Source organism: Physcomitrium patens, chromosome 4 (genome assembly GCF_059467195.1).
Source record: "Physcomitrium patens ecotype Gransden chromosome 4, ASM5946719v1, whole genome shotgun sequence".
In the NCBI taxonomy this organism is placed as follows: Eukaryota; Viridiplantae; Streptophyta; class Bryopsida; order Funariales; family Funariaceae; genus Physcomitrium; species Physcomitrium patens.
The window spans coordinates 11,880,209-11,944,789 of NC_143413.1; the positions used below are offsets into that span (position 1 = coordinate 11,880,209).

General features: G+C 34.6%; 5 protein-coding genes and 2 long non-coding RNA genes across 9 annotated transcripts; 5 read left to right on the forward strand and 2 right to left on the reverse strand.

The window, feature by feature from the left end:
- Window positions 1–1,187: 1,187 nt before the first annotated feature.
- LOC112281089 (uncharacterized) lies at window positions 1,188–2,749 on the forward strand. Its single transcript, XM_024517266.3, has 2 exons — window positions 1,188–2,027; window positions 2,211–2,749. Exons 1-2 carry the CDS (start codon window positions 1,372–1,374, stop codon window positions 2,536–2,538), a joined length of 984 nt encoding a protein of 327 aa, XP_024373034.1. The 5' UTR covers window positions 1,188–1,371; the 3' UTR covers window positions 2,539–2,749.
- Window positions 2,750–14,138: 11,389 nt separating this feature from the next.
- Window positions 14,139–18,731, forward strand: LOC141045292 (uncharacterized). Its single transcript, XR_012217335.2, has 2 exons — window positions 14,139–17,275; window positions 17,787–18,731. It is a non-coding gene; the product is annotated as an uncharacterized LOC141045292 (long non-coding RNA).
- Window positions 18,732–24,102: 5,371 nt separating this feature from the next.
- On the reverse strand, window positions 24,103–27,667 carry LOC112281852 (ASC1-like protein). Its single transcript, XM_024518801.3, has 6 exons — window positions 27,092–27,667; window positions 26,247–26,482; window positions 25,585–25,740; window positions 25,152–25,337; window positions 24,759–24,937; window positions 24,103–24,530 (listed from the first exon to the last, which is right to left on the reverse strand). The coding sequence occupies exons 1-6, from the start codon at window positions 27,239–27,241 to the stop codon at window positions 24,466–24,468; spliced, it is 972 nt and encodes a 323-aa protein (XP_024374569.1). The 5' UTR covers window positions 27,242–27,667; the 3' UTR covers window positions 24,103–24,465.
- Window positions 27,668–31,099: 3,432 nt separating this feature from the next.
- On the reverse strand, window positions 31,100–32,796 carry LOC112281390 (uncharacterized). The gene is made up of 3 exons (XM_024517852.3): window positions 32,474–32,796; window positions 31,348–32,284; window positions 31,100–31,151 (listed from the first exon to the last, which is right to left on the reverse strand). The coding sequence occupies exons 1-2, from the start codon at window positions 32,717–32,719 to the stop codon at window positions 32,057–32,059; spliced, it is 474 nt and encodes a 157-aa protein (XP_024373620.1). The 5' UTR covers window positions 32,720–32,796; the 3' UTR covers window positions 31,100–31,151; window positions 31,348–32,056.
- LOC141045274 (uncharacterized) lies at window positions 32,747–34,304 on the forward strand. The gene is made up of 2 exons (XM_073533149.2): window positions 32,747–32,884; window positions 33,692–34,304. The coding sequence occupies exon 2, from the start codon at window positions 33,738–33,740 to the stop codon at window positions 34,017–34,019; it is 282 nt and encodes a 93-aa protein (XP_073389250.1). The 5' UTR covers window positions 32,747–32,884; window positions 33,692–33,737; the 3' UTR covers window positions 34,020–34,304.
- Window positions 34,044–34,925, forward strand: LOC149989399 (uncharacterized). The gene is made up of 2 exons (XR_016502629.1): window positions 34,044–34,170; window positions 34,527–34,925. It is a non-coding gene; the product is annotated as an uncharacterized LOC149989399 (long non-coding RNA).
- Window positions 34,926–36,184: 1,259 nt separating this feature from the next.
- Window positions 36,185–40,852, forward strand: LOC112281388 (putative methyltransferase PMT23). Of its 3 annotated transcripts, none has more exons than XM_024517850.3 (9): window positions 36,185–36,497; window positions 37,267–38,002; window positions 38,121–38,270; window positions 38,404–38,674; window positions 38,862–38,972; window positions 39,158–39,332; window positions 39,632–39,895; window positions 40,087–40,281; window positions 40,466–40,852. In XM_024517850.3, exons 2-9 carry the CDS (start codon window positions 37,292–37,294, stop codon window positions 40,671–40,673), a joined length of 2,085 nt encoding a protein of 694 aa, XP_024373618.1. In that variant the 5' UTR covers window positions 36,185–36,497; window positions 37,267–37,291; the 3' UTR covers window positions 40,674–40,852. The 3 variants fall into 3 exon arrangements, with proteins under 3 accessions (XP_024373618.1, XP_024373619.1, XP_024373617.1); XM_024517851.3 differs by having other exon boundaries at window positions 36,185–36,416; XM_024517849.3 differs by having other exon boundaries at window positions 36,185–36,281.
- The last annotated feature ends 23,729 nt before the right edge of the window (window positions 40,853–64,581 follow it).

Sequence of the window (64,581 nt, forward strand, 5' to 3'; positions counted from 1 at the left end):
AAATAGACTAACTATGAGATCGATTGCATTGGATTGGGATTGTTTGAGAGCTGGTATTGTGGTGAAGAACTGCATCTTTGCTAAATTCATCAAGTTGGAGCATATTTTGAACACGTTATGACAAATGAGAAAGATTGAGCCAAGTTGGTGTTACTTAGATTATGGAAAAGTTCTAATTGGCCTGTCATTGTTATGAAATCTGTTGGTCCGACTTTGCTACTCCAGCATAGTTTCAGACAAAGATTTAGGTGAAAAAATTTTGGCCTGCGAGTGGAGGTTAGTTGAAGGATAGCACGAAGAGGATACGACCAATTTTTATTTTTATTTTTAAATCTCCTGAATTTTAGAGCATTCTAAGATGAGTATCCTTAAAAGTACGGCTGTGGGGTTCAAACTACGTATCTATTTTACACAAACCTGCACATGTTTTTTTGCCATGAAGCCACAGTACATTCCCGCTGAAGGTGGTAGTCAAGAGATTGATCGTGTGAGCTAGTAGTCTTGCATCTTTTCACATCTGACCATATGAAATAATGGTGGCTGCACAAGCTTCTCACACTTAATTTGTATCTCAAGTGTTTAGTTGGTTGTCACATATCACATAGTTCAGATTTTGTTTCAGCTTAGGTTAATTGAGTTTAGTTTATGTGTGTTTCCTTCTGGATTCAAACTTGGCTGAACAGTAGATCCAGTCACCTCTCCGGAGCAAGTGATGCATATGATGGCCAACAGAATCTGTCATATTCGATGGAGTAGAGCATATTGTCAACCATGCACCATTTGTGCTCGTTATCAGGCAGGCATAAAATATGTCTAGACATGTTCCGTCGCACAATCTTATGAATCATCTTTCTCCTTTTTCCCCACTCGCACAGTGAAAGAGTGGTGCGTTTCGAATCTACAGCATGCAGCTGGTAAAGCATTTGGCGAAGTCATGTAGCAGGAAATTTTTCTCTTGGCAGGAGGAAGTGCCACCGAGAGAGTGCCTGTCATCTTCAGCAGATCTAAATATGTGTAATCACGAAGTGTCAAAGCCAACAACCTTGTCAATCTAACATTGAAACTCTAATTAGAACTTCACCGGCATTGTCAATGCCATCTACTCCAATTAATGCCCCGCCGCATTTCCGTTCACCACCCCCGAACTTATAACTTAGTGCTCAGCCCACGACTCATTAAACCCATGGGCTGCATTGCATCTGCACTTAATCGCCGCATCCTCCATACCAGTTTCATCAGTGCTGTGTGTAAGCGGACTGCTATTGTCGCAGTGCATTCGCGTTGTGGAGCTCGGTTGGTTGCGTGTATAACCACGGTTATTGTGTATTAGAAATCGAACTAAGCTGGGGTTGCACTGCAGGATCGTTAGCAATGGGGCTAACTAGACTAGGAGTGAAACTTGTGCTCGCACTCTTCATGGCGCACATTTCCTCGAGCGTTGGTAGCTCCGAAGCGGTTGCTTACACCACCTTCCAGGCCAGTGCCTACTCTGAGCCGCCTCCTTACAGTTCGCCTTCGGATTCTTCTCCCATAGTTTCTCCCCCACCGAAGTACAATTATCCCACTGGAAAATCGATGCCTCCTTCTTCAGATTATAGCCCTGCCCCAACGGTGCCAGATGCTCCTGGTTATGGCAATACTCCAGGTGGGTACTCGACACCATCGCCGACTGAAAGCGTGCCGGTGATGCCCAATGTGGGAAGCCCAGTTAATGTTCCAGAGAATGGACAGTATGCTCCCGTGTATAGTGATCCTCCTTCTCCTCCGACTCCGACTGATCCTTCGAAGTGCCCACCTCTTCTGGATGGAATTGGCGAACATGATGGCGACTGGTGGGAGAAGAGCCCGGATGCTTCAACGACGAGTTACGGTGGAGGTCCAGACGCTGGAAGCACTCCTGCTGTGCCTCAGGATCCGTACGGTGTTCCTTACACGCCCCCTGTTGGAGGAGATCCTTATGCTTCTCCTTATACTCCTGACCCATCTGTTCCGGATTCCCCCGTTCCTAACACTCCGGGCACTTGCTCGTAAGCGCTTTCACCGACTGTTGGATATTTTCGGGGTTTAGAATGGTTTGGCAGTGCGTGTGTTCAGTCTTTGAGCAGTTCATTGTTTATTTACTTTCATGTGGTCTATTGCTCTAGCTTTTGGGGATTTGTTGCAAGGATTCATTGTCACATTTTCTTACAGACATGAGCTTTGGTGTACAGGTTTTGGACGTCGAATACCCATAAGTTTCCTGATTTTCTCACCATTTTGACGCCGATTTTGGATATTTTCGGTGGCAACTCGGGGAGCATCTTCGGGTCCCAGATGACCTTGTTCCAAGGATTGACAAACTCAAGGCCGGACGCATTTGGATCTCTTCTTCGTCAGGGGTCTGCTGCGGTGTTGAACTCATACACAAGCCGTGACTTCGCCTTTACTCCCTTCCAAGTGAAGAATTCATTCCGGGGAGCGCTAGTGTCGCAGCAGGCGGCTGCTATGCAAGCGGTCATTTTCGAGAATGCGAATCGGGGATTTCTAAGGCGCCAATAGACGTACATTTTAGACCACGACCAGTATCCACTCAGCAGATTCAGGTCACAATCTCTAATGGACCACTCGTAGTCGATTGCACTAATTCACTACAAGCATCTTACAACTTCTATACGCAAACCCTCCGATCAGTTAGCCAACGGATAAATGCTTTGAACATTGGCTTATTACCTGGACAAATTCCAATTGCTAAACAAGCACTTCCTCGTTATGTTGACTATTTCCCACATCATATAGATTCTGATAAAAGGTATCCCACCACCTCCCCACGTCCGTTCCGATTCATCTTCAACAATATATAACACGGATGAAGGAGCACCGCTCACCAACCTCTGCACACACATCGGATTCAATTTACGGCAATTTCGCAAAATCCGTTGAAAATCATTGACGCTCCTGCAGCGCCACGTACATATTAAACATCCAACCTATGTCAGAACATGTGTGAGTACAACATTGCCAAATGCGCGCATTGATTGTAGAAATTTCGTGCCGCATTGCGAGTTCTGTCGCCGCGGAGAACAGCTCGGCATTAGCACCGGCTAAGAAGTAGTGCCATTTTGCCGTAAGCCTTTATCGTATATCCTTGACTGTTTGTAAGAACTAGAGCAATTTGTATGGCACTGTTACCATGGGACTTACTATTACTAGTTGTGTAAGGTATTACAAATATTGTGAATACTGATGGTTTTTGGTAATCTATGCCTTTTATCGAGGCAAATAAACTGTAACTCACAAATATATCATTAAAATTTTTGACTCTTGCCTGAAGCAATTTAAGAAAAAGCATTCATCTTTGTATCTCTTTCTGCAGAAGGTATGTATAAAATGGAATTATAGATTATGCTGAGTATGTCAAAGTTTAATTATTTTAAAACTGAAAAAATCTTTGTATTTAACTAATTGAGTGACAAACCATAAAAAGATTTGAAATCACCTTAGCACATTTTGATATTTTAAATCAAAAACAGTACACCTTAAGTTGTGTGTAAATGATAAATACATTATCGTGATGTAATATGACTAGTAGGTGAGAGGATGAAGAAATATATCATGTTTTGAGGATCTCAGTTCAAAAATATTGTAGCAAATTATCTTGGAAAAATAGATATTAGTAAAAGGGTAGAAAAATTAAAGGTGCCAGTGCTACCTTTTTACAAATTATGCTTCTATTTACTTTGTAAGGCCATAAATAAGGCAAAATAAGGTAGATTAGAAAAATAAAGGATATAGACATATGTAGGGAGGAGTTAGGAGTGCAAATTAGTAAAAATTACCTCAAGAAGACGAAAGTTGATACCTGGAGAGTGCGGGTTATGAACCAGGGTCAAAATCAGACCCTGAGGCACAAATCCGAGTCTCGACGACGACTCTGGGACTCTTTGGTAGATCGGAGAATGGGGTTTGATAGAAGATTGGATAGGATTTCTATCGGCTTTGATTTTGGGTGATTTGGAGTTGATTTGACTTTGTAAGAGCTTTACAAAGTGGAGGTTTGTTTCGGATGACTTGGGTTTTATGAAATAAAATAGGGTTTATGTTTTGAGTGATTTCGAGAGTTTTGTTGCAGATCTATGGGTGACATTTTTTGGGTTCATGATTATAGTTGTGTTAAATACATGTTGTGAATTTGAGCTCGATCTAACGGTTGAAGTGAGAGATATTGAGGTTTAAGCAGGTTAAGGTCTCAGAAAGTAGAATTTTAGGTCCAATGAGGGTTTTTAAGATTTCATGCAATCTACTAGTTGGATTGGAGTAAAACTTGTGTAAGAGGGTATTAGACTTGTTTTTCTATGTCTATGAGAAATTTGAAACCAATCGAATGGCGCAAAGAAGAGAAATTGGCTCTGGAAGGTTGGCATCAAGATTGGAGAAGGAAGCCTGCTAACACCCGAACACATTTTTGAGGTTTTCGTCAATTTGGTAACTCCGATCCTTTTCAAATTTTTTTGTGCTTGTTTTAAACTTAATTTTTAAAAAGTCTGCAAATTTTGAATTGAGATCAACGGTTTATTCATTAGATATTGAGGTTTAAATATGTCATAGGAATTACTAGGATTTGGATTAGGGTTTGGCTAGGGTTCGATTTAGGATTTGATTTAGAGTTTAGGATTTGGATTAGGGTTTGGATTAGGGTTTGAGTTTAGGATTTGGATTAGGGTTTGGTTAGGGTTTTATTTAGGATTTGGATTAGGGTTTAGAATTTGATTAGGATTTGATTTAGGATTTGATTTAGGGTTTGGATTAGAATTTGATTTAGGATTTGGATTAGGGTTTGGATTAGGGTTTAGGGTTTGGTTAGGATTTAGGATTGGATTAGGGTTTGGATTAGGGTTTCGGATTTGGTTAGGATTTGATTTAGGATTTGGATTAGGGTTTGAATTAGGGTTTAGGATTTGGTTAGGATTTGACTTAAGGTTTAGGATTTATTAGGGTTTAAGATTTAATTAGATTTGGTCTAAAGTTTGAGTGAAATTCAATAGGATTTTAACTAGAATTAAATTAAGGTTGAATTGACATATATTTGAGTAATATTTGTGATCACTCTAATATTTCTTTAAGAATTTTATTGTTTGTTTGAAATTTCTTTGAGTTGTTTTGAATTGATTCCGTTTGTTTACCATTATTAAAGTCTAATTAGAGCATTGTTAGTATTCTATTAGAATTAGGATTTTGTTATCACAATTTCTATTCTTTCTTCTACAACCAGGTATCCGGAGCATTCTCAAGCAAGACTTCACACATTACGACAACATATCATACTAGAATATCTCGAATCAATTGCAGCGAATTGTGCTATGTGAAAAATTCATATTGTCAAGTTCTGGCAAAAAATTATTGATGAGGCTTCTCACTTTTACCGCTTTTGTAGATAACCCGTATCAAAGTAGAATCCAATTAATAGTATCTTTGATACACTCTTAGAATATATACTAAGTTCAATAATTTTGTCGAGGCGCAGAGCCCTAAATAATAACCATACTACCACACTACACATTTGAATTTATTCCAATATGATTTTGAGGGAACACCTTATTCAGCTATAAAAATGTAAGCTTCTTTAAAGTTCAACCAGAAGAGGCAGTAATTGTAATAAACATACCCTACATTTGGTTACATTTTCAAACTGTTTCAATTTTTCTTAATGCCAATTCTTCGCAAGTACGGTCCAACGTCTTAATAATATAAAATAGTCACATTTCACTTTATCTTTTTCATTAGATAAATTAATCAAACTGATGGCCACATACCTAGGAATACCATGATTTTTGCAGCTTGTGCAATTAGTGTTAAAGTAAAAATAAAAATATTACCTTGTATAAGATATTACCTTAAGTAAGTTACTAGTGGTCAAAGGTTTGACTCTTGGTATATAATAAGGACATCCAATGGATATAGGACGAAGTCATGGACCAAGAGTCAAAGTTAAAAGGATAAAGTATTAACAAGGGAATATCCAAAGACTAAGTATGAGTCATTAGTATGTGTCATAGAATACCCTCGAAGTTCGTGAGATGCCAAAGGATCCTAAGAGCATGTGTGTAAGACATAAGAGTAATTAGTATTAGATATAGGATACTCTTGAGACTCAAGAGATGCCAAAAAGATCCTAGGACCATGTGTATAAAAGTCAAAGAGTGGACATTGTCTTTTAGGGCAGAAACTACCACCTATAAGTAATGGGTGTTGGAAGTGAGAGACATCTTACTCCATACTCTCTTTGTGTGCAACCTTGCTGATGCTAAGTGTTGTGTCTTCTAAGTACTTGTTTTCTTAATAGGTTATGGGCCCACTCACCTTTACTTGTGAGTTTTGAAGTACTTTGAAGTCTTTCTTGTTGTAAGGAGTAGATCTTATGGTTATTGCTAAAGTTTGAGTTTGTTATCTTCTAATCTTTTTTATGCATCTAGTTGTTGATGTAATTTTGCTCTTATTTATTGTTAAGTACACTTATAGTCTTTGTTATTATTAGACTCCATATAATAATGTTTTAGGACTCTAATGTTATATTTCTTTGCTGAGATTTATCATTGGTGTTCTAACTTTGTGCTTTCATGTATTTAACTTCTTAAGAGATTGTCTTATTTTCACAAGAAGTTTTTTTTGTGAGGTTAGAAGTATTTTGTGACAAAAGAGGGATGATTGAAGAGTAGCAAAGCTTATACAAGAGATTCAGATAGAGTGTAAGACTTATGAGAAGTCTTATATGTGAAGTTGAGAGTAATATAAGAGTAAAATTACTTGTTTACTTACAAAGAGGGCATTCTGGGTTTCTAAAGTAGCAACACCTTCTTGTTGATTTTGCGAGTTTTATATCTTCTTTTCTTGATTTTCTTTCACACATGTCTTCCTTAGACATGTCTTCAAGTGAAGGTGAGAGCTTGAGAGTGATTGAGAAGTTTAGGGGTCACAACTTTTACCATTGGAAGAAAAAAATGGAACTTTTGTTGGCTTCATTTGACCTTTGGGATATTATTGATGAAAGTGAAGACCCTCCAAGTGACAATGTTGATATCAAAGTGAAGAAAGAGTACAAACGTCGTGAAAGGAAGGCTTTTGGGATGATTGCAACAAACCTTGATGATGCCAATTTTTCACATGTTATAGCTTGCAATGGACCAGCGGAAGCATGGAAGACTCTTTACAACACCTATGAGAGTAGAAACCTTGCCAACATCATTTGGACAAGGAGGAAATTCTTGACAGTAAAGATGGAAGAAGGAGATGGCCTCATGGCTCATGTTAATAAGGTAAAAGCATTTGTTAATCAACTAGCAATTGTTGACAAACCAATTGATGATAAGGACATTGTGTTGACATTGCTCATGAGCCTTCCCGAATCCTACAACTACCTCATTGTGGCATTGGAGTCCATCAACATGAAGGAGCTTACTATGAACATGAAGGAACTTACTATGAACTATGTTACGTCAAGACTTACCCATGAAGTGACCAAGAGGAAAGAAAATGAGCTTGGAAGTGATGATTCGGCTCTATTTTCAAGACAAGACAAAGGTAGTTATTTTCACCAATGTGATAATTCAAAAAGAAATATGAGGAATTGCTATATTTATGGAAAACTAGGTTATTTTGTTAGAAATTACCACAAGGCCAAGAAAGGAGATAGGGAGAATATAAACAATGCTAGTGATAGTTTTGGTAGAGATGAGTATGCTTTCATGGCAAAAGAAGGAGCCTCCGTGGCTGCCATGTCAAAGTGGATTATAGATTCAGGTGCTACTAAGCACATGACACCATACAAGTGTTCATTTGACACTTATGAAGAAATTCCAGCAACAAAAGTGTAGTTGGGAGACAATGGCATGGTACAAGCCATTGGAATTGGCTCCATTATAGTAGAGATTGTTGTGAAGGACCAAATGAAGAGGATCAGATTGAAAGAAGTCCTACATGTGCCAAAAATAAAGAAGAATCTTTCTTCGGTGAGCAAATTTGTATCATATGGTTGTAAGGTTCAATTTGACATGAATGGATGTTTTGTCAAGACATTGGATGGCCAACATGTTGCCAAAAGCCTTAGAGATGGAAATCTCTACTTCATCAATTGCAAAAAGATGAATGGAGTTGAAGTGGCGGTATTTGCAGATTTTCCATAAGATCAAGACAAGTTTGGAATTTGGCATCAACGACTTCGTCATTTGAATGTCAAATGCATGAAGGAGCTCCAATCCATGGTAAGTGGCTTGGATGTTGGTCAATTCAACCACAATGCCATGACACTTGCTTGTGAAGGATGTATACAAGGCAAACAACAAAAGGCTTCATTTCCAAGTGGAGTTGTAATACGTGCAACAAAATTGTTAGAGATTGTGTACTTAGATGTTTGTGGACCAATGAAGACACCATCAATTAGAGGAGCAAGGTACTTTGTTATATTCATTGATGATTTCTTAAGAAAGGTGTGGATTTACATCATTAAAGCTAAGAGTGAATGTTTATCAAAGTTCAAGGAATTTAAGGCTCTTGTAGAGAAACAATGTGAATACAAGATCAAAGTGTTGAAAACGAACAATGGAGGCGAATACATGTCAAAGCATTTTGATGACTTCATGAAGATTCAAGGTATTGTAAGACAAACCTCTACTCCTTACACTCCTCAACAAAATGGAGTTGCTGAAAGAGTAAATCGTACCATTGTGGAGATGGCAAAGAGTATGCTTCATATACAAAACCTTGAGCATGAGTATTGGGCGGAAGCTGTGGTAAATGTGGTGTACACAAGGAATAGGTGCCCTACAAGTGCACTTACATCAATGACTCCACAAAAAGCTTAAAATGGAAAGAAACCTTGTGTTTCACACATGAGGATTTTTGGATGCATTGCTTATGCAAAGGTATCAGATTGTATGAGGTCCAAACTTGATGCAAAAGGTACAAAATGTGTATTTGTTGGATATTGTGAAGGTACCAAAGCATATAGGCTAATATGTTTAGAAACCAAGAAGATCATCAAAAGTCGTGATATAGAGTTTTTGGAGCATAAGAATACTTTTGAGCACTTAGAAGAGTGTCCAAGTAGAAGTAAAGGTGTGTTTGTGGACACATCTTCAAGTTCAGCAAAGAAAGAAGAAGAAGAACAAGATGATGATGATGACAATGAGGATGGAGGAAATAGAAGTCAAGATCAAGTGTAAAAGAAGGTAAATCATAGTATGCCTTTAATTGTTAGAACCAACAATGAAGACAATGAAGATATTGAAGGTTATGGTGATGATGAAGAATATCAACCTTTGAGTGAGAAAAGTCAAACATTGAGGAAGAAGAAGGATGGAATGCAAGAAGAAGGGTCTTCTTCAAATGAAAAGAGATGTCTTTTGAGAGAAAAAAAATCACGTGGTGAATGGTGGAAGAACCACATCTTTCTTCAAGTAAGTGAAGAACATGCGAATATTATACTTCTTGTTGATCCATTGAGTTTATGTGATGCAATGAAGTCCACGGATGCGTTGAAGTGGGAGAATGCTATGGAAGAAGAATACAAATCACTCATGGACAATGGAATATGGGAATTGACTCAACTTCCACCAAATCGATCTTCAATTGGTTATAAGTGGGTGTTTAGAACCAAAAGGAATGCAATGGACTATATTGTGAGATACAAGTGTAGATTGGTTGTCAAAGGCTACTCACAAGTTGCTGGTGTAGATTTCAATGAGACATTTGCTCCCGTGGCCAAATTCACCACTATTAGAATCATTGTGGCAATTAGGACAGCAATGGATTTGGAGATGCATCAAATAGATGTGAAGATGGCTTTCTTGAATGGAAGTTTGAAAGAAGACATCTACATGAATCAACCTCAAGGATTTGTTGAAGAAGGCAAACAACACCTTGTTTGTAAGTTGAAGAAATCCTTGTATGGGCTAAAGCAATCACCAAGGAGATGGTACCAATGCATTGATACATTCTTTGTGAGGGAAGGATTTATAAGGAGTGAGGTTGATCATTCCTTATATGTCATGTAATCAAATAAGTTCATATTGATTGTCATCCTCTATGTTGATGATTTGATCATCTTAACCAATACATTGAAGATGATAGATTGTCATGGACATACTCATGTAAGCTAATAATTACATATATAAATAGGTAGAAGTAAATAAAAGTAGGAAAAAGTAAGTTAATTCTATAGTATTTAATATGAAAGCTTCTTAAAAGCTTTATAGACGGTGCTTTGACTTCATAGGTGTCTTTAATTGACTTTTTGGATTAGAAACGTGGTCAACAAGTTGGCCATGTGCCACACATGTTGTTAGCTTGAAGATCAAGCTTACTATGTTACCCACACGTAGAAAAACTTGCCTTGTAAGTCATGGCATGTGTCCTACAAAGTCAACACATATTGGAGGTCCTATAGAACATCGCCAAGTAGCCCCTAATTAGATAGTATATATAGAGACAAGAGTGAAGCCCTCTTCACTGTTGTTAATTCTTTTCTTGCTTCTAATCTAGTTTCAAGGGTCTCTAGTCTTCTTATCTTTTGGCAATAGCCATTCCAGTTTCTCTTTCAATATACATACTCATTTATTTATATTTTGTTACCTTTCTTTGAGTGAAGGCTCACTTGTCTGAATTTCTTTTTTATCGAGTTCTTGTCCTTGATAGATTGACAAGAGTACACCTACAATATGAGAGCTTTGTCTAATCTTGATTAAGAGTGGGTTATCCCTTTTTTTATATAAGATATAAGTATATTAGAAGTTGCGGATTACCCTCTTTTAAGCTCATATTGTCCTTAGTATTTTTTTTGTTCTCAAGTCCTCTCTTCTATTTGTCTTAAGCGATATTAGACATCTTCTCTTTTCTAAGTGTTATCATAGCAGAACTTGTTGAAATGAAGAGTGCAATGGCATAAATGCAAGAGCAATTGAGAGAGTTAATGCTTACGATGCATCAACTCAATTTACCACCACAAGGAGCAATAAGATTGGCAGGAAGTGAAGATATAGAAATGGTTGGAGTTGCATCAATATCTGCACCAAATCATGTCCTTTCTCCTATGGTGGAATGCCCTTCCAGTATTAGAGAACCAAGAATTATCCTACCCAAGAAGTTTGATGGTACTAGATCCAAGTTTCGAGGATTTATCAATCAAGTATAACTTGTGATTGAACTTCAATCCCAAAGTTATCCAACTCCATGATCACAAGTTAGATTCATTGGTACGCTTCTTTCAGGTTCAGCACTATCGTGGTTTTCATCTTTTCTTGAATGATGAGATCTAATATTAGATAATCTAGAGGCTTTTCTAATGAAGTTTTGATCCATGTATGGAGAACATGATGTAATTCATGTTACAACCAATAAGATCCGTATTTTATGACAAGGTAATCGATCAGTAATGTTATACGCTTCATAATTTTGACAACTTATAATTGATATCAAGTGGAATGATGCTGCACTTATTAGCAAATTTTTCTACGGATTACAATATGAGGTAAAAAAATTAATGCTCAACTTACCTAATCCTCAAACATTGAATCAAGCAATTGATTTTCTTGTGAAGTGCGACAATTGCCTTTTTGAATTCCAATCTGAGAATTATACAAGTAAACCTCAACGTTACTATAATTCAATGGCAACACCAACATCTCTTCAACACATATATTCAGAAGTAGAGGATATGCAAATTGATGCAGTACGTTTCAAACCTCTTACTGAGCAAAAAAAGACTCGTCGTCGTCAAGAAGGATTATGTTTATATTATGGAGAACTAAAGCATACTGCTCAACATTGTCCAAAGAAACGACGTAATCACAAAATGTGGAGTATGGCTGTGAAAGAAGACAATATGTCAGAAAATGAGTTTGTCCAAGTACAATAGGGATTGTGCGGCTGGAATCTTGTACAACATCTAGTAAAGGTCTTATTTTCTCCTCAGAGCCCTCTCCTTGTTTTACATTAAATATTATTTTAGGACCTAAATATTATAAAGCCTCTGCCTTGTTAGATTCGAGAGCCTCGGCGGGTTTCTTAGATGAAGAATTTACTAAAAGACATAACATATCTTTAGTAAAGAAAACTAAACCTATTCATGTAGAAGTCATTGATGGTTGTCTACTGTCTTCTGGGGATATTACTCATAAAATCCTTCCTATAGAAGTAATAATCAATGGCCATAATAGCTTTGTAGTATTTAATATCATTAGATCTCCTTCTAATCCAGTCATTTTAGATTTATCGTGGTTAAAAAAATACAATCCTCAAATAGATTAGATTTCTCGAACTCTTACTTTCTCTAAAAGTATAACTAACAGTGTAGTTAATCAAGTAGAGAATCACAAGTCCAATTCAATTAAATCCGTATTTATAGGTGTAAAAGCTTTCTTGCATGCTGCTATGAAAGAATCACCATATATTATTTATGCCACACCTGTTGTCACGGACATACATATAATTACCTATATGAATAGATAAAAGTATGTAAAAGTAGATAAAAGTAGGTTAATTGTGTAATATCTTCTAGAGAAGCTTCTTAGAAGCTTCATAGACGCTGCTTTGACTTTATAGGAGTCTATAGTTGACTTTTAGGTTAGAAACTTGGTCAACAAGTTAGCCATGTGCCACACATGTTGGAAGCTTAAAGAACAAGCTAACTACGTGGTCCATCCATAGAAAACTTGCCTTGCAAGCAAAGGCATGTGGCCTAGAAAGTCAACATATATTGGAGGTCTTATAGAACATCGCCACGTGGCTTCTAGTTAGATAGTATATATAGAGGCAAGAGTGAAGCCCTCTTCACTCTTGTCAACTCCTTTCTTGCTTCTAGTCTAAGTTTCAAGGGTCTCTAGTTTTCTTGTATTTTGGCAATAGCCATTCCAGTTTCTTTCTTAATATACATATTTCTATTTTGTCCTATTTCTTTTTGAGAAAAGTCTCACTTACTCTTTAGCTTTCATCGAGTTCTTGTCCTTGACAGATTGACAAGAGTACACTTACAATATCAGAGCTTTGTCTTTTCTTGATTAAGAGTGGATTACCCCTTTTTCTTGATAAGACATAAGCGCATTAGAAGTTGCGGATTACCCTCTTTTAAACTGATATTGTTCTTAGTATTTTCTTTGTTATCAATTCCTCTCTTCTATTTGTTTTGAGCGTTATTAGACATCTTCTCTTTTCTAAGTGCTACTATGGCAGAGCTTGTTGAAATGAAGAGTGCAATGGCACAGATGCAAGAGCAATTGAGGGAGTTAATGCTTGCGATGCATCAACTCAATTTACCACCACAAGGAGCAACAAGAATGGTAGGAAGTGAAGATATAGAGATGATTGGGGCTGCTTCAACATCTACACCAAACCATGTCCCTTCTCCCAGAATGGAACACCCTTCGAGTGTTAGAGAACCGAGAGTTGCCTTGCCCGAGAAGTTTGATGGTACCAGATCCAAGTTTCGAGGATTCATCAATCAGGTCCAACTAGTAATTGAACTTCAACCCCAGAGCTATCCAACTCCAGGGTCACAAGTTAGATTCATTGGTACACTCCTTTCAGGTTCAGCATTGTCATGGTTTTCATCTTTTCTTGAACGACGAGATCCAATATTGGATAATCTGGAGGCTTTTTTGGCGGAGTTTCGATCCATGTTTGGAGAACATGATGCAATTCGTGTTGCAACCAACAAGATCCGTATTTTGCGACAAGGCAATCGATCAGTAACATTATATGCTTCGCAATTTCGACAACTTGCAACTGATATCAAGTGGGATGATGCCGCACTTGTGAGTCAATTTCTCTACGGATTACAATATGAGGTAAAGAAATTGATGCTTAATTTACCTGATCCTCAAACATTGAGTCAAGCAATTGACTTTGCTGTGAAGTGCGACAATCGACTTTTTGAATTTCGATCCGAGAGTCGTACAAGTGGGCCTCAACGTTACTACAATTCAATGGCAACACCGACGTCTCCTCAACACATACCTTCGGAAGTAGAGGATATGCAAATTGATGCGGTACGTTTCAAACCTCTTACTGAGCAAGAAAAGTCTCGTCGTCGACAAGGAGGATTGTGCTTATATTGTGGAGAACCTAAGCACACTGCTCAACATTGTCCAAAGAAGCGACGTAACTACAAAATGAGGAGTACGACTGTGAAAGAAGACAGTATGTCGGAAAACGAGTACGTCCAGCTACAATAGGGACCGTGCGGCTGGAATCTTGTACAACTTCTAATGAAGGTCCTATCCTCTCCTCAGAACCATCTCCTTGTTTTATAATAGATGTGCGTTTAGGACCTAATAATTACAAAGCCTCTGCCTTGATAGATTCAGGAGCCTCAGCTTGTTTTTTAGATGAAGAATTTGCTAGATGTCATAGAATATCATTAATACAAAAAACTAAACCTGTACACGTAGAAGTTATAGATGGTCGTCCGTTGTCTTCTGGAGATGTAACTCACGAAACACTTCCTGTAGATGTAGTAATAAATGGTCATAGTAGTTGCGTAATTTTTAATATAATTAGATCTCCCTCTAATCCAGTAATTTTAGGCTTATCATGGTTAGAAAAGTATAATCCTCGAATAGATTGGATTTCTCGTAAACTTGATTTTCCTCGGAGCATTAGTAACAGTTCTATTAATCAAGTAAAAAACCATGAGTCTAGTATAGAAAAACCCGCACTTATAGGTGCAAAAGCATTTATACACGCAGCAAAAGAAGGATCAACTTTTGCTATTTATGCTGCACCTATTTCTGAAAGCGTAAAGACTTCAAGTGGCATTCCAAGTCAATATCAGGATTATCAAGACGTTTTTGAGAAAAAGAATGCAGATATTCTTCCTGAGCATCGCCCATACGATTGTTCAATCGATCTCAAGGAAGGAACTCAGCCACCATTTGGACCAATTTACAGTTTATCGCAAGATGAGTTGGCTGAACTCAAGACATATATTGACGAGAATTTAGCGAAGAATTTCATACGTCATTCAAAATCTCCAGCAGGAGCTCCAATTTTATTCGTAAAGAAAAAAGATGGATCTTTACGAATGTGTGTTGACTATCGAGGACTCAACAAGATCACAATCAAGAACAGGTATCCATTACCTTTGATATCAGGACTCCTTGACCAGTTAAATCAAGCTAAGATCTATACAAAAATAGATCTAAGAGGAGCATATAATCTAGTACGGATCAAAGAAGGAGATGAATGGAAGACTGCGTTTCGAACCAGGTACGGACACTTTGAATACAATGTCATGCCTTTTGGACTCACGAATGCACCAGCTGCTTTTCAACATCTCATGAATGATGTATTTCGTGAATTCTTAGACAATTTTGTCGTCTGCTATCTAGACGATATCCTGATCTATTCCAAGAACGTTGAAGAACATGAAATACATGTTCGTCAAGTATTACAAAAACTTAGAGATGCAGGATTGTACGCCAAGATGGAAAAGTGTGTATTTCACACTACTCAAGTTGACTTTTTAGGATACATCATTTCAAATGATGGTCTCATGATGGATTCTAAGAAAGTCCAAACAATCATGGATTGGAAGATTCCAAAGACTGTAAGAGATGTCCAATGTTTCTTGGGATTTGCCAATTACTATCGGATCTTCATCAAAGACTTCTCACGAGTTGCAGCTCCACTTACACGCTTGACTAGTAAAGATAAATTTCAATGGAATCAAGAAGCGGAAGCAGCATTTGAAGCCTTGAAGACATCGTTTGTCTCTGCACCAGTCTTATATCGTGTTGACTTTTCCAAGGTATTTTTTATGGAAACAGACGCATCGGATTTTGCCTTGGGTGCAGTTTTATCACAAATGGGAACAGATGACAAACTTCATCCGATAGCTTTTCATTCAAGAAAATTCTCAGCAGCCGAGATCAATTATGAGATCCACGATAAAGAACTTCTTGCGATCGTGGATTCCTTTCAAGAATGGCGTCATTATCTAGAAGGCGCTTCTAGTCCAGTCACTGTGTATACAGATCACAAGAACCTCGAGTATTTCATGTCAGCACGCGTGTTGAATCGTCGTCAAGCTCGTTGGAGTATGTCTTTGTCAAGATTCGACTTCATTATCACTTATCGGCCAGGAAAACAACAAGGTTTGTCCGATGCCCTGTCTAGACGTTCTTATTTTGCACCAAAAGAAGGAGATGCAGCTTTTGAGCAACAAAGAACGGTCCTCTTGAAACCGGAGCAATTTCATCTCCGAGCAGTGAAATCAACATTGACTGTTGATTCAACTTTTCTCAAGCAAATCCAGTCCAGTATGTCCTCAGACCCTCTTGTTCATGATATCGAGAATAATTCTTCCAAGTCTCATGATTCTTCTAAGTTCGAGTTCAAGAATAATCTATTATATTTTGAAGGACGCCTATATGTTCCAGAAGGAAAAGCACGTTTGCGTGTTCTTCAAGCACGTCATGACTTTCCAGCAGCAGGGCACTTTGGATATAATAAGACTCTGGAACTCATATCAAGAGATTTTTGGTGGCCACAAATGTGGAAGTCAGTCAAAGACTTTGTACAATCATGTGATATTTGTTCAAGATCAAAAATTCCTCGACATCGACCTTACGGACTTCTTCAGCCATTACCTATACCAGAACAACCATGGTCTTCTGTTTCTATGGATTTCATCACAGATCTTCCAAACTCAAGATCTTATGATTCTATATTTGTGATAGTAGATCGTTTCACCAAGATGGCACATTTTATGCCATGTACAAAATCTATCACAGGTGAAGAAACAGCTAAGCTTTTCATTGATAATATCTATCGCTATCATGGATTACCTAAAGATATCATATCGGATAGGGGAACTCAATTTGTGTCGAGATTCTGGAGGACTCTTTTCAAGATTTTAAAAGTGGACATAAAGCTATCTTCAGCTTTCCATCCTCAAACTGATGGACAAACAGAGCGCGTAAACCAAGTCTTGGAACAGTATTTAAGGTGTACCATCAACTACCAACAAGATGATTGGACAAACCTTCTGCCATTGGCAGAGTTTGCTTATAATAATACGGTACATTCCTCCACGCAACAAACACCTTTCTTTGCCAATTATGGCTATCATCCACGACTTGATACTTTTGATTTTTCAAAAGTTGATAATCCTGCAGCACAAGATATGGCAAATCGGTTGTCAGAGTTACATGCAATAATGAAGGCGCAGTTGAAGAAAGCTCAAGAACGACAAAAGATAAATGCAGATGTATATCGTAAAGAGCAACCACAACTCAACGTGGGTGATAAGGTATGGCTACTTCGTCGCAATATCAAGACCACTCGACCTTGTGACAAATTGGACTATCGTAGGCTTGGCCCCTTTTCTGTTTCTGAACAGATCAACCCAGTTGCATATCGGTTACATCTACCGGAGTCAATGAAGATCCATCCTGTATTCCACGTGTCTCTTCTTGAACCATATAAGACAGTGGATATACAAGGAAGAAGACAAATGCCACCGCCTCCTATAGAAGTAGATAATAATGAAGAATTTGAGGTGGAAGAGATATTAGACTCAAGGCGGTGCCGAAATAAGCTAGAATATCTTGTTCATTGGCGCGGATATGATATTAGTGAGCGCACATGGGAGCCATCCAGGAATCTAGCAAATGCATCAGCTAAAGTCAAAGTTTTTCATCAACGACATCCATCAAAACCAAGATGAAAACCTCTCTTATAAAAGAGACAAGATTGAGGCAAGATAACATTCAAATTCCTATCCTTGTTTGTAACTTCTTTGCATTTGTGACGCTAATTAGATGGAGAGCCAACAACCAGCGGATTCAACTCAAGAACCTTCGTTTGTTGACTTACCGGATGAGACATTACGATTGTCACAACCTTCAAGACGACGCAACCGAGATGAAGATCCTCAAGAACGACATGTTCTTCCTCGAATAGATGGTGAGATACAACGCGTTTGGTATCACGACCTTGGAAGAGATTCTCGATGTTTGGTGATATTATTGGAGATAGAAACGACTCCTGATGGTGTTTCAAATGTATTATTTGAAGGAAGTTATGAAGGCCTCAACAGTGATCAAATAACAGGGTGGTCTTCTCGCCCTGGAATGGGACACTATCGATGGCTAAGAGGACCCATCAACTATCTTCGAAGAGAACAAAGATCAGAGTATGTAGCAAATACAATTCGCCGCATATTAGATTTTCTCAATATATAATCACCGCTCCTCGTGGAACTCGTCCCTAGAAGGGGGGGTAATGTCACGGACATACATATAATTACCTATATGAATAGATAAAAGTATGTAAAAGTAGATAAAAGTAGGTTAATTGTGTAATATCTTCTAGAGAAGCTTCTTAGAAGCTTCATAGACGCTGCTTTGACTTTATAGGAGTCTATAGTTGACTTTTAGGTTAGAAACTTGGTCAACAAGTTAGCCATGTGCCACACATGTTGGAAGCTTAAAGAACAAGCTAACTACGTGGTCCATCCATAGAAAACTTGCCTTGCAAGCAAAGGCATGTGGCCTAGAAAGTCAACATATATTGGAGGTCTTATAGAACATCGCCACGTGGCTTCTAGTTAGATAGTATATATAGAGGCAAGAGTGAAGCCCTCTTCACTCTTGTCAACTCCTTTCTTGCTTCTAGTCTAAGTTTCAAGGGTCTCTAGTTTTCTTGTATTTTGGCAATAGCCATTCCAGTTTCTTTCTTAATATACATATTTCTATTTTGTCCTATTTCTTTTTGAGAAAAGTCTCACTTACTCTTTAGCTTTCATCGAGTTCTTGTCCTTGACACCTGTTTCTACTGGTGGAAAGACTTCAAGTGGCATTCCAAGCCAATATCAAGAATTTCAAGATGTATTTGAAAAAAAGAATGCGGATACACTCCCGGAACATCGTTCCTATGATTGCTCAATTGACCTTCAAGAAGGAGCATAACTGCCATTCGGACCAATCTATAGTTTATCACAAAATGAATTGACTGAACTCAAGGAGTATATTGAAGAAAATCTAGCCAAGAATTTCATATGCCATTCTAAATCTCCGGCAGCTCCAATTCTATTTATGAAGAAAAAAGATGGATCATTGCGGATGTGTGTTGATTATCGAGGACTCAACAAGATTACTATCAAGAATAGGTATCCACTACCTTTAATATCTAGACTTCTTGATCAACTGAATCAAGCTAAGATCTATACAAAAATAGATCTCCGGAGAGCATACAATCTAGTATGCATCAAAGAAGGAGATGAATGGAAGACTACGTTTTGAACTAGGTATGGACATTTTGAATACAACGTCATGCCTTTTGGACTTATAAATGCACCAACAGCTTTTCAACATCTAATGAATGATGTTTTTTGAGAGTTTTTGGATGATTTTGTGGTTTGTTATCTAGATGACATCTTGATCTATTCTAAGAATCCAAAAGAACATGAACTTCATGTTCGTCGTGTGTTACAAAAATTAAGAGATGCAAGACTCTATGCCAAGATAAAAAAGTGTGAATTCCACACTACTCAAGTCAATTTCTTAGGTTACATCATTTCAAATGATGGACTTATGATGGATCTTAAGAAAGTTCAAACTATTATAGATTAGAAGATCCCAAAAATGGTAAGAGATGTCCAATGTTTTTTGGGATTTGCGAACTACTATCGAATCTTCATCAAGGACTTCTCTCGAGTTGCAGCTCGACTTACACATTTGACTTGTAAAGACAAACTCCAATGGAATCAAGAAGCGGAAGTCGCTTTTGAATCTTTAAAGACAACGTTTGTTTCTACACCAATCTTGTATCGTGTTGATTTTTCCAAAGCATTCTTTATGGAAACAGATGCATCAGACTTTGCTCTGGGTGTAATTTTATCACAAATGGGAACACATGACAAACTTCATCCAATAACCTTTCAATCAAGAAAATTCTCAACAATAGAAATCAATTATGAGATCCATGACAAAGAACTTCTTGCAATCGTTGATTCTTTTTAAGAATGGCGTCATTATCTAGAAGGCGCTTTCAGTCCAATCACCGTGTATATGGATCACAAGAACCTCGAGTATTTTATGTCAGCACGCATATTAAACCGTTGTCAAGTACGTTGGAGCATGCTCTAACGTTTCAGCAGCAAGATATTTTGGATATAATAAGACTTTGGAGCTGATATCTAGGGATTTTTGGTGGCCTCAAATGTGAAAGGCAGTCAAAGATTTTGTACAATCATGTGATGTTTGCTCAAGATCAAAAACTCCTCGTCATCGACCTTTTGGACTTCTTCAGCCATTACCCATTCTAGAACAATCATGGTCTTCTGCTTCTATAGACTTCATCACGGATCTTCTAATTTCAGGTTCTTATGATTCTATATTCGTGATAGTAGATCGTTTTACTAAGATGGCACATTTTGTACCATGTACAAAATCTATCACAAGTGAAGAAACAACTAAGCTCTTTCTTGACAATATCTATCGCTATCATGGATTATCCAAGAATATTGTATCAGATAAAGGAACTCAATTTGTATCAAGATTTTGGCGGACTCTTTTCAAATTTCTTAAAGTGGATATTAAACTATCTTTGGCATTCCATCCTCAAACTGATGGACAAATAGAGCGTGTTAATCAAGTTTTGGAGCAATATTTAATATGTATCATTAACTACCAATAAGATGATTGGACAACTCTTTTGCCATTGGCAGAGTTTGCTTACAATAACACGGTACATTCTTCTACAAAACAAACACCTTTCTTTGCTAATTATGGTTATCATCCACGACTTGATACTTTTGACTTTTCAAAAGTTGATAATCCTATTGCAAAAGATTTGGCGATTCATTTATCAAAGCTACATGCAATGATAAAGGCGCAGTTAAAAGAGGCTCAAGAACAACAAAAGGTCAATGTGGATGTCTATCGAAAGGATCAATCAGCATTCCACTTGGGTGATAAGGTATGGCTACTTCGTCGCAATATCAAGACCACTCATCCTTGTGACAAGTTGGACTATCGAAGACTTAGACTATTTTTTATTTCTGCACAAATCAATCTAGTTGCATATCGTTTACATCTACCGGAGTCAATGAAAATCCATCCAGTATTCCACATGTCTCTTCTTGAACCATAGAAGACAGTGGACATACCAAGAAGACAACAAGCTCCACTTCCTCCTATAGAAGTGGACAATAATGAAGAGTTTGAAGTAGAAGAAGTCTTAGATTCAAGGTGGCACCAAAATAAATTGGAATATCTTGTCAATTGACGCGAATATGATATTAGTGAATGCACATGGGAGCCAATAAAAAATCTTGCAAATGCAGCAAAGGCGGTGGAGGCTTTTCATCGACGACATCCATCAAAATCAAGATGAAAACCTTCTTTATAAAAGAAACAACATCTAGGCAAGATAACATTCTACTTTCAATCCCTGTTCGTAGCTTCTTTGTAGTTGTGACGCTCAGGAGATAGAGAACCAACAACCAGCGGATTTGACTCAAGAGCCTTCATTTGCTGACCTATCGGATGAAACATTACGATTGTCACAACCTTCAAGATGATGCAATCGAGATGAAGATCTTCAAGAACGACATATTCTTCCTCGAATAGATGGCGAGATACAACGCATTTGGTATCACAATTTGGGAAGGGACTCCCGATGTTTCGTGATTTTGCTAGAGGTAGGAACAACTCCTGATGGTGTTTCAAATGTTCTATTCGAACGAAGTTATGAAGGCCTCAACAATGATCAAATAACTGGGTGGTCTTGCCGCCCTGATATGGAACACTACCGATGGTTGAGAGGCCCTATAAATCATCTTCGAAGAGAACAAAGATCCGAGTATGTAGCGAATATAATTTGTCACATCATAGATTTCCTCAACATATGATGATCGCTCCTCATGGAACTCGTCCCTAGAAAGGGGGGTAATGTCACGAACATACTCATGTAAGCTAGTAATTACATATACAAATAGGTAGAAGTAAATAAAAGTAGAAAAAAGTAAGTTAATTCTATAGTATTTAATATGGAAGCTTCTTAAAAGCTTTATAGACGGTGCTTTGACTTCATAGGTGTCTTTAATTGACTTTTTGGATTAGAAACATGGTCAACAAGTTGGCCATGTGCCACATATGTTGTTAGCTTGAAGATCAAGCTTACTATGTGGCCCACACGTAGAAAAACTTGCCTTGTAAGTCATGGCATGTGTCCTACAAAGTCAACACATATTGGAGGTCCTATAGAACATCGCCAAGTAGCCCCTAATTAGATAGTATATATAGAGACAAGAGTGAAGCCCTCTTCACTGTTGTTAATTCTTTTCTTGCTTCTAATCTAGTTTCAAGGGTCTCTAGTCTTCTTATCTTTTGGCAATAGCCATTCCAGTTTCTCTTTCAATATACATACTTATTTATTTATATTTTGTTACCTTTCTTTGAGTGAAGGCTCACTTGCCTGAATTTCTTTTTTATCGAGTTCTTGTCCTTGATATAGATTGGTTGAAGGCAAAGTTAGAAAAAGAGTATGAAATGAGTGATTTGGGAGAGCTTCACTATTGTTTAGAAGTGGAGTTTGTAAGAGATCGTGCTAAGAAGGCCATGACAATGAGCCAAAGCAAGTACATTGAAGAAGTATTGAAACGATTCAATATGGAGGAGTGTAAGCCTATTGGAACACCACTGGAGGCAAACTTGAAGTTGATGAAGCTCACGGATGAAGGGTTTATTGAAGTTGAAGGTCAAATATAAGGTGTTCTATACAAGGCAGCAATGGGCTCACTTATGTATGCAATGGTTGGCACAAGGGTGGATCTTGCATATGCGGTGAATGTTGTGAGTCAACACATGTCAAGGGATGGACCAATCCATTGGACAACCATCAAAAGGATCATGAGGTACTTAAAAGGCACTTTGAACTTCAAATTATGCCTTGGAGGTGATAACATTAGTTTGCATGGTTATTGTGATGCGAATTGGGTTGGAGATGCAAATGATAGAAGGTCAACAACGGGGTATGTATTCTTTATTGGAGTGGGAGCAATTTCATGGAATTGCAAGAGACAACCAATAATTGTAAGGTCAACAATGGAGGTGGAGTATATGGCAGCAAGCCATAGTGTAATGGAGGCAATATGGTTAAGACAACTTTTGGAGGACATTGGAGATGTGCAAATAGAAGCAACTCCAATGGAGTGTGACAATCAAAGATGTCTTACATTTGCAAAGAATCCAAAGCATCATTCAAGGACCAAGCACATTGACATTCAACATTACTTTATAAGAGAGAAGATTAAAATGGGAGTGATTGATATGAAGTATTGTTCAACGGAGGACATGCTTGCTGATTTGTTGACAAAGGCATTAGTAAAGGATAGACATCACATGTTGACAAAGGTATTAGGCTTAAAAGCCATTTGACCAATAGCAAAGTCGGAGTGTTAATATAAAAGTAAAAAATATTACCTTGTATAGGATATTACCTTAAGTAAGTTGCTAGTGGTCAAAGGTTTGACTCTTGGTATATGATAAGGACATCCAATGGATATAGGACGAAGTCATGGACCAAGAGTCAAAGTTAAAAGGATAAAGTATTAACAAGGAAATATCCAAAGACTAAGTATGAGTCATTAGTATGTGTCATAGGATACCCTCAAAGTTCGTGAGATGCCAAAGAATCTTAAAAGCATGTATGTAAGACGTAAGAGTAATTAGTATTGGACATAGGATACTCTTGGGACTCGTGAGATGCCAAAAAGATCCTAGGGCCATGTGTATAAAAGTCAAAGAATGGACGTTGTCTTTTAGTGCAGAAACTACCACCTATAAGTAATGGGTATTGGAAGTGAGAGACATCTTACTCTATACTCTTTTTATGTACAACTTTGCTGATGCTAAGTATTGTATCTTCTAAGTGCTTGTTTTCTTAATAATTAGACCTTCACTTCAGCCTTTATGGGCTGAACACTATGTACAAGTAGCCAACACAAAATAACAAAACAATTCAATATCTACACCCATAATCCCACGATCAAATATGGACAGATGTTCAAGCCCAAGAAACAAGAAGCTATTATTCATAAAAGTAATTCACATTCGGACACTTTACAAAAAATGCAATTTAAAATGATTTTTTTATAACAATTGTTTAACTGCAGGACTAACTTTCAAAACTAGGTCTGAGCTATGAGGTACCTAGCCAAAAACACAAACAAATTGAAACTGCGACAGAAAAAAGAAGAAAAAAAGTACAAAAAGAAAAACTACTGCTAGATTTCTTCTGTTCATGGGACCAGAAGCAAATCTTTACCCGAGGGGAAATTGAAGGAATAAAAATCTTTACATGAAGCGTTTGTAAAACTGGTGAAGTAATTTGTCCACTTGTAGGAGAAAATCGTGAGACGGTCGAAAACTACGGCTAATTTCACTATAACCTCGTGTCAAAACATGTTGCACTAAAAGAAATAACAGTCGACCCTCAGTCTTTTTTGTTTTTGTCCTCGTCGTCTGAGTCGTCATCTGAATCTGAATCTGAATCCGAATCTGCAAAGAGTAGAGATCAAACGCCAGGAACGTCATGCAAGCTAAGCTATTGTGGAAGAAACATTAAGGAGATGTAACATCAACAAAGATACAGAAAATTCAGAAGTCATGACTCTTGGCAAACATAAAAACAAACTCGTGTTTCGCCAGTGAAGAGCGAAGATAGCAAGTAATACAGACTCAGAGAATGTCTTAAAATTCAAGAGAGAACCTAAGATAGAAAACTACCAGAGCGGACGTCATCAGATAGTTTGCCGCGGTCTTGAATCTGCCTAACTATCATACGCCAGATCAGAACCCACCAGTATATATGCATCACTTGCAAGGTGATCAACAAAGTGTTGAAAACGTAATAGTATACAGGCCCTTCCGCCATAGTCCTGTCTAAGTATTTCAGGCACTCGTAGCTGTAGCAAAGAAAATCCAATTGTTAAATGGCTGATGAAGTGCTCAAACTCGCAATCTCTCAGCAATTCAAGTGAGATGCAGCAACAGCCTGTCCTTGAGTTGCAAAAGTTCGATAAGAGAAAATACCCATATCTGACAGGAGCAGTAGCATGAACACCCTACCTAACAGAATCTGAGATTAACTGCAAGGAGTGAATGAAAGGATGAAGGTACCTTGTACTTCTTATGATCATAAAAGGGAAAATGATGAGCCGCAAAACAAGCCATGATATAGCAAACAAAAGGAATGAAATGCTTGGAATGATCTCCAGACCGCTATATTTTGTCATCTTCCCTATTTCTAGAAATACATCGCTAGCATCATGCACAGCCAGGACCACAGATCCAACACGAGCTAATCTGCCAACCAAACATGGCACGTCAAAGCTCAGTTTGTGTATTTCCTCGCGGTTCTCAACTGAAAGAACGTCGATAAATCACTTTTGTCAGCATTCCTCAAGTACGAAAAAAGTAACTTATCTTTCAACTTCAAGCGAATGCTCTTCACTCCCAAACAACTTGCTGAGTGTTCCATAGATAAACAGGTCAATATAGAATCACACATAGAAGATTGCTGAAATTTACAAACACGAGAAAGGAGGCTTACTTGGCAAGATATGAGAATACGATCAGCATCAACGTTGCAATATGATGCGACATACTGATACCAAAATCTGAACGCCGTGTCTCCCAAAACAAGAGGGCAAAGATGCTGTAGGTATAGAATCCGCCAGCAAATCCGTACAGAAACTTCAACTTCTGTCTGAGTCAAGATTACAAAGGTGCAATCGAAGTGGTAAGTTCGTGACTAGTAAGGAAACTAGGGACTCTATGAAGTTTGTATTTAGACAGAAAAGACGCATTCTATACAAAAAATGAAAACGCATCTACACACTCGGCCACTGTCTAGTATTCTAGAAGGAAGTCGCGTCTATCGAGGCTGGATTCGCAAACTCACAACGATTAAAAAGGAAATTCTAAATATGTAAGAGTGACCTTTATGAAAGGAATGAACAAGAAGAGAGCATACTAGCTTGACTTCAAATTAACTAAACAAAAGTATAGTCACCTCATAACTGGTTGTAACGAACAGAGTAGCAGGACTGACTTGGAACACTGTTCCTGGCATCATACAGGTGATGGAGGGTAAAAACTGGAACGAGAGAATGAGCTGCTGATAGTTCCATGAAACAATGGCTCTTGAACGACACAGATGAACCCGGTGAATACCACAACTTTACAAGGATGACATCCAGGGATACATCTTACTTCATCAGTTGATCTGGCCAAGACCGATCACCAGGTCCAGTCCAGAAGTATTTGGTCGTCGTAAACCATGGCTCATCTTTTGTGACCGCCAGAGCTAATATTTCGGCAGATAAATAATACACGCACTTCCAGGCAGACTCTTTAAATTTGACCAGCTTCTTGCGCTGAGTTTCTATCTCCTCCGAAGAGATCTCCAAAGATGATGTGTATCCGGAAATAAATCTCCGCCCCAATCTCTACATCCAAACGCACAAGTACAATCTCAGTCCTCAAAGTCCATCAACTGAAAGGTGAAGGCCAACTTGTAGCATATCATCAAGCCCCACCATAACAACTACCTCGTCCAGTAATGATGAAGGAGAATCTAAGGCATTGATTAAACTTGCAATTGCCTGCATCATCGGCAACACTGACAAGTACCGACTGAAACGGAGAACTTCAGCACAGAACTGCCTCTCGTGAGCTTAAGAGAAAAAAGCAGTGTGCGAAGTGCATTCATTGAGGGGGAGGAATAGAAGGTGGTGTTAACAACAGACGCAGAACAGTAAGAAAAATAAGTGGAGCTCGATTGAACAATTCTATTCTTATCCAGTACGTACACTGAGCTGCAAGACGTTTGCAAAAATTAGAATCATAACATTCTGTAACAATGTGGGCCGAGAGTTCGAGGTCTTCTCAGAGTAAAATGCCAGCTCAAAAAATAAATCTACTCAAGCGCATCAAAATGGTTCCCAAGCGACCAAAATTCCCCCAACGTCCAAATTCTATTCTGAACCAGAGACCCGTGCAGAAAGCGAGAAAAAAAGAAGTTCAGCGATACTACATAAACCCTACTAACAACCCACCTCGAACACTAGTTTGTCGAGGCAGAAGCGGACAGTGAAAAACCCGATCGCGAACAGAGGCAGAACTGCGAGGTCATTCACAGCGGGCAAGCTCTCTGCTTGCCAGTCCAGCGATGTAGCCCATGCGGGAGTCTCCCCAATCACGCCCATTATGGTTACTGCATCAGCCAAGCACAAGTCGAGAGAATCCTCCACTCCTCCACTCCTCAAGGGTCTTGAACACCTCCAGGGCCTTCCAACTCCCTCGTCCCCCCTGCTGCTGCTGCTGCTCTCTCTCTCTCTCTCTCGCTCTACCGTACTTTCCTTGCTCGCTTTCCTCACGCTCTCACGATTCACTCACTATACTGTCACCTCCCAACATCCACCAAAACCAACCTCAACAGGGAGCATCGCCCCCGTCACTGGAACACCCCCACCCACGACGACCGGGACCAAGACCGAGAGACGGACCAAGAGCAAATACGATCGAGGCAGGTAAGCAAGCAAGCACGCACGCACGCAGGCAGAGATTTAGAGGGGGGATCCAGAATCGGAGGGAGAGAGAGAGAGTGTGTGGTGGATGAGCGAGCCAGACGAGGCAGGAAGGAAAGCGAGAAAGCCCTCCCTTCCCTTCCCCCCCCCCCCCCCCCCGATCCCTCCCATTTCCTCCCCATCTCCACACCCAATCCCTGGTTTCTCGCCTCCTTCTCCTCCATTCCCTCTCTCATTCCCCTGCCTGGTCCCGCCGCTGCCTCCGCACCCACTCCACTCCTGTAGGGGGGGGGGGAGTAGGGGACTAACTGACTAACTGAGTGAGTGAGTGGGGCATCCCGTCCAGTCCCCCTGTGTCCCCACTCCATTCTCGGTCCAATCTCTCTCTCTCTCTCTCTCTCTCCGTGTCTCTCTCTGTCTCTCTCTTTGGCTCTGGCTCGCTCTGTCTCCGCCGCAATTGCTTCCCCCTTACTCTTTCCTGAGTGTTTCATTGCTTTGCTCTCTCTCTGTGTATTATTGCCTTGTTGGGCTTTTTCCTTCCCTGCGTGGGCTTTCAACCTCGTGATTTACTTTATGTGTGCAGGGAGAACAACAACAACAACAACAACAGTTAGAGGCAGAAAGATAGATATATATATATATATATATAGAGAGAGAAAGAGAGACAGAGAGAGACAGAGAGAGAGATATAAAGTTGCGGAGGTAAAATTATTCAGGGAGCACCTGATCGGCCCTGGTTCCAGGGTGTACGGATTGCGATCCTCTCCACAATCATCAATGCATTCCAGTTACCCTACTACTTGTGTCAGGGAGAAACAGAGAAAAAAATCAAATCTTTTATATAAAAAAAATAATAATAATAAATTATCAATTATCAATTATCAAAATAACTTCTTTTCAGCTTACATGCATAATTATAGCTGTGAAATCATGTGTGTGTTATTTTGTGTGTTGATTGATAATAAGTAATTACAGTTCTTTCAACATAAATAAATATATTAAAATAAATATACATGTTTTTAATTTTAATATTAAAAACATGTTACAAAAAACCAACAAAAAAATTAAATTAAATTAGATAATTTCTCATCTTGTAACAATTAAAATAGGTTTATTCATTTTGTTTTGATTCCAAGTATTGAATATAATTTCTAACTAAAATATTATTCTTTGAAAAATAATAAATTATTTTATCTTAGATTATTATATCAAATAATGCTTTGTATATCATGTGTATTTTTATTATGTTTATATATATATATATATATATATAGATGCATATTGAATGTATTTCTTATATAAAACAACTCAGGAGGATAAATCAACAAGATAAACTAGAGAAAAACAAAAATCATCTTTGATTGGCTGCATATGTCATTGTTTTCATCAAAAGTGAACCAATAATTCAAATTTTGATTAATCCGATATCAAAATCTGCATGATGCTGTTGCATATTATCAAGAGTAGCATTGCAAGATTACTACACATAGAGCTCAGAAGCTCCCAATCAAGGCTGTAATAAGCAACAATGCTTCTACTGTTGTGGTGGATTCCATCTGGTAATATTTTTGACATTAAATTTTTGAGAGAAAATTAGTTTGAGTATGGACCAGAAAGAACATAGTTGGATGCTTGGTATTGTATGAAGTATGAGGATTGATTGCAAGAGCAAAGAGGGAAGACTTATATAAAGGAGGGAAATTAGAACTTAGATATTGTGAAGGAGGAATAATGTAGGAATTAGGAATGCATGGGATTAGAGATGATACTTGGCTTTGGCTTGCAAGTGCAAGAGAGGATGTAATTAACGCTACAGCTATTGTATCAGGTGTTCATTCCAATTTCTTTTTTATATCCCATATCATTGGAGCTAATGTGGAATCCTGTGATGTTATGCACATAAATGATGTTCAACCATTGCCAGCATAGAGCAGTGGCTGAGACTCAAGCACAAGGCACACCCTACAAATAATCAAATTCTCAAGATTTTGTGACAATGGCATATATTCAACTAGTATATATATATATATATATATATATATTATATAACATATACTAACAAATCATTTACAAAGGTGATTTTTACAATAATTTAAACATTGTGTTATATATATATATATATATATATATATATAATTGCTTCCAAAAACACATCTTTTTTATGGATTTTTTTTTTAATGATTTTTTCTTACATTTAAAATACCCAATTTGAGGCATCTCAATCTATGTGTGTAATAACTAACACATATTGTAGAAAATAAAATAAACAAAATAAACAAAATTGTTCCTAATATACTTAAATATAACATGTATTGGTTCAATTTTAATAGGTTTGAATATGATAAAATAAATGGAAGGTAGTCATGTTGGTGCTTACAGGAACAAGCTAAAATTTAATTCTTTATAAAATTAAATAAAATAAAAATAAAAAATCTTTGGTAGTTTATGAATTATTTTGACGTTGTCTATCTTTTAAATATTTTAAAATATTTTTAGATTGTTACATAATATTCAGTATAAAAAAAGAAACCGTGGTTGGATTTTGGGCCTTAAGAAGCTTAAGAAAAAAGAATTGTATTATTTCCTTGTAGGTAAAAATACATGAAATCAAAATTGGTGTCTGTATAGTTGAAATATCATCAAAAACTTGTGTCATTTATCGTATGAAAAAAAGCTGTTCAATGAAAATGTAAAACTCCGTCTTGACTTTAACATATATAGACATACATGGAAAATAATAATAGTAACAATTTCTAATTCTTCAACTAAATACTAAAATAAAATCTACAGTAATTAACCTAAAATATGTCCAATATAAAAAGACATAGCTTAAATATGCCACAGAAATAGGAAAAATTTAAATAGAAGAAGAAAAATAAAAATAAAAATAAAAAGAAGAAGATGGTGTGCCTAGACTCGATGTCACAATAAACAATTTTTATATCCAAAATACAAATTTCTAAGTCTTTAGTATTGGTCCTTGTTTTAAGGGTTAGTATTTTTCTTCCTTTGTCGAATTCCATGCAAGAGCTTTTATTTTGATATATTTAATCTATTTTAAACATCTAGTAGTATGATCATGTGCAATCAACTATACAATCTTAAGATTATTATCATTCATATCTATTATTTTGTAATAGACCAAGGATGGTGTTGACTTAGTTGGAGCTAGTTTTATTTAAAGCAGAGGGATATGATTATCTGACAAGCAACCTGTGGAGAGTTAAATGCATTTTGGCCCATCTTTTTCATTTTAACTTGTCATAAACTTTAGAGCGAGGTTACCAACAAGCTATTCATTTATATTCAAATAAAGGTACAAGTTGCAAAAAAAAAAACGCTTCTTCAACACTTATTTATAGTTCTATCAGAGTACATCACAAACTTTTCACATACAATGCAATAAACTTAACATGGAAAGGGACAATCATAAATGAAATTCAGTTAAATAGTATTGAATTTATGATACTCTCAACTGGGTTCAACTGGAACACATCTATGATAATCTCAAGAAAGTGATATTTATTTATTTATTTATTTTTACAAGCTTTGCCATTCACATGTATGGATCAACCGTGACTGAAAACGCCTGTAAACCAATTTAGGGCAGAAGTCATTACCAAATGCTTGAAAACTACCATGCAAAACATTATCAACCCACGTATATTTTTATTTTATTTTATTTCATTTTATATTTGCAAATCTAGATTAAAGCATTGTTACAATTCAAGCAGAAACGACAGGAAATGAAGGGTTGAGCAGGTGTGTGGGGAAGCCAGGCTCACCCCAAACTGGAACTCTGTCACCTCGTTGATCATAGCTGTGGCTATGGTTACGTCCTCATGGTGTGGCTGTTGCTGCAGCATTGTCGAAGGCAAGGAATCTGCAACGATGTGGTAGACAGATTGATCGAGCTCTGGAACAATCCACAAAAGATTGCACATCTAGGATGCGCATGACTCCCCACTACGCTGGGCTGAGGATGCCGTGAGGTGGCACAGGATTGAAACCCACATTGCTTCAATGCCAACACAGAAATCAAATCAAAGCATGTCACCAGAAGCATTCAAGTCAGCACGGTTCTAGAGCTAACTGTTCGAGTTCGCGAAAGCTGCTGTAGGATTCTTCTTTTGGTATTTTTTTTGCAATTTTATGGGCTTTTGCTTTTTACCTTGGAGATGGAGCTATCAGCAATTCCTGTCTGTCTTTGCATGAGGCTTTTTTTCTCTAAGTCCGTCGCTCCTTTGTACTTGTCCAACCACTGAATGCCCTCCTCGTGTGCATTAACCTCTTGAGCTTACCTGAACTGCTTTGGGTCTGCACCATCTGCACAAGGTCTACTGCATTCGGTTCACTTCGATTGGGCAATGACAAGGATGGGTTGGAAGTGAGAGTAGCTGCAGCAGCTTTCACTGGGTTCGGAATCATTGCAACATCGCGGAAAAAACTAATGCCGGAGCTCCGTGACAGTTCACGAGGTCGTGGGGTCTTTCACTACAAAAAACACTTGCTTCCAAGTAGTGAAGATATAGACAGTGGGGCGATGTCGTTGATGAGGATTGTTAACGTCGCTCGCCTTCTCGCAGTAATTGTGACGATGTTGTAATCTTCGAGCTCCCCAGTAAAACCCCGCAGAACAGGGCCCTGATCCTTCCTTGTACCCTGACTTATCAGAAAGGAAACAAGCCACCTCTCTTTCTCATGCTCACGCTGTGGCATTCTCTGCGTGACAGAAAAAGAGACATCGTAAACACTATTCCGAAAAACCAACAAAAAGAAAATGAAAAAAGAAAAAAGAACCATGGTCCAGCATGACAACGGCGATGGCGAGGCGTCGGATGCCTCGTGAATCACTAGCCTCCTAAAATTCAGATTCCCCAGCCTAACGGGAAGGGGGGCATGAGCACATACAATTGAGCCACAAGCAATGGCAGTGAGAGTCAGGGACAGGCCCACAAACCCATCATCGCCCTCTCTTCTGGATAGACAACGACCTCCTGGGAGGGCGGTTGTAGGTAGAGGAGACGTTGCCACCGTGCCTGCCATCGATTCCTGGATTCTCTCAGCTTCTCCCACCTCGGCATTGTCTGCAAGATTTGCGAGAAGCTCGCTTTGTTCTGTGGATCCGAAATTCTTTAGTCGTTGCTGTAGAAACATTCCTCGGTCATTTTTCGTCTCTCCGAGGAGTTGGGTTTTGGCCCTTGCATAAACCTGCACCCCTGCAAATGGTTGAGTTTGAGTGGAAGAAGAGTGAGAGGTGGTGATGACGGGCTAGGCTTGGGGATTCGTTTTCGTGAGGCTCTTCGTGGATCTTGCCGTTAGGTACTTTTCTTTTCATGGCTTCGAATCTGTTTGACTTAATATATATATATATATATATATATGTATAATTGTTATTTGTATTTTGTACTTTTTGTTCGATGCGTTGGAGCTCCTGAGTTAATGAGTTTTTTCGACGAGTTAGGAAAATGTTGCTTCTCAGTTGATATTTAGATGATGAATGAGAGGTGCTTGTAAGCGATTTTCAGTTTTCACGTTTTTGGCGAAGAGTGGACAGTGTTCTGAATTCTCGTGCAAGTGTGCTGCTTCCTTGAGTTGTAGATGTCTTGTATTACGTCTGTTTGATTGGGAGTAGAGAGAGCAGGTTGTAAATTCTGGAGCTCCAATATTTCTCGTCGATCTGTCCAAGCTCCGACCCTGTATTCAGTGTTGGAGAATCTTTTAATTGGAACAATTGAGTTTTACTTGTAATCCTTTGGTCATGATTCATTGTGCCGGGTTCCGCATCATTTAAAATTCTTATTATTTTATTTAATTTCAGTGCTCTCTGATTCTGGTCTCGTTACTAGACTTGTTTCTACGTTTGGCAACGGCTTTGTAATAGTCGCAACACTACTCGTATGATATATTAGTCTCTGTGAGATGTCTCTGTGTATATTTTTTCTCTGTCTCGAATTTTGATGTCAATGCACAGTAGATGCAATGAAGAACTTGCAGTGAGGCTGTCTCGGTCCCCCAACTGGTGGTTTATGCCCTTCCTTTAGTTGGCTTTGTTCTTTTACATAATACCTAGGGTTATATGGATCAAGCGTCTAACACTTTAGTGCATTTTAACTCTCAATTTTGCAGCCATCTGTGAGTTCACATTTTGACTCAGTAACCACAGAGTAGCAGAATGTCGAGAAGTAGCAATGGGCTTGGCTGGGCGGATCAATGGGACCCGATTCAAGACGACGTCCCAACCAACAATCCTCAAAAGGCATCTTCTAAGACCACCAACAAGGAGAGAATGGCGAGCGCAAAGGCAGCTGCAAGCGTTGGCGTGCATAAAACCAAAGCTGCTGCAATAATAGGAATGCAAAAGACGAAAGTTGTTGCTTCGATTAGTGCTCAAAAACTGAAAGCGGGCACGACCGCAGGCATCAAATTGATAAAAGAGAAGACTCAGAGGAAGTAATTGCGATGACTTTCAGTTCATCAAATGGTGGAAGTCGTCTTGGAATTTCTGTTCTTCCACAATTGTTTGACCGAATGTGTCTGTAACCTTCTGGATGCCACTCGGGAATCTTCACCAATGAGCAGGGGTTACAAAACTGCATTCCAGGGAGGTAGACCTCGTAGTCAAGGTATTGTTTGCACAGAAAGCATCAGAGGACAAGAAAGGTCACTGTAGGCACATTCTGATTGTACAGCAAACTGAAAGCTATTTGCGCGGTGGTCCCCCTGTTTTGTTTTTGCATAATTCGCGATTGTTGTTTGGTGGTAAGCTATTGTCAGATCAGGTTCATGAGCTATTGCGTTCCACTCATTCCTTGAATTAGAAGTTGTGCACGAAACAAACATTCTCGTATTGATTTAAAAAATTCTCTTCACTCGATATCCTCATCCTTTAATAACGATAGAAATATTTGCCATGCTAATGATAGTGCAATGAATATCTTTCAATTTTTGTCCTGTGGGTTAGTTTCTCTGTCGAAGACCGTTGAGGAAGCGGTATCAAAATTATCTCAGCAGAATTTTGTGTGATGGCGATATGGTTTCTCTCGTGAAGCTTTTCCAAGTTTACCTTCAGAGAAGCTTCGAGAAGTTAATGAGGCCTGGGAAAGACGATACCACAAACGTATCCTTCACCTGATTCTGAATGAGCTGCGCTGGGCTAATTGTGTAAAGTGTCCACTTCTGGAGGTTTAGGGCTGCTACAGTATTAGAGATCATTATGCGGACATTATGGAAATCGAACACTTCCGTTCTTGGAGGTTGCATGACTCTTAAAGTTGCACTGATCCCAAGAACGTGCAAATTTAATAGACCTGTACATGGGTGTCAAACATGAGACCGTTGTGATGGAGTCTATTTAACCTTCTGAAGTGTGTGCTTGTGGATGAGTATAATGTTGCGGAATAACTGCTGTTCATTGAGAAGGTCGCAGTTATTGTAATGGACTTGCTCTCAGACCCTGGACTCTGTGATCATGTTAAGTTACAAAGCACTTGAGAAAGTAAGACGTAATGATTGAAACCTGTTACAAGTCTGAAGATAAAACAGGGATCGTTTGAAACTTAACCGTGTCAGTTTTTTTCTTTTTCGTGAAACAAAAAAAAATGGGACATAGTTTTAAAAATTCACTACTTCCTCAGTGCTCGTTTCTGTGGTTCCTAAGTTAGACGCACCTTTCACCAGCTACATTGTGCGACTGTACACACAACTTTACGTCCAAATGCAAACCAATATCCTGACCATAGAAAAAAATGGATATATTCCAAGCATGAGATAATTGCCAAACATTGTCTCTGATAATCTGTTAATTTTTAAATTAGAGAACCCATATCCTCCTCGGACACACTGCCCCTGTTAAAGGAAAACAGGAGGAGGAAGAGGAACTCCGAGCAATCGAACATTGTCACGACAACAAATCAAATGTCTCTGATCAAATTTATCTCCGAAATAAAAGGGGCTCTCGGGACTCAACTACTTGCCACCGCCTCACATATTTCGAAACCTCAAAACGTCCTCGACGTTCGCCTCGCATCCAGGCATTGCATGCCAAAATTAGCTGAACCATCCACGAGCAACCCAAATCCGGGAAAAAAAGGCAGCCAAACTTAGATCTGGGACATTTTCGGCGAGAACTGCCTGAGGAAAAGGCAAAATCTAAATTGAAAAGGGGAAACCCTGCTCATGTGCTCGTGGTGGAACCCATAAACGCACTCGGAGGGGACCTCAATAATACGTCCCCCTGCTGCGGTCGCAGTCTGACGTGTGGAGGAGAGATTCGTAAAAAAATGGCATAATAACTTGTGGCCTGGAAGTGCATGTGGGTGTGATGTGGCGGTGGTATCGATAATACAGCTAGCTGCAGCTTCGGAGATGGTTCCTGAAAATCGCGTGTCCAGCCAATCGGAAAGTGCGACAGTTAAGCTGGGTATAGAAAATTTCAACCCAAGGAGTTACATAATGGCAGGTTCCATCCATGGCCTACGCCGTGTGGTCGGTTTCAACCGATCGAGAGGAGGAGGAGGATGAGAATTAGATCTGTTCGTAAAGCTCCCTGACGTTGCAGTCGTCTTTCCTTCCTGGGTACTTGAACAAGTTCTGGCTGGAGCCAGAGCAGCATCGGGGAGAGGACCTGGTGAGGAGTGACCACTCAAGTGGAGTGATCGTGCGGAGGGATTGATCGTTTGCGCATCGTGTAGCACGCGGTGCTGGGCGTGCTTTGATTGTAAGCATCCCTTCCTAGCTTGCATGTTTTGGTCTTCTAAATGTTGGGATTTAGTTGGGCTTTATGGTTTCTGAATGTTGTTCATTGGGTGGAAGTTTTGTAGTTGCGTGTGAAGATCGCTCGATAAGTCAAAAGGTCTCCTATTGCCATTTCGCCTCTCTGTTTAGATACGGAGGGTCCGTTCTTGGTTTTCTTGTTCTGGGTTTTGGAGATTTGGTGAGTTTCTATATTGTGGTTGTCTGTGGGTTGTTGGTTCCGGGCGTGCCCAGGGGACATTAGATCTGTACTTTGCGTCTTATTTTAGGTTGGTTTTTGAGTTTCTGATGTGAAACTTAGATGCATCGGCCCAGATATCTCTTGTTCAGGTTTTTGGTTTGTGCGTTATGTGTAGTAAGTGATGGTGTTTTTTCCTTCTGTTGTTGCTTAGACACTTTTTGAGAATATATATGTATGATCGCTTCTTGGGGGAGGACTTTCTAGAATGTCCCTCGATTCCAGTCTCTTTTGTAGGTGTCTACTGGGTTTGTTTGGATTTGAGTATTCAGGAACAATGGTACTGGATTGTGTATTAGGGGAACAATGCTCCTTTGCCTTTTTGGTCCCCATGTGAGTCATCAGTTGTGACTACTAGTACTGGCTACTTGTTAACATTTATGAACTTTGCCAACATCTTCTAGATATTTTCGCCCTCTCCGGTCCTCTCTTGAGTAACCTTGTACGTTGAATGCCTTCGTCCTTGTCAGATGTGATCTGAAATTAGCTTTTGTCATTGCAAGATTTATCGGTCTTTTACAGCATTTCTTTATCGCACCCGACATACATCTAGAAGTTATGATTGACTCCTATCTGGCTACCTCTCCTCTCTGTTCGACCAAAGCATATAGGAACACCTCCAAGCTAGTGATATCTTCAATCGGAAGATAGTAGCCTATCTTGTTTCTTGGAGAACTCAATGCAACGATTTTAATAAAATGCTTCCAAACAGTCTGCAGGTTTGAATCGCTCTTAAGATGGCGTTTCCTAGGGGGAGGCAAGAGCCTCGCCGGAGCTCATCTTTCTACATCATCTCTGGAGCCGTATTTGTCGCTGCTTTACTAATTGGTGTCTGGGTTTATTCCAGTCCGGCACCCGTCCGTGAAGAATCAAGAGTTTCTAGTGCTACCTCGAAAGATGCTTCATCTTCTTTTGATGAGTCAGCGAGCGATAACACAGTTGTAGACGAGTCTCCGAATACTTCCAAATCTGATGAGGCGCTGGATGAGCCTGCTGATAAAGAAACCCTGACCACAGGGACTACTGAAACCACTTCTAATGAGTCTGATGCTTCACAAGGCAATGAGTCTGATGAGGAGAAGGAAGCGTCGGAAGACACACCCTCTGATGATGCGACCTCCACTACCACAGACAGTGCTTCACCTGTTTCAGAAGAGGAGAAGATCATCGAAGATCAGCAAGATCAGGCGACAACACCTGCTGTTATTGAGTCAGAAGTGGGTAAGAATCACGATGAGAAGTTCAAGTGGAAGCTGTGCGATTGGGAGAGTTCTCAGGACTACATTCCTTGTTTAGATAACAAGAAATGGCTCGACACGCACAGACGCCACAAGCACTACGAGCACAGGGAGCGACATTGTCCATCGGAAGAAGAGTTGCCCAAGTGCTTGGTTCCCATCCCAGCTGGTTACAAGCCTCATGTCAAGTGGCCTGAGAGCAGGGATCAAGTAAGATCTCCTCAACATTACATAGTCAGCTTTACCAGTTATTGAAATTTTCTTCATTCTGTTGGTGTCCCTGGATTTTCAATCCTCTTTTCTCACAGTGGACCATATTTGGCTGCAGATTTGGTATAACAATGTACCTCACACTGGTCTTGTTTCCTACAAGGCAGATCAACAGTGGGTGAAGAAAGCTGGTGACAAGTTGGTTTTTCCAGGTGGTGGTACCCAGTTCATGCAGGGTGCAGGACACTACATTGACTTTGTCCAGAAGGTACGTTTTATGTTTTTATTTTTTTAATCAGGAATGTTGTTATTTGTGCTGAACTTAAAGACATTTTTTCAATTGTTTGTATGTAAAAATCCTCTGGAAGGTCGGCTGACAAATTCCGTGGCACGAATTGCAGATATATCCAGCTATTGAGTGGGGAAAGCATACACGGGTTTTGTTGGACGTCGGATGCGGAGTGGCTAGTTTCGGGGGCTATTTGTATGATAGGAACGTACTTGCAATGTCCTTCGCGCCGAAGGATGAGCATGAGGCTCAAGTGCAGTTTGCTCTGGAAAGAGGAATTCCAGCATTTTCATCAGTCATGGGGACTCAACGCCTTGTGTTTCCCAGCAATTCTTTCGATGGTGTGCATTGCGCTCGCTGCCGTGTCCCTTGGCATGTTGATGGTGAGTGTGATCTTGCGCTTATGTCCTTTTAAGGCTACTTCCATTTACAGTTCGTTAAACATTTAAGTGACACACAAGAATATGTGTAGAAGTGAATGAAGTAGGATGTGCAAAGCTATTTGGATATTTTGAAATCTTGATATACTTCAGTGTAGGATTTTGAGATCGTGATTTTTTTTTCGTACAGGCGGTTTGCTATTGCTGGAGTTGAACAGGGTCTTGAGGCCTGGAGGCCTATTTTTATGGTCTGCTACCCCTGTTTACCAGGACCTGGAAGAGGACGTACAAATCTGGAAAGGTAGTAATTCATCAAAAAATGGTGTGCTTCGAGTTACACGTACCTACAAATTAAACAATCTTTTTCACTGGATTGTTTTCACACAAAGACGGCATGTCCGTCCTCAACTCTGCGTTTATGGATCTCTCTGAAGTAGAAGCGTCTAATGGGTGAGTTAATCGCGCATTACTGTTGTTACCCTGCAGAAACCACGGCTTTGGCGAAAGATATGGGCTGGGAGATGGTTGCCAAGGAATTCGACGAGGTGTCTAGAGTTGGTGTAGCAATTTTTAAGAAACCTGAAAATAACACTGCGTACGAAAAGCGAGAAGGCGACGTGCCCGAAATTTGTCCTGAAGATAACAAGCCCAATGCTGCTTGGTGAGTGAACGTTCATCTCGCACTATTTTTTATATTTTTATAATTGGTAGGTAGTTGTTGTGTCGAGGAAAACTCTATCCCAGACTCCAGCAAGAAAGTCCAATTTTGTATGTTGTGCTTGTGTAGACCATTATTTTCTGTATGGCATTCACTGCACTTGATTTTTATTTTTAACTTTATTGTTAGTGCATCAGCTTTAGCAAGCAGCACGGAAATGCTCGCCATCTTCTCTGCTTAGTGAGCTGCCGTTTCTTTTACATAGCTCGGTGTTTGATGTGATATAATGTATGCTTCCACAGGTATGTTAATATGACTACATGTCTGCACAAGATTCCTGACACCAAGCGCACTGAATGGCCCGAAGAGTGGCCTCTGCGAGTGAAGGTTGCTCCTAAATGGTTGAGTGAGAAGGACACTGGTATATATGGGAAGGCCGCCCCTGAAGATTTCCGTGTGGATACTGAGCACTGGAATAATGTTGTCAATAAGACATACTTGACTGGTCTTGGGATGGATTGGACCACTATCAGGAATGTGATGGACATGAGGGCCGGTTATGGAGGGTAATTGTTTTTCTCTGGTTCTCAATCATGCATTCCTTAGCATGCATTATGGTCCAAAGCGAGATCGTTTTCTGGAGCCTAGGATTATATAAATTAAGAATTCTCAGGTGAAGTATAAATTTGAGGTTGTGTTTTTATGACCTCATCTAGCTGCAGAATTTCGCGCACTGATTCTTGAAGCTGTTGCACAGATTTGCTGCTGCTCTCATTGACCAACCAGTGTGGGTACTGAACGTTATCCCCTCCGATGAGCCAGACACTCTACCTATCGTATATGACCGAGGTCTGATTGGAATGTACCATGATTGGTGTGAACCGCACAGCACTTATCCTAGGACTTATGATCTTCTCCATGCGAATCACGTCGTCAGCTCAGTTGAAAGCAGGTTGGCATTCTACCTGGTTCTGTTCGCATTTAATTTTTTCTGGTTGATTTGTGAGTAACCAGCGCGGAAAATTTGTTATTGCGGAACTTTTTGTTCCATTCGTCACTGCTATCTCTTTTCACAACTTCATTACATGATAAGTGCTGTGATACTCAAACCAAGTCGACTTCTCACGTCCTTTCAGGTGTGGCGTCGTAAACCTGGTCATGGAGATGGATCGCATTTTGCGGCCGGATGGTTGGGCTATTTTCCGGGACAAAAAGGAGACTTTGGCTAAGGTAGCTGAGATTGTTAAGTCACTTCACTGGGATGTGACCTTGACCTTCAACAAGGAGAATGAAGAGCTCCTTGCAGTCCAGAAGAGATTTTGGAGACCAGAAGCATCGTCATAATTGTGTCAACCTTAGTGTGCAGCAAATTCAGAAGTTGTGAAGTTACGTATTCTCAGACTGTAGGGTTTAGGTTAGAGCAACTAGACTAGAAAATCATATGGAGATTCTGTCTTTTACAACTGTATTTCCACGTTGTCCCATTTATTCTGTTGACAACTTGATTCCAAAATCATTTGTAACGACTCGTTGCATAGTTCTGCGTTCCCACATTCCTTCCGAGAGGAATCAGAAATCGTGCGTCATGGGCCTTGATCATCCTGCAGATCGGCTGGGGCCGCACCCTCACTCTCTAAAGCTTTCAAATTGATAAGTTTTTTGAAAGAGCTTTTGAGAGAGAAAATTATAGCCCTGCGGTTGTAACTCATTCCCTCAGCATAATACAACACTGGACACAACCTTTCTCAACTTCCTTTACGATATGTATTAGTGAAACTGACAAGAGAAAACTGTTCACATATCCCTCTCTACGTGTTTCTATGATTAATTGTTTGAAAAATGTGCAAAATGTAAGACAATGTAATAAGCATGTATGAACTAATAACAAATCAAGTATATATATATATATATATAAATACTGTGTTAACTACTCTTAAAATTATCAACTTAGTACAAATGTGAAACCTAGAAGAACCAAGAAACACTAGCAAAACTTGTCTATGTTAGAACATTCTAAGATAGTTGAACAATATTCCCAAAACTCAAGTAGTATATGTAAGTGCATGACAAATAAGTTATAGATAAGGAATGTTAAAATTAGAGATACAGTAGTCTTTTCTATGCATGTATACAATTGACAATAAAAGAAGGTTGTTGTCAAAGCTTCAATTAATTTGCCATATTAATAGTTTTGTAAATTAATTTGCCAAATAGAAGAAGTTTTATAAGACAATTTAATCATAAGACTGATTTACAAATATTTTCAATAGAATTTTTATTAAGGAAACTCTTAAATTATCTGAAGAAGTTTTAAAATCACTTTAAAGTCTATATCAATTATGTTATCTCTATTCTTGGGCACAAAATTTAATAAGTTCTTAATTATATAAAATTGTATAACTTGTCATGTTTTTATTAATAAATAAAAATTTATTATTATTTTTATTTTAAATTATACTTAAATTTGGAAGAAGAATTAATGTTTTCTTTCTTTTTGAAGCAATTAATTTTCATTGGATTTTTTTATGTATAAATATATAGAGCATATCTTAAAAGCTGTTTGTTGTTTTTAATTGATAATCAGTAACACATCAACAAATTTATCAACAAAACTATCTAACAAAATTTTAATTTCTAACATTTTAAAAAATAATTCTTTGATAATTACCAACTATGTTTATTAAAGACAAAATGCTAGCTTAAAAATGATCAAATTTAAGATGTAGAATAATGTTAGATTTTGACATTAACATATTGAAGTACATTTTTTTAATAATAATTGTATCCATTGTATAATAATTTAAATAAAATATTTAAATAATGTATTTCATTATTGAAATATTCCAATGCAAACCAACACTCTCATTGATGTCAAGTTTATTTTTTTTATATTATAAATTATTTGATTATATTGAATTATTTCATATATGGTCTACTTCTAATTAATTATGTTTAAAATTCATGATAATTGGTATAAAACTATTCAACAATGATTTAATACAATTTAATCCCACTTAAAATTAGTTATTAGCTATCACAATCTTGAAGCTTCAATAGAAATAATAAAACCTCTATGTCCCAAGATCTAAATTTTGCTAGTTACTTTACAAATAATATTGTATTTTCTATACATAGATTAAAATTTATTATTATTATTTTATTATTTTATTATTTTTAAAATCTTTTCAAGAATAATAAAAATTTATGATAAAATAAGTCTATCAATGAATATTTTAATAAATTTTACTCAAGATATTAGAATTGGTTCATTTTGTAGTTGAAGTCCAATAATAAGTTATACTTAGTTTATAAATCTTCAAAATTTAGACTATTATATTCTTAAGATTTCTTTTAATATTTTAATGAATGGAAATATATTTCTATAATATTATAAAATAATAAATATATATATATATATATATATATACTTGACGTGAAGCAATTGTTGAAAAAATATTTTTAATTTGTATATCTTTGTACCAAATATTAAAGACCAGCTAGTCATAAATCAAGACAAATTTGAAAATGTTGACAAGTTTGGAAGTAGTCTAAGTCTTGCGTCTAAATACACTAATTAATAAGGTAGGTACTTAGAAAATTTTTAAATTATTTAAGGCTTGCAAAACAAATATCCAAACTGTGGAAGGTTTTCATTATAGTTTTACATCTCCATAAAATTTTAAGAGAAGTTTCTATAATTACAAGGTATTCCTAATAACTTTGTAAACTTGAACCTAGTTTAGAAAGCTTTAATGAAGTTTTACAAGGATTTATTTTCTATTAAAATTTATATAATTTTAATTATATATATTTAACTATATTTATTTAAATAGAGTGAATGTCAATGATATCAACAAATATTACAATTAAACATTCTAAAACTCTTGTTTTAAAGCTTTTGAATGTAAGACCTATATTTGTAAGTTTTAAAATTAACTAATCGTATATATTTGTGTAAAATTGAGTGAATAGTACACATATTTCTATATAGAGTCTGGGGTGGTGGTGGTGGAAGTCTACTATAAATCCTTCTACTGACACACCTTCCATAGCAATGTTGCAAACTACAATACATGTCTAAATCCCATTAGCTCCATGGTTGCAAAATGATCCATTATGTTTGATGGAGTCAGTGTGGAATATTATTTTATTTTTGAACATATCACATTCTCAAGCTATTATGTCAACAAACATTGCGATACTTAAGAACCACCTACAAATAGATTTAAAAAGCATCTACTTGCATAGAAACACAACTACTAGCATGAAACAATGATAATTACAAAAAAAATTAATAAAAAAAAGTAATAGTAGTAAATCCTAAGAAGATAATTCATTTAAATAATTGCAAACTTTGACATACAAAGCAATGAAAGTAGAACCTTCATTCTATGCTCCTATCTTAGTACAATTTAGTTTTTCATTGTTTGATTTAATATGATATTAGAAAGTGGTTGCTAAAATAAGATGGTAGAAACCTTGACATTACTACCTTGTATACATAGTAAGGATAACATGGCAAAAAATAAGCTAATATTTTTTTAATTCTTGAAACAATAAGAAAAATAAGAAAAATAAAAAGAATTTGCTATAACAAAACATCAAAGTTGAGTTGTTACTTAAGCTTAAGCAAGTCAAAAATTCAACTTTAGAGCACTTCCACAAGCCAAGAGCAGGAGATTCTAAGGCAAAGAGGAGAATTGCCTTATATTCCAAGTATCATGAACATAGAATCAACATTATCAATGAGTAAGCCACATAAGGTGGAACAAATAATTTCTCAATATGGAAGGTAAAGATGTGAATACTTTTCATAAAAGACAAACTTTGGTATGTTGTTTTTTCACAAAGCACAAGTTTGCAATATATGACCAATATCACAAAGGTCATAAATTCTATCAATACTATGGTATCTCAACAAATACTACACAATAAATATATAACAATGGAAATATTGATAATGTTTATAAGACACAATATCATCCATCACATTACAAACTTTGATGATCCCATATAAGCTTCATAAGTCCTATATAATCTTTTTGACAACAAGAATATAGCTGTAACGATATTATTATTCAACCAACTACTTTTGACTACAATGAAAGAAGAGAGTTGTATTATAGATTATTTATAAAAAATAAATAGAAATTATAAAATAATTGAGGTTATCGAAAGAAGATATATTAGAATTAGAACTAATTCATGTTACACTTAATGAATTACTGCAGAGATACAAAAGACTTATTTAAGGCCTATTGGTCCTTCATGAGCTTCCTAGCTTTGAGAAGTTTACAAAAAAACTACTTGTCAAAGAAACATCATGGTTACAAAGATCAACATAATATAGAAAAGAATTACTTATTAAAGATTAGAGATAACATTTCATTGAAAGGTGACATAATGGAAGAGAGTTACAAAGATCTAAAGAGACATACTATCTATTATAACATAGATTTTTTTTGATACTTTCAAGTGCAATAGCCAAAAAATACAAATAATATAATAATTATGGCCAATAGAGCCATTAGATAAGAGAGTGTACATGTCTATGTTGGCTAAGAAGATCAATCATCAACTTACAAGCAAATATTGTAGTAGTAGAAGAAAGTCCAAAACTAGAAGTAAAACATGACAAAGAAAAAATAGAATTTTTTGACATATCAATATTCACCATAAATCTAGAAGGAGATAATTCTTAGTATCTTAATAGTAGAGCATCAATTCATGTTATAGGAAATAATACAAATTTTTGCAATCTTGACCTAGTTATGATAATAACAAATATATAATCAAAAGATAGCCATTGTCATTTAGTTGCGAGTTAGGACTCTATTACAATGAATTATAGAAAAATGCATCAAGAAATATAAAACGTCTTATATGTATTAGACATTAAAAAAACCTTTTTGTTAGTAGATATGATAGTAGATCTGAGTTGAGTTGTGATTTTTTTCTCCAATAGATGTTAGATAATGATAGAAAAATCACCACCCATTATTATAGCTAAGGAATTCAAAGATCAAATTTGGACCTCTATAAACTTATGACACCAAAGAAAAAGGAAGTCAACATTCTCAAATATTTTAATGTGTAACTTTGGCATCAGCAATTAGGACATATTAGCTATAAATCTCTATACTCATTCTTGCAAAACAGTATGAAAAATAACATATCTTACATATCAATCAATAGAGCCTTCTACTACAAATGTTTATTAGCTAAAACTCACAAAGTAGCAAGATCAAATGAGAACATTATGTGGATAACTAAAAGATATAAACTTCTACATAGTAACTTCTAATAGATATCAATTCTTTAAGATCAAACTAAGGAACATCACTAATGAAAAAATATATTGATAAGCCTATTGACTTATTTAATCTTAAAGTCTTTGGTTGTGCCACTCATATTCATATGAAAAAGCCAAAGAGAAGTAAATTTGATGCACAAACAAAACTATGTATTTTTGTAGATTATGACAACTAAATCAAGGATTATTGTATCTATGATTCAATGAAGCAAAAAAAATTGTCATAACAGATATGTGATTTAACAAACATACCATGGCATTCTATTTTTCTAAATAAATAAAAATTAATCAACAATAGACACAATAACAACACCATTGCCATTATAATTTTGAATTCTATAAATAAATTAATACAGGTTTATTCAACTTCAAATATTATCATTAATTTTCTATCTTCTAAAAATGATGGCAAAACTAATATCATAACCTCCCATGAGACAACATTGCCTCAACACAATACAACATAATACCATCATATTTGCTAGAAATAGATTTATAACTTAGCATTGTGTCCGTGCCCAATTCAACATGAATACATTTGTTAGATCTAGAACAACAATCCATGTACTTGCAAAAATCCAAAATGACCATAGTAGTGCCAATTTGCAAGTCATCAAGATTAATAAGAGCTTCTTATTCTTTCACAGATTACATCTTCTTTGTAAAAGCCACCAAAAGCCAACAAATTTCTATGAAGCATATAACAACTTCAGATGGCATACAATAATGATGAATGAATTTTATTCACTCATTAAAAATGGAACTTAGATATTAGTTGAATTTCTTTTCATAAAAAATCCAATAATCACAAAATGGATTTTTCAAATCAAACTAAGCATAGATGGGATATCTAAACAACTTAAGACAAGTATAATGGTACATAGTTTTTAACAATAGTAAACCCTTGATTACCAAGAAACATTGTCGTAGAAAAAGAATTTGTCTTAAAAAACATTGAGCTTTTGATTGCAATTAATTTCTCTATTATCTTGTAACTTTAAAACATATACAACAATCTATAACTAAGAAAATTTCATAAATTCACTTGTTCCTTATAACAACAAACTCTTTTTATTAAATATTTGCAAAAAGAAAATATGATAAAGCAAAAACCTCTTTAGAGAGTCCTTATATCTCTCTTCTAAGAGGATTGCCACTTTTTCAAAATATTAAATCCTATTCTATTCTAAATTTTTGATCCTAAAGCTGCCTCCAAATCTTAAATTTTTAATTCTAAATCTTATTATAATTTTTAATCCTAAATCTTAAATCCAACTTCAAATTTTAAATCCTAAATCCTAAATCCTACTTTCAAATCTTAAATCTTAATTTATTTATATTTTTATTTGAATTATGTACATATATTTCAAAAAATAATTTGAATTGAAGATTTTAGAGGATTGATGCCATCTCCTTTTAAGCCACTACCAACTTATGGCTTCTCGTTTTTTTAGAAGAAGCTGTATATCAATTTTTTAGAAAGACAAATATATAGAAGGTATGGGCATTACATATCATGCTATTATTAAGAGAGATTCTTTGCTCTCATCTATAAGTGATAAGTGCCCTTATTACCCAACATAACTTCCTAATGTAAGTATTGTGGGGCCAATCCTCTAAATATTTTTAATAAATTAATTGAAGTTTTTTTTAAAAAATAATTCTTTCTCTCTCTCTTCAATGTGCCATGATGGGGTTCTGAATTCGAGAACTCTTAGGTGCCACTTAAGTACCTTATGATCTATCTACCTCTACAAGCCCTAAGCTACCACTTAATATTCAAAGCTTTAATTCTTCTTCCTATAAGCTTGTTGTCATATCTCTTTATTTTTTTTAAATCTCTATTTTTTATAAATTATAATTTTTTTATAAGAATTTGTAAATTTATTTATAGATCTATTAAAAATTTATCTATCTAATTTTATATTAAATAAATATTTTAAAAATTAATTATTTTAAATTCTATTTTTTTATTGTAAAAATTTAGTTTTTTTTTTTATTTTTATTTTTAACAACTATAACACTTTTTACTTATGGCATTTACATACATACACACACATACACATATAAACACATATACTTACACATATACATATACTTACACATACACATATACTTACACATACACATATATATAATATTCTAAATATATATTTATTAAAATTTATTTTAATATAATTAATTAATTAATTAATTATTTTTAATTCTTATTTTTTTTAAATATTTTATTTTAATTAAAAAAATAAAAAATAATAATTAATATATTTTATGATTTTTACTTAATTAAAATAAAAATAAGATATAATTATCTTATATAAGTTGTTAATGGTCAAAAGGTAATAAAAGAATGAAGGTAACTTATTAATGTGGCAGTTAGAGTTTGATGTGGTAATTAGATTAAGAAGAATCTAGCCTTAAGTTAGATGGATAAAGATGATTATAGATGAAGTCCAACTACAATAGATGTAAAATTCTCTTATAAATAAAGGATGTTGGAAGAAAGAGACATCTCATTCCGCACTTCTCTTGTATGTAATAACTTTGATTTCTACTTACTTATGTCTTACTTATTATATTTCTTCAATAGGTTATGGGTCTACACACATTTTGTTGTTCTATTCAAGTAAGTTGATGTCATTTTTTAGTGGTCATACTTGTATGGAATAGATCTTATGGTGTTTGCTAATGTTGGCATCTATAAGATCTAAACTTATGCTTTGGCATGAAAAAGATCTTATTTTAACCTAATAGATTTCTAACATTGTTTGCTGGGTTCTTAACTCTTAAAATTGTGGGTTTAAGATCTTATAGAAAGACCTTGATAGTGTCTTTTTGTGTTGTTAAAGTAATTTCACTTACTTTATATGTGTTATGAAATAATTAATTTGAAAGAGTTGAAGATCTTGATAGTAAGATTCTTTGGAATGCACATACTTGTTAGAAGCTTCAAAACTTGATTTGAGAATATTTTAAGTGAAAAAACACTCCATTGTTCACAAGAAGGCATTCTAAGATTTTGCTAGTATCAAATTGATTTGATATTTTTGAGCACATAAAGACTCTATTTCTTGATAATTTTTGATAGAGCTCTTTTTAAACATGGCTTCTAGTAAGGATAAAGGTTTGAAAGTTATTGAAAAGTTTAGAGGGGCAATTTTTACCATTAGAAGGTCAAAATGGAACTTTTATTGATGTCTTTGGATCTTAAGAATATTATAGATGAAAGCAAAGAGCTTCCAAGCATATATACATATGCTAAGAAAGGAAGAATTTTAAAAGACGTGAAAGAATATTTTTTGTCATAATTACCACCAATTTGGATGAAACCAATTTTTCTCATATTTTGCATATTATCAAAAGATCAAAAAAAGCATAGAAGACTATTTGTAACATATATAAAAGCAAGAACTTCTCTAACATCATCTTTATAAGAAAAAAATTCTTCACTTGTAAGATGGAAGAAAGTGAAGACTTCATCGCTCATATCAATAAAATAAGGCTTTTGCAAATCAACTAACAATTGTTGACAAACCTTTAGAAGTGAATAATATTATCATAACCTTGCTTATGAGCCTTTTTGAATCCTACAACTACCTCATTGTGGCATTGGAGTCTATCAAATTAAAAGAACTTATAATAAATTACGTGATGGCAAGACTTGTCCATAAAGGAATGAAGAAGAAAACTAAAGAACTTCAAAGTGAAGATTTGGCTCTCCTTTTAAGACTAGATAAGAGAAGCTATTCTCAAGGATATGAATCTCAAAGAAAGAAAATCCTCAATACACTCTTGTGTCACTGAAAAGAACTAGAAAGTCACTCAAAGATGATATAATATTGATACTTATCATGAAATTTCAGCAATAAATATTTTTATGAGAGACAATGGCATGGTACAAGCCATTGGTATGGACTCTATTATAGTAGAGATTATTGTGAGAAGACAAACTAAGAGAATCATATTAAAAGACATCTTTAATATATTCAAGATCAAGAAAAATTTCCTTTTAATGAGTAAATTAATTTGACATGGTTGTAAGATGTAATTTGATAAAAATGGATGTTTTGTAAAGACATTGGATAGAGATGATGTTGCCAAGGACTTTAGAGATAGCAACCTCTATTTTATCAAGTATAAATAGGTGAATGGAATTGAAGTGGCCGCATTTCCTAAGTTTTTACATAATCATGACAAATTTGGTATTTGACATTGACGCCTTTGTAATTTGAATGCCAAAAGTGTGAAGAAATTCCAATCCATTGTAAGTGACTTGGATGTTGGTTAATTCAGCTACAATGCCATGACACTTGCTTATGAAGGTTATATCTAAGATACACAACAAAAGGCCTCATTTTCAAGTAGAATTGCAATATGTGTAAGCAAGTTGTTAGAAAATGTCTATTCAGATGTTTATAGACCAATGAAGACACCATCAATTGAAGGAGCAAGATACTTTGTTACATTCATTGATGATTTTTCAAAAAAGATGTAGATTTTCATCATCAAATCAAAGAAAGAGTGCTTTTCAAGGTTTAAGAATTTTAAGGTACTTATTGAAATGCAATATGAATATAAGATCAAGGTATTGCATATAAATAATGGAGGTGAGTATTTATCAAAGATTTAAGATATTAAAACATAAATATCTATTCCTTACTTTCTACAAAAAAATGGAATTATTGAAGAGCAAATTGAACCATTATGGAGATGGCAAAGAATATGCTAAATGTTCAATACTTTAGGTATGAATTTTAGATAAAAGCCATGGTAAATGTGATATATACAAGGAATAGGTGCCCTATAAGTGCATTCACATCAATGACTTTAAAAGAAGTATAGAATGGAAAAAAATCTTATATTTTATATATAATAATTATTAGATGCATTACTTATGCAAAGATACCAAATTGTATGAGTTCCAAATTTGATGCAAAAGATATAAAATGTGTATTTATTGAATATTATAAAGATACAAAGGCATATATGATAATATGTTTGAATACCAAGAAGATCTTCAAAAATTGTAATATAGATTTTTTGGAGCATAAAAATATTTGTGAGTACTTGAAGATATATCCAAGTATGAGTAATGGTATATTTATAGATACATCTTCAAATTTAGTAAAAAAATAGAATAAGAGGATAATAATAAAGATAGTAGAGATATAAATGAAGGTGAAGAGGTAATAAAAATGAAGATTTTTAGGACCAATAATGAAGATATTGAAGATTATGATAATGATGATGATGAAAAGTACCAATCTTTGAGTAAGAAAAGACAAACTTTAAAGAAGAAGAAGCTTGAAAGACAGCATAGAATGCAACAAAATATTTTTTTTCCTGGCCAAATTTCCTACTATTAGAACTATTGTGGCAATTAGGATAGCAATGAACTTTAAGATGCATTAAATAAATGTGAAGACAAATTTTTTGAATTAAAAGTTAGAAGAAATCATATACATAGATCAATTTTAAAGATTTTTTGAAGAAGACAAACAATACTTTGTTTGTAAGTTGAAGAAATCCTTATGTAGATTAAATAATCACTAAGGATATGGTATCAATTTATTGAAATATTCTTTCTAAATGAAAGATTTATAAAGAGTGAGGCTAATCATTCCTTGTATTTAATGCAATCAAATGAGTTCATATTAATTATTATCTTTTGTATTGATGATTTAATCATAATGAGTAACACCATGAAAAAAATAGATTGATTGAAGGCAGAGTTAGAAGAATATGAGATGATTGATTTGAAAGAGCTCAAATATTGTTTAGAAGTAGAGTTTGTAAGAGATCATGGTAACAAGACCATTACAATGATCTAAAATAAGTATATTAAAGAGGTATTAAAAAAATTCAACATAGAGGAGTGCAAGTCCATTGGAACACTTTTAGAGGCCAATTTGAATTTGATGAAGCTTAAAAATGAGGAGTTGGCTAAAGTTGAAGATGAAATAAAAGTTATTTCATATAAGGTAGTAGTAAGCTTACTTATATATGCAATGATTAGTACAAGGATGGATCTTGCATATGTGGTGAGTATTGTGAGTCAATATGTCAAAGATTGGACCAATCCATTAGATAACCATCAAAAAAATTATGTATTACTTGAAAGAAAATTTGAACTTCAAATTGTATCTTAGAGAAATAATATTAAATTACATGATTATTATAATGTGGATAAGGCTGAAGATGCAAATAATAGAAAGTCAATAAGAAGATATATATTCTTTTTTGGAGTAGGAGTAATCTCATGGAATTACAAGAGTCAACCAACAATTACAAGATCCGCAATATAAGTAAAATACATGGCAATAAGTTAAGGTGCAATAAAGGCAATTTGGCTAAGACAACTTTTACAAGACATTTAACTTATGTAATTGGAAGCAATTCTATTGAGGTGTGATAACTAAAGATGTCTTACTTTTACCAAGAATCCAAAGCATCACTCAAGAACCAAGCACATTCATATTCAACATAACTTGAATAAAAAAAAGATTGAAATGGGAGTGATTGCTATGAAGTATGATGCAACAAAAGACATGCTTACTGATTTGTTAACAAAAGCACTAGTAAAGAATAAGCATCAAAAGTTGACAAAGATATTAGGTTTAAAAGCCTTTGACTAATAACAAAATGAGAGTGATAAAATAAAAATAAGATATAATTATCTTAAATAAATTTTTAGTAGTCAAAGAATAATAAAAGAATAAAAATAACTTATTAATATCACAATTAAGATTTAATGTGGCTGCTATATTAAAAAGAATCTAGGATTAAGTTAGATGGATGAAGATGATTATAAATGAAGTTCAACTATAATAGATATAATCTCTTCCTATAAGTAAAGGATATTGAAAGAGGCATTTCATTTTACACTTTTTTTATTTGCAATAATTTTGATTTCTACTAACTAGTGTCTTGATTTTTGTATTTTTCCAATATTTATATTTCTTTTTCAAGATAATTGCCATCCTTTAAAAATCCTAAACCCTATTCTATTTCTCAACCTTAGATCTTAAACTCAATTCTAAATCCTAAATCTTAAATCCTAAATCTTATTCTATTTTTAAATTTTAGATCCTAAATTCTATTTTAAATTCTAAATCCTAAATCATAAATTCTATTTTCAAATCTTAAATCTTAATTTATTTGAATATATATATATATATATATATATATATATATATATATATTAAAAAAAAAAAATTGGGTTGAAGATTCTAAAAGATTGATGCTATCTTACTTTAAGTCACCACCAAATTATGGCTTCTTATTTTATATATATATATTTTATATAAAAAATATGGCAAGAAACCAAACTCGGATAAGATTTATATCATATCCAAAAGAAAAGCATGCAATAGTGTTATTAAAATAAAAAGATTTTTGGATGCATGTATATTTTATCATATTTGAGTGCTTCATTTTTTCCACATTTTAGAGCCTTTTATATAAGTTATTAAAATATATATATATATATAAAATAAAACTTTAATTTTTTTAAAACTCATATATTCACTATCATTCAAATCTAAAAATCTATTATTTAAAATATTTATATTAGAATTGATATAATTTTTATATGCACCCTTGTATCCCTTTTTTACAAAGGTGCTTTCTTAAAATCCAAAAATCTATCTTTGAATTTCTAAGGTACTTTTCTTAATTGATCTTAATAACTCTCATGAGTAGGTTTAACCATAAGGAATTATATTATTTTTTTCACCACAATTACAAATTTTAGCATAATAGAAATCATCCTTTAAAACTCTAATTTCTATTCTTGTAAGAGTATTATAAGGTTGACCAATAATTATTGGATATATAGTTGAATTTTGCACAAAAAAGATTTACTCTATCTCCACATCTTTATTTCTTGTCTTTACTATTGAGAAAGCTCTATAATTATTTGCTGCTTTAATTATCCATCCATGATTCATGTTAATTGGTCACTTACCTTTTTTATACACCTTCTTTAACATGATATAAATATCTGACCCGTGATCAACCAACACCAATACTAGATCATTTATATCACCAAGCTTTACTTTTGTCTCTGTTGTCATGTGATAATATGAGTATATAGTATAAAATAAAAACAATAATGTTATTATGGAAGAGCCTAATAAAAATATATAATAAAAAAATAAAGATAAAAGATAGAAAGGTAGTAAAAGATTTAATCTTAACACTGCCTTTTTGTAGAAAGAACCTCTATTTACTTTGTAGGGGCATAAATGGGCCAAATTAAAGTAAATAAGATAAAAAAAATAATATAGGCATATATAAGAAAGAGTTAAGAGTAGATTTTAGCAAAATTTACCTCAAGAAGTCAAGAATTGATACTTGGAAAGGATCGGTTGTCAATCTAGATCAAAATTAGACCACAAGGCACAAAACCGTATATCTACAATGACTTTGGGATTCTTTTGGTAGATCAAAGAATGAGATTTGAGATCAAATTATAGAGAGATTTTTGAGCATTGGTTTTATGGCAATTGAATCAATGTTGAATTTTTGAGAGATTTTCAAAATTCATAATATTGTTAGTTGATTTAGATTTTGAGAAATAAAAATATATTTACAAATTAGAAGGTTTTTTAAATTTTGGGGTATATGTACACGTGAATTTTGAGCAATGTGTTGGTGTACTAGTTATAAATATGTTTGCAAAATTTGAGATAAATTAAACAATTAGATCAAAGTGTATGAAGGTTTTTATAGATTAATGTCTCAAAAATTAGAGTTTGAGGATTAGTAAGTATTTCTAAGATCTTCAACAAAAAATCAATCAGATTGAAATATATATATATATATATATATTTTTTTTTGTATAGATACTAGATTTGATTTTTAATATTTTAGGTGAAATTTGGAAGCAATTCAATTGTTCAATGAGATATTGATGCTCAAAGTCTAGCATTTAAGTTGGAGTAAGAAGCCACCTAATATCCGATTGGATTATATCACACTTTTTTAAACTAATAAGTGTGATTTTATCTTTTTTGTACTTGTTTCTAATGAAGACATTAAAAAGTGTACAAATTTTGAGTTGATATTAACAATTTGATCATTAATTATTGAGGTTATATTTTACTACAAGGTTTGATTTAGGATTTATCTATAGTTTAGTTACGGCTTAGGATTTGGTCTAAAATTTGCTTAGGATTAGTATTTGCTTAGGATTTGATTTAGAACTTGAATAGGAGTTGATTAGGATTTTTTTAGGATTTAGGATTTTATTAAGATTTCATTAGGATTTGACATAGGATTTGATTAAGATTCAATTTGGATTTCAATTAGGGTTTGACCTAAGATTTGATTAAAGTTTAATTAGAATTTTAATAAAGATTATATTAATATTTCTATTTTTAGTATTTTAAAAGGATTTTTTTATTTCTTTAAAATTATTGTTATTTCTTTAAGATTTCTTATTATTTTTCTTTGAAATTAGTTACAAATTCTTTGTATTTCTTTTATAACTTCTTTTAAATTTATTTTGGATTTCTCAAAATTTGATTAAGTTTATTAAGATCTACTTAAGATTGTTTAAGATTCTATTAGACTTAGTAGGATTGTTCTTGCATTTCTACTTACCTTCTACAACTAGGTATTCAATGTATTTTAAAGAAAAAATACACTTAATATAATTTATAACTAGAGCTTCTTGTATTTGATGTACTCTCATAAGCATATTATTATTGATCAAAGTCTTGTCTTCCAAGTTTGCTTCTCTCTTTAATCTTAGTATTAGACATTGAAAAAATACATGTTCTATCTCTTTTTCTTCATCTTGAGTCATTCGAGTATCTAATGCCTCAATCATAACAGCTTAAGCTGTTATTTGTCATTTTTTTAATATATCAATAATTAACTCATAAAAATTCTTCTTTGCTATACTAGAAGCTTCATTTAAGGTAAATTCAATTTTGGCATCTAAATTTTTTTCTTCCAAAATAATTTTTATATCAATAGATGTTTCAATATCAAATTGAAGTTTATAAGCAGGATTTTTATCTTTGGCCTTCTGTAATGCATCTTTTTTTATTTTCTTTCTTTTACTTTGATGCTTTCTTCTTATAAGGAAGTTTAGTAGAATTTCCTTGTTGTTTAGTTCTATATCTTTTTTTTTCAATTGCAATATTATATGGACCTACAATTTATTGATCTTCACTTAAAAAAGCTTTAATGCTCCTAACATCATTTGGATCTTTCCATGTAGTCATTCTTCTAATAATCTCAGCTCTTCTCTTCATAACATCAATTATTAATGAATCTACAATCTTCACTTTTCTTTGTCCTACTTTAAGCTTTGATGAACTTCTTAGGACAAACTTTGAAATAGGAGATATAAAGAAATTGGTGGAGAAACAAACAAATAAAAGTAGTATCATATCTAAAAAAAAAGTAGAATCTTATCTTCTTTTCTTTGAAATGAACAATAATTTCTTTGATTGCTTCTTTATAATTGTCACATTTATTAAACTTGTAGCATGAACTATTATACTAATTACATCTTTTAATATATTCTTTAGGTCCTTCTAAAATATTTAATGTGCTAGATTTTGAGATTTTGAGATTTTGTCATTTCTACCCTCAAATCTTTAATACCTTTGATTAATTCCTTTAGTACTTTATCATGAATAACCTTGCTCATCTTTTAAGTTGATGAAGAAGTTTAGATAGTAGACATTAGATGTAACTTCTTCACCTTTTTTTAATTGTTAGTAAAGCCATTTTTAGATACCATATTTGCTAAATTAAAGATTTTTTTTTTCAAATTATTATTTATTGTTTACAAAAATAACTTAGTTTTCTTTGTATCAAGCAACTATCTTTTATGCTTTGGTAATTCACTATTTTTTTTTTCAAAATCCTTAATTAATTTACTTAAATCCATTTGACATCTTAGTCTTCATATAATCTACTCTAAAAATGACTTCTTGTTCATTCTTTCTAATTCTTCTTCAGAAAAATTATTTTTGAGATATTCTACAAATTTGCTCCAAAAAATGGAGTCTTCATTAAACTCTTTCATTCTTTTTTTAATCTTGAAAACAACAGCAAGTTCAAAAGCAATGATCATCTTTACCTCTGGAACTTGATATACTTCTATCTTGCATATGTAGATCCTAAGGAATTTGGTGATCTTTCAATCTTTTCAATAATAACTTATAAAGCTATTATAGTACCCTTGCCACATTCTTGAACTTGTTATTATTCTATGAATTATACATTCAAAATAAATCATTTGAAGCATTTCCTCTTAATATTCCAAAACCTAAATCAACATATTATATTGTTTTTAGTAGAAAAATAAGTACATCAAGGCTCTCTCAGTAGAATCACCAATATGTTGTAGAAAGAGAATTTGCCTTAAAAAAACACCAGGCTTTTGATTGCTACTAATTTTTTTATTATCTTATAACTTTAAAATATATACAATGCTCCATAACTAAGAAATTTTTGTAAGTTCACTTATCCTTCATATCAACAAATTTTCTTCATTAAACATTTGCAAAACAAAAATACAAGAAAGCAAAAACCTCTTTAGAAAGTCTTTATACCTCTCTCCTAAGAAGATTGCTATCCTTTCAAAATCCTAAATCCTATTCTATTCTTAAATCTTAGATCCTAAATCTAACTCTAAATCCTAAATCTTAAATCCTAATATCAAACTTTAAATTCAAATTTATTTTTTTATTTAAATTTTTATACATAAATATTTTTAAAAAAAAAAAAAAAAAATTGAAGATTCTAACGGCTTTTTATAAATTATAATTTCTTTTCCTATAAAATTTTTATACCTATTTATAGATTAATTAAAAATATATCTATCAAATTTTATATTAATTAAAAATTCTGTAAATTAATTATTTTAAATCATATTTTTTTCTTATACAAACTAGGTTTTTTATTTCTAACAACTACAATATTTCTTGCTAGTAGGATTCAGTCATGAAACGAGACTAGATTATCTCTAAGATCTAAGATCCTTCTATTCTATAGCAATATAAATCTTGTCACAATGTAAGACAATGTAGATTAGAACAAAACTTAATAGAATGGAACATGAAAGGCAGAATAAAGTTAAAGAGAATAAAACAAATTGAACAAAAAAATGCAAAATTAAACTTTATCAAGAGAAAGGAACCAAAGCCATATCTGATCAAGTATCCAAATGACCTTTGTCAATCCTATTTATACTTTGTTCAATCATCTTAAACTTTTTAGAATGTTTTTAATGATGGATCCTAAGTCATTTCTAGAATGTTTCATGTTGGGTCTTATATAGACCACCAACCTAGTTCTAATTCTAAAAACTTCTAGAAACTTTTCAAACATGGCTCTAATTACCTATCTCTATATATCAATAATACAAATATCTTATATATATTTTGTTACAATTAATTCCTCTCTACTAATGCAAAATAACTTTGTTATTCTCCTGATGATATTTCTAAATTATTTCTTGAGAATAAGTGAGGTTCTACACAGATTCACACGTTATGTTGCGTATGGAATAACCTTCTTTGAGGACTTTGTATTGAAGTTATGGACATCCATTGCCATGACTAAGGTAGCGATACTCCAAAATGTTATCCACTTTATATTCTTGTTGGTCATCAATCATAACCAATGGTCGTGGTGATAGTTGATATTAATCCAAAAAGAGCCTTGGCTCAGTATAAAATTCTTTAAGTTTCAAAATATGGAAGATCAAATGGACCTGAACATGTGATCAAAGCTCGAGGCAATATGCAATATCAAAAATCACTATAAAAATATAAAAAATTCCAAGCCACCAAGGTACCAACTTATGAATTTGAGTTGATGTAGCAAGTAGAAAGTTGGAATTAGAGAATAATACTTGATCTTCTTCTTAAAAGGTCCTATATTGCCAATGGTTATCTGCATACTACTTTTATAGATTTTGTGTAATAAAAAGGCAATGTTGTACCTCTTACAAGGCCATTGTAAGTCATTGTATAAATTCTTCTATTATTAAATTATTGATATCAATGGAATGATAGAAAGTTGCTAACATAATTGGATATTGACTAGTATTAAAGAAGAATGGTGAATGATTGATACTTGCTTTAATATTATTATTGTAAGCAATCTCCAAGGGCATCAAATATTCATTCCAATCATTATAATGAATTACCATGAATACTTGTAGTATATCCTCCAAAGTCCAATTTGCATGCTTTATTTATCTATTTGCTTAAGGATAGAAGGCCATGGATATGACAAGTCATGTGCCTAGTAGCTTAAATAAAGCCTTCCAAAAGATTTTCGTAAAGCATGGATCTTAATTTAAAATGATGTCATGAAGTAACCCATGGTGACAAAAGAAAGTTTCAAAAAAGATCCCTGTAAGTACTAGACCATCAATATCATAGTGCATGATAGTGAAGTGAAGTTGTTTCAAGAATTTTTCTACAAAGAGAACAACCATGGTATGATTGTGAGGCATCTATAGCAAACACGTAATGAGATCTATTGTCATTTATTCTCAATGTGCCGTAGGAAGTAGAATTAGTTGCAATAGTCTAAGAAATGATGTGTAGGATGCTTTATTACATTAGCATGACTTGTTGCAGTCCACAAAAGCTTGAATATTATGATCCAAACCTATCCAAAATCATGTCTTTTAGATCTGTTAAAAGACTTCTTGTGCCTCAGATGTCCAAATATTGGAATGTCATATCCTTCTTGAAGTATGCGCATTCAAAGTATAGCATTGTTAGGTACATAAATATGCTTCTTGAAATAAAATAAGCCATCATTAAGATGATAATCTTGATATTGCACATTGCTTACCTTCAATCAATTAATAATCATCTTAAAATAAATATCTCAATGCATAGCTTCTTTTCATTTTGTTCCTTTGATTAAATTTGAAATGATACTACTAATGGTAAAAACTTCTACCTTATCATCTAATTTAAACTTCAATTCTAGTTTATGCGATAAGATATTTGACACAATGTATTATTACACTTGCTTGTATTCAAGCTGAATGTCAAAGAACTATAGTTATTCTTTTCAATAATGATGTCATGCTTTCATATTTTTCAAATGCAAATAGTATAATAGAGACCAATGGTTAGTTTGAAAAATCATTGGCTTCTCCAACAAATAGTATTGTCACATCTTTGTGGCATGTATAATTAATAGGTGTTTTCAATGACATGTAGAATAATTGTGTTTTATCCTTCTAAGCTTACATGATTCATATGCCACAAATTGAAGGCTTCTATAAAAGTCTTATTGAAGGATCATGCCAATAATAAAGTTGGAAGCATCAATGTCAAGTATATAAAGAAAGTTGAGATCATACAATTACAATATTGCAGCAATAATGAGTGCCTCTTTAAACTTATCAAAGGTCCTTTTTTGCTCTAGTTTTTATTCAAATAGAGCATTTTTTTTCAATAAGCTTGTCAATAAAGCAAAAATATGTACAAATTGCCAAATAAAACAACAACAATATCCAACAAGGCCTAAAAATGAACAAACTTCAAAAGTATCTTTAGAGGTTGGCTAATTCTCCATTACTTTTGTCTTGTCCTATTCCATGTGCACATCTTTGGAAGACACAACATGTCCCAAAAAGGTGACATCTAACTTCCAAAATTTATACTTTAATTATTTCCAATAAAAGCTACTATCTTGTAGTCGACACAATACTTTTTGTAGATATTCTTTATACTCTTTAGAGATTTTATTATACACTAGGATATCATCAATGAAAAGAATTATATACTTATCTAAAAGTTTCCAAAATAAGCTATTCAAGTAATCCATAAAATACGTTGGAGCATTGATGAGATTAAAAGGTAAAACAAGCCATTCAAAATGTCCATAGCACATACAAAAGGCTATTTTTTTCATGTCTTCTTTTGCAATAGTTGTTTATCAATAGCCACTTCAAAGGTCCAATTTGCTAAAGATGATTGTACCTTAGAATTGGTCAAAAAGATCATCCATTCATGGAAGCGGATATGCATTCTTAATAATCTGCTTATTGAGGCCTCGATAGTCAATGCAAAGCTAAAGTCCACCATCCTTTTTGAGTTCAAAGAATATAGGTGCTTCCTATGGTGACATTTTTTTTTTAAATGAGGCCCTTTTTGAAGAGTTCATCTAATATCTTTTGCACCTCTTTAAGTTTATTTGGTGCTAGATAATAAATTGGCCAATTTGCCAGTTTGGCCCCAAGCAATAGTTCTATTTGGAAGGAGGCACCTTGATCAAGTAACATACTATTATGTAAGTCAATTAGAAAGACATCTCAATATTCACATATGAGTTGCTCTGCTCATTCTATTCTTTTAACTATCTTTCCTACCACTAACGCAAGATTTAGAACCACCAAATATATCAATTGCTTATATTATATTTGTTTCTTCATAAAAATCATCCCTAGAAGTAAGTCTTTAGTTGTAGATTGGTTTTCTACCTCATTCAATGTGGAGGTACAAAAAATCACCTTGCATCCACCATCTTTAAAGAAGATTGTCCTTTCTATTTAATCAACTTACTTATTTTCTACCTCTAGCCATAGCATATTAGAAATAATATCATATCTAAGCTTTGTTATCTTGAATTTCTTTCTTAAGGTATAGATGTCACTTAACCTCAAGGATTTTTCTTCACATGTCTTATTCAATATTTTTTCTTAATCGTCTACTAAATATATATTCCCTCCTTTCATTACCTTGGTTTTAATTCCAAATCAATCAATAATCCTAATCAAGATGTAATTTTTTGTCGAAGTACAATCCACAAGTATTTGACATAGCTATCCTCTTAATCAACCCGTTTGATACACCAATCAATCATTTTGATAGTTGTTCAAGGCCATATTGTTTGTCTCTCAAATACAACATCTATCTCTAATATTGGCCGTTGGTGCTTTTATTAAGGAGCCCTATTTTTCTACTCCATTTTATTATCCATTTGGTGACTCTTAAGATTGTAAATCTACCTTGATTTATTAGTACCTGAATTTTGATGTTTTGAACAACCTTCAATATTATGACCTAATTCTCAATAGTAAAAATACAATCCCTTCTATGACCAATATTTTTTATCTTTGTAATATTAATGATCTTTGCAAGATATTGATCTCCATTGATGTTGATTATTGTTTTATAGTATTGGATAGCACCATAGAATTTTGTGCTATAGATCATCTTCTATGATTTTTGAAATCTATAATATCGATCTTTTTTGTAATTCTAATTGCCTCCTTAAATGTTTGTGGATTCGTTAGTTCTACTTCTCGCATGACCACCATTTTCAACCCTTACACAAATGGATCCATCAACTCCGCCTTTCAAACATTGTCAATTTGGAGACATAGAGACTTCAATCGAGAAACATAATCTTGCATTGAACTAGATTGTGTAAGGTTAGTCAATCAATCGTGTCTTATCTTCTTTGTATTGATGGACAAATATTGATTCCTAAACTTACTCTCAAACTCCTTCTAATTATAAAATCTACCTTAAGCTCTATATCTTTGAGCTTGATGTTGCTATCAAATAGCTGCCACACCTTTCAAATAGCTGGGTGCATATATAATTCCTTTGGTGGTATTTGCCTCGAATAATTGGAGGTATTTTTGCATGCTAAAGAACTATTGGCATACATCTTTTCACCTTGAAGTTCCAAAGTATGTACCAAGCTTATTCAATTTCAGCATAGTAAATGTGGACTCTCTTGTCCTAAAAGCATCTATTTGTCCTTGCATAGTAATTGTTTGGCCTAAGAGATGTTGTATTTGAGTCTCCATCTAGGATTTCTTTGCCATGTCTTCCATGCTACAATTTCCTTATTGAACTCTACTAATATAATGTCTTCTTTACTTCCAATTGATTTCTTAAAAGTAACTCATGGAAGCTTCAAAACGATACCTGATGTGACCACAATAATTCACCTCCAAGTAGATGGTGGCTATCAACATACTACCAAAGAACAAATTAACACTTGCTTTGATATCAATGAAACGAGACTGGACTATCTTTAAAATCTAAGATTCTTTTAATTCATAATAATATAAATTTTGTCACAATATAGGACAACATAAATTGAAAAAAAACTAAACAAAACTAAACATAATAGAATATAAAAGGCAGAATAGAATTAAAGAGAATAAAACAAAATTGAACAAAAAAATAAAAAATCAAACTTTACTAATGAAAGGAACCAAAGCCATACTTGATTGAATATCCAAATGGCCTCAGCCAATCTTATTTATACTTTGTTCAACCATCTTGGAACTTTCTAGAATGTTTCTTATCTTAGACATTATATATTTAACCATCCTAAGTTCTTTCTAGAATGTTCTATAGTTGATCCCACATAGACCACCAACCTCACTTCAATTCTAAAAACTTCTAGAAACTTCTAAAACATGGTTCCAATTACCTATCTCTATGTGTCAATAATATGAATATCTTATCTATACCCTGTTACAATTCATATATATATATATATATATAGTTGGACTTTAAAAATTATTTCAATGTTGACATATTTTAGAAAGAATGGTATATTATAAATGAATTGTAGTAAATAATAATGCGTGGTTTATTAAATAAATAAATAAATAAAATATTTTTTTTATAGCTATCAAATGAGTCTATATTAAAAAGAATCCATCAGGTAATTGTGGAGCCATGACTAATTCAATTTAGAACAATATTAAAACATTTTTTTGGGTGTAGTATCCAATTACATATTAGTACTTTGTAGGACAACCTTTGGTCTTGATAACTGCTTTCAACCTCCTAGGCATACTTTCTATTAACTTTTGGCACAAAAATACTTCATTATTATTTTATTTTGTAGCTATTATTTTTCATAATTTCCAAACTCTTTTTGGTTTTATCTTCTACATGTTGAGCTAGCATTTGAGATACTTCCAAAGATGTTCAATGGGATTAAGATCAAGAGCCTAAGCAAGCCAATTTATTATTTTAATCCCATGATAATCAAATCACTTCCATGCTAGTTTTGAATTATGTTTGAGGTCGTTATCTTGCTGAAAAATCACCTCTTCCTCAAAAATGCTAGATTCTTTAATGCTAGGGAGTAGGTTTTTTTTCAAGAATTTCCACGAATTGCTTAGCATTCATCCTCCCTTCAATTTTTGCCATCCTCCTAATTCCATTCTATCCCATACAACTCTATATCATTATATTTCCACTTCCATACTTAACTATTTATTAGTTCTTCTTATCAAATTAAGACTAATTTTTTTGTTTTGTATCCACTTTCTCTCATATGATCCAAATTTGTTGATTTTTATCTCATGTGACTAAATAATCATCTTCTAATCCTCCATAGTCCATTCCTTGTACTTCAAAACAAAATCCAAGTATTATTTTTAATAGCAAGTAGATAGTAGTGATTTTTTCTTCTTCACCATGGATTTCATATTCCATTTCTTGAAAATATTTCAAATGGTTTGGATTGATACAAGATTACTTATATTATTATTAAGGTTTTTAGCAACATCAACAACATTTTCAACCTTCTCAGTGTTGATTTGGCAAATGATTGCTCTTTCATCTACTATAATGAGTTTTTTTGGTCTGCCTAATTTAAGATTCTTACTATTGAAAGTGATCATTTTTATTAGCCTAGATATAATAGCTTTACTACAGCCAAGTTCAAAAGAAATTTGGCCATAAGATTTTTGAGAATGAAGAAGAGCAAAGGTGATGTTGTCTTGGAAAGAGTAAGAAATGGATCTCATAGTTGTTCAAGGAATTGTCAAGGACATAAGAATCTGACAAAGAAATATGTCAAGATTAAAGACAAAGAATGAAATTGATAGTAAAAGTGGTTCCAAAGACTTCTATTTATACTATAATGAAGGTTACAAAAGTCTATGGTACTTTCTATAGAAGTTTT

Bases quoted from the DNA above. Each gene is read 5' to 3' on its own strand.
- LOC112281388 (XM_024517850.3), top strand. From the start codon at position 37,292: ATGGCGTTTCCTAGGGGGAGGCAAGAGCCTCGCCGGAGCTCATCTTTC. The intron at 38,003-38,120 runs GTAAGATCTCCT...ATTTGGCTGCAG, and splicing joins GGCCTGAGAGCAGGGATCAA to ATTTGGTATAACAATGTACC. The intron at 40,282-40,465 runs GTTGGCATTCTA...ACGTCCTTTCAG, and splicing joins GTCAGCTCAGTTGAAAGCAG to GTGTGGCGTCGTAAACCTGG.
- LOC112281089 (XM_024517266.3), top strand. From the start codon at position 1,372: ATGGGGCTAACTAGACTAGGAGTGAAACTTGTGCTCGCACTCTTCATG. The intron at 2,028-2,210 runs GTAAGCGCTTTC...TTTGGTGTACAG, and splicing joins AACACTCCGGGCACTTGCTC to GTTTTGGACGTCGAATACCC.
- LOC112281852 (XM_024518801.3), bottom strand. From the start codon at position 27,241: ATGGGCGTGATTGGGGAGACTCCCGCATGGGCTACATCGCTGGACTGG. The intron at 25,741-26,246 runs GTAAGATGTATC...ATCTTGACTCAG, and splicing joins TGGCCAGATCAACTGATGAA to ACAGAAGTTGAAGTTTCTGT. The intron at 24,531-24,758 runs GTAGTTTTCTAT...TACTCTTTGCAG, and splicing joins ATCTGATGACGTCCGCTCTG to ATTCGGATTCAGATTCAGAT.
- LOC141045274 (XM_073533149.2), top strand. From the start codon at position 33,738: ATGTCGAGAAGTAGCAATGGGCTTGGCTGGGCGGATCAATGGGACCCG.
- LOC112281390 (XM_024517852.3), bottom strand. From the start codon at position 32,719: ATGTTTCTACAGCAACGACTAAAGAATTTCGGATCCACAGAACAAAGC. The intron at 32,285-32,473 runs GTATGTGCTCAT...TCTGTCACGCAG, and splicing joins CCATTGCTTGTGGCTCAATT to AGAATGCCACAGCGTGAGCA.